Source organism: Puma concolor, chromosome A3 (assembly GCF_028749965.1).
Source record: "Puma concolor isolate L17-30 chromosome A3, mPumCon1.1.hap2, whole genome shotgun sequence".
NCBI lineage: Eukaryota > Metazoa > Chordata > Mammalia > Carnivora > Felidae > Puma > Puma concolor.
Genome location: NC_141669.1, coordinates 110,799,454 through 110,868,976, shown reverse-complemented (window position 1 = coordinate 110,868,976; position 69,523 = coordinate 110,799,454). Strand labels below are relative to the sequence as shown.

General features: G+C 45.6%; 2 protein-coding genes and 2 long non-coding RNA genes across 13 annotated transcripts; 3 read left to right on the top strand and 1 right to left on the bottom strand.

Moving 5' to 3' along the window:
- Positions 1-139: 139 nt before the first annotated feature.
- On the top strand, positions 140-11,947 carry MAVS (mitochondrial antiviral signaling protein). 7 transcript variants are annotated; one of them, XM_086701775.1, is made up of 8 exons: positions 386-1,348; positions 2,609-2,679; positions 3,446-3,593; positions 4,736-4,910; positions 6,124-6,299; positions 6,998-7,154; positions 8,929-9,437; positions 10,356-11,947. In XM_086701775.1, exons 2-8 carry the CDS (start codon positions 2,621-2,623, stop codon positions 10,791-10,793), a joined length of 1,662 nt encoding a protein of 553 aa, XP_086557901.1. In that variant the 5' UTR covers positions 386-1,348; positions 2,609-2,620; the 3' UTR covers positions 10,794-11,947. The 7 variants fall into 7 exon arrangements, with proteins under 7 accessions (XP_025788115.1, XP_086557899.1, XP_086557904.1 ...); XM_025932330.2 differs by lacking the exons at positions 386-1,348; positions 2,609-2,679 and adding an exon at positions 140-230 and having other exon boundaries at positions 3,408-3,593; XM_086701773.1 differs by lacking the exons at positions 386-1,348; positions 2,609-2,679 and adding an exon at positions 193-230.
- A 5,337-nt stretch (positions 11,948-17,284) lies between these two features.
- Positions 17,285-37,133, bottom strand: LOC147582663 (uncharacterized). Its single transcript, XR_015249392.1, has 3 exons — positions 36,682-37,133; positions 18,868-21,120; positions 17,285-17,716 (listed from the first exon to the last, which is right to left on the bottom strand). It is a non-coding gene; the product is annotated as an uncharacterized LOC147582663 (long non-coding RNA).
- A 151-nt stretch (positions 37,134-37,284) lies between these two features.
- PANK2 (pantothenate kinase 2) lies at positions 37,285-68,391 on the top strand. Of its 4 annotated transcripts, XR_015249391.1 has the most exons (8): positions 37,285-37,672; positions 54,322-54,674; positions 59,664-59,917; positions 61,001-61,177; positions 62,852-62,975; positions 64,254-64,379; positions 66,688-66,793; positions 67,826-68,391. XR_015249391.1 is itself a non-coding variant. In XM_086701766.1 (7 exons), exons 1-7 carry the CDS (start codon positions 37,405-37,407, stop codon positions 67,874-67,876), a joined length of 1,353 nt encoding a protein of 450 aa, XP_086557892.1. In that variant the 5' UTR covers positions 37,285-37,404; the 3' UTR covers positions 67,877-68,391. The 4 variants fall into 4 exon arrangements, 3 of the variants coding, with proteins under 3 accessions (XP_086557892.1, XP_086557891.1, XP_086557893.1); XM_086701766.1 differs by lacking the exon at positions 66,688-66,793; XM_086701767.1 differs by lacking the exons at positions 59,664-59,917; positions 66,688-66,793 and adding an exon at positions 41,330-41,478 and having other exon boundaries at positions 37,574-37,672.
- LOC147582662 (uncharacterized) lies at positions 46,611-50,024 on the top strand. The gene is made up of 2 exons (XR_015249390.1): positions 46,611-48,237; positions 48,481-50,024. It is a non-coding gene; the product is annotated as an uncharacterized LOC147582662 (long non-coding RNA).
- Positions 68,392-69,523: the final 1,132 nt, after the last annotated feature.

Sequence of the window (69,523 nt, the reverse complement as noted above, 5' to 3'; positions counted from 1 at the left end):
AGCAGGAACCTAGGTCGGTCCGGTGCACCCGTCCGACAAGTCCAGGCCCCCAAGCCAAGGCCAAGCACCCACCCCCGCCGCCCAGGGGCTCGGGCTGGCCGCGAAGCCCCGCCCCGCCGTTGGCCAATGGCCGCGCGGTCCCGCCCCTCCCCACCCTCCCCCTCCCCTGTAGGGGAGGGTTCCGGATTGTCCCGGGAGGTCGGCCTGTCGGCGGGTCGTGGCAACCCGAGGTAAGATAGCCTCCCCGGGCGCTCGGTCCCGTCGGCTCAGGACGCGCGGACGCCTCCCCGGAAGGTGGCCAGCGGCGGCAGAAGCCGAGTGGGACTCGAAGTGCGCCCGGGCGCACGGGGGTCTGGGGCGCACGGGGTTCCGGGGACAGGTCTGGCCGCGCGGGTCTGGGGAAGGGCTGGTCTTAAGGGCACAAGCGGTTCGCGGCAGCGAGGGCTCCACGAGGCTCAGCCAGCACCCGGGGTGTCGCCGGGCGTCTGCTGGCACTGGAGGGGAGGTTGGGCCGGAAGGAGGCAGGCACAAGCAGCTGAGGTCCTCCAGCCGCACCGGCAGGCCGAGGGTGACCCTGGGACGAGGCCTAGCCGGGATGGGCCAACCTCCCCGAGCCGCGGCCGCGCCTAGGGGCTAGGGCCGCCGCCCTCCCCGAGATCTTTACAGTTCTCGGTGATGACACCTGCTCAGAACAGCCTCTCATCCTCCGCGGGCCTGGTCCCATCCAGGAATCCTAGCCAAAGCAGTGAGGCCTCGCCCCTCTGGGCCCGAAGATTATTTCTTTCCGGGACGCACCCAGAGCCTCCGAGGCTGTCGGTTAGGAAATTCTCCTTGCAACGTTGGTCCGCCCTTCTTCTCTGAGACCACAAGGAGGTGCTAAGAAAACATTGAAAAAACAAAACAAAACAACCCACCACAACAACACAGCAAACAACCACGTTCTCCTGCACGCTGTGGAGCCTCAATAACTTCTAGAAGGATAGTCAGTTACCTGAGAACTGCGACTGCTGTAGAGGGCAGGTTAGAATGCTCTCAGCCTTGTCGGAACGATGTCCATTTCGCACAAGACAAGGACTAAATATTGCAGTCTCCCAGGGGCACCCTCACCCAGTGACCCCCCTCACCCAGACAGTGGCCTTGGTCCCTCTAGTACTGTGAATCTCACTTGCTGCAGCTGCCCCCATGTTCTGCAAGATGTATGGTGAGCTGCAAGGAGGCAACAAGTCCTGGGTTCAAATCCTGTCAGGATCACCAGTCTGCTTGTGCAACCTGGCATCATTTCTCCTCTCCTAAATGAAAGAAACCCAGGATGTGCTTGCCTAAGTGGACCATCAATATGTGAACAAATGTGGGCTTCCTTTCTTTTTGGTTGGAGCATGTTATATTTCCATGCTCCCCAAACTGTGTTACTAAGGGCTGAGGCTCAGGTGCAGAAGAATGTGTTACCTGATTCTGTCCTGGTACCTCCCTGGATGCCATGGGAAAGAAGGAGAAAAGGGTCATTTCGTCACCATAGAGTTGTTCTTTGCTCATCTCCTGAAGGCTCAGAGGACTCCCACCCCACCACCTCCTTGATCCTCTTGACCTCTGTCATTAACACTTGCCCCACCAGGAAAGTAGCACCTGGTGGCTGACGAAGGGAGGCAGGCAACATGAGGCTCTGAGGCCAGTAGACAGGACTGTCGCCCCATTTCCCATGTGGTGAGGGACTGGCAGCTCAGCTGTGCTCTGCAGCACTGCCTCCTAGAGTCCCACCCAAGACTGACACCACCTGGCCCTCCCTTTTCTGATCCCTTCCTTCCCAGAAAATCCACTTGGATATCTAGTAGCCTCTTAAGCTTTTTCAGAATGGATCTTTGGAGTCCTCTCTGTGCCACAACTTGCCCACCAGATTTTCTGGCTTGGAAAATGGCACCATCCATGCACCTAGTGCCTGAGGAATCATCCTTGATTCTTCTCCCTTCTTCACCTCCCACATACACAACACACTAAGAATCCAGCCACCTCTCACCACCTCCATGGTTGGCATTCTGGCCATACCCTTCACGTGGCTCCCTGCTTTAGCCTCCTGATTTGTCTTCTTGCTTCCATCCTGGTCCCTCCACAGTCTAGCTCCTCACAACTACCAGGGAGGTCTTTAACATAAGTCAAATCCTCTCCCTTCCTTGCTCAGAAGCCTCCTATGGCTCCCCATTTCACTCTAGAGAGAAAAAAGTAAACCCAAAACTCAAAGTCTTTTCCTGCAACGCCCCCATAAGCTACCACTCCCAACCTCCTTGACCTTGATCTCAGCCCCTCCCCTAGTTTTTTAAACCTGGACCACCCGGAACTGATTTCTGTTCTTTAAACATGCCAAGCTTGTTTCCACCTGAGGACTTCTAATTTGCTGTGCCCTCTGCCCAAAACACTGATCTCACAGTCCAGAATGGCTCATCTCAAATGTCATTAATCCAGAAAGACTTCCTGACCAACTCTGCCTAGGCAGCATGCCCTTCTACAGGAGTTCTGTCTTCTTATCCTGCTTTATTTTCTTTATAACCTTGATTATTGTTTGGAATTTTTATTTATATGTATACTTACTGATTTGTCATCTGTCCCACCTGAATAGAATATAAATTGGATGATGGCAGAGATCTTATCCCTCTTACTCCCTACAGCTCTCCCTGAGGGGGGAAGCAGGTAAGAAATTTGCAGACAGCCCCATCTATAATTGCAAATTGTGGTAAGTGCTACTTAAGGCAATTGCTTGTAATTGAGGCGCTTGTAAATGTCAAGTTTACTAGGTTGAACTATTGTGTTGTCAAAATAAGCTCTCTGAGCCATTTTAGGGGTGAAGACAAGCCTGGAAAAGACTGGTAATTTGCCCCAGATCACACATAGTGATTGGAACTCAGCCTCCTACCCTAAGAACATGTATGTGGCAAGCTTTAATGGTGGGCCTGCAATCATGTTCTGGAAAGAAACTGATCCTCGAGCCTGATAATTTTCCACTAACTAGCAAGCCCTTATTCTTGGTACTTCATTTTCTTCACCTTTAAAGTAGGATGATCTTATTATTATCCTTTTGGGCTTTTTTTCTCCCTAGTACACCCCAAAGAAGTAGCACTTCTTGCTTTCAGCAATGAGGGGCACATACAGACCTTAGGACAATGGCAGGGAGTCAGAACTCTCCGCAATACCAACCAACCTACAAGACAGAAATGGGGCCTAGATCTTCTGGATCTTATTTCTTTTGTTCATTAATTCATTTTTTATTTTTTGAGGGCCTCTGGACTTGGGCAGTAATAAAATTGGATGATTAAAGAAAGAAGCAAAACATTCCAAAGAGTTGAGAAAGAAAGAAGTAATTGCCTTTTGTCCGATCCCACTCCCAACTCTGTTGCCATATGTGGTGTGTTTTCTTCCAGTCTTTTTTCCCCTCTCAGCCCATCCTTTTTTGGGCCAGTGCCCTCTGTCACTTCAGAACCTGGACAGCGATGACGTTTGCTGAGGACAAGACTTACGAGTATATCCGCTACCATTACAGCAATTTTGGTCATATTCATGTTCTGGAGATTCTGCCTTATCTGTCCTGCCTCACAATAAGTGACCAGGTGAGCTGGGGCATGACAGCCAGCCACTGACTTGGGGCAGGCTGGGGGTTCAGAGCTTCACCCAAAGCCTGGGCCAACTCCTTCCTTCTTGGTTATTGTCTGCATCCTGCTTCCTGACCTTGACGCTTCTCTAACTTGCTGAATCAAGTGTGGGTCAGGATGGCCTTTCCAACATGGCTGAGCGCCCTCTCGTGTCCATTTGGTGTAGTGCTAAAAATATGGTGCCAGCTGCCTGAGATTTCTGGGCTTCAAACCCCGTTCTGCTTCAGTGGGAACCTTCCTTTTCTTCAGTCTGTCTTGTCATTACTCCTCCTCAGTTCTGACTCCGTTCTCCTTGTCATGGAGCTCTGTCCTGGCAGGGAGTCCAGGGCTCAGTTTTGAGAGTTCATGGGAGCCAGACCACCCTCATCTATTAGAACTGGCTGTGGCCCCAAGTGAAGCCGGGCCAGCCGCCGCCCAGTTTCAGCTGCTCCCAGATGGCCCGGGCCCTCTGCTGCCTCAACGCGGCTGAGGTGGCAGTGGTGAGGTGGCCGTAGCGGTGGAGCAGGCCTGTGGCTGACAAGGTCTGCCCCTGCCCTCCTGCCTTGCATTTGGGGGCTTGTGGGGATGCCTTGTGACCAGGTCTGCAGTAAATGTTTTCTGTGGCTTTTCGTTTCTGCTGTCTGGTTGCTTGTCTGAATGTGGGAATTCAGTCTGTATGTGAGATTTAAAACCTTTGCCGCCCCGAGATTCCCCATCCTCCTGATTCTTAGGTCAGCTGCCTCTCTTCTCCTTTTGCCTCCTTTCATCTCCTGTTCCCTATGCACCCTTTTCCTCCTCTGCTAATCCAAACCCTTTCTTTTTGCTTTGGGGGCTGCATAAACTGAGGAACTGCCAGGTTCCTCACCAGTAGAGTAGGGGTCATGGCATTAAGATAATTCACACACAGCCCTGAGCTCAGAGCGTGGCACACACTAAAAGCCTACTTCCTGGAAGCTGCCTTTACACTTGGGCCCAGACACTGGCCTTGTCCTGGGCTCTGACCTGGTTTTGCATGGCTGCCGCACTCTTGTGGCTACTTGGTGTCTCTCTCTGCAGCTGTCCCTGAGTGGGGAAGGGTCCAGGGCCATCTGGCTTGAACAGGGCATCTGGCTGTGTTCCAGGACCGACTGCGGGCCTACTACCAGCTCTGGGGGAACCAGGGCACCCTCTGGGAGCTCTTCAACAGCCTTCGGCGGCGGACTGGCTGGGTGGAATCCTTCATCAAGGCCCTGAGGATCTGTGAGCTGGCCGGTCTTGCTGACGAAGTGGCCTCTGTCTACCAGAGCAACCTGCCTGGTGAGCTTCTTGCCCTGGCCCTCCTCATGGAACCCCTGTCATTCCCCTGGCCTCCACTCTGTCTGTCCCCTCACCCCTGTACCTCCTGCCTTCCACTGTCCCCTTCCCTCCCATCACTCCTGGGCAGTGGACAAACCTGGGTGTCAATCCCAGCTTAGCCTCTTGTTAGTCATGTCCCTTTGGTGAAGTGCCTTAATTTCCCTAAGCCTCAGTCTTCTTCTCTGTAAAATGGGGTTAATGGCCAGACATCTACGTCATAGGGCTGTGGTGGATACCATGGGACAGTGGGTGGCATGTTGAGTGCTTAGCTGGGACTGGGTGCCTCCCGTGTGCTCAGCAAGTGGGCCTTCTAATCTGTGTGGCTGTGACATTTGCCTCCCATTCCTTTCCCACTTCCTGTCTTCCCCCTCAGTTCACCTTCCCTCTCTCCATTCCTCTCTTCTCTTCCTCCGTTTCATGTCTCCTCTTTCTCCCTCATGGGTTCCTTCTTCCTTTCCCTCATCTCTTCCTCTCCCCCTAGCATCTCCTGGAGCCTTCTAGGTCCCCCACTCCAGCTGCCCAGTTACTCCTCAGCTCCCTTTCAATGCTCCCTGCCAGGTTGAGTGCCCAGAGGGATCTGGTCAGGTCAGGTCTGAGGGGACAAGACAGGAAGAAAACTCAAGCCAGCCCTATGTATGTTTTAGACTAGAGACGACTCCTGAGACACTGCTTAGATTTAAAGCCTTAGAACAGCCCTACTCCCCCCCTCCCCCCGCCATTTGCTTTCTTTTTTTCCTCCCTTCTTTCTGAGGAAACAGCATCAGGTCAGGGGTTAGTTAGGGGTGACAACCGCCTACAAGGAGGAGAAGAAAGCCACTGGGTTCCAGAGTGCTGAGGGACAGAGAAGTGGTGACTGCTGACCCAGTCTGGGTTGTGAGAGGCCTGTGAGATGCCCCGCATGCTCCCCACCCCCATTCCCTTCTCTTCTACCCCTCCACTCCTTCTACCTCTTCTTGTCTTTGTCCTCCCTACCTCCTCTCTCCTTCCTGCCTCCCACTCAGTGAATCTTGTCTCTTCTAAGGAGTACATCCCACCTCAGGACAGCTTTTGGAGCTGTGGGGGGGGGGGGGGTGCCTATAGTCATGGCTCTGGGGGTCCAGGAGCATCCAGGCCTCTCCTGTCACTGGGAGTTCCTCTGACTCCTCCTTGACATCACTGTATCTTTGTCTTCCAGGGGTCCCGAAGAACTGCCCCCCAGCCCCACTGGAGCCACAGTTAGCTCCTGCTGAGGTTCCAGGGCCCTCCACACCTGCCGTGGCCCCCAGCGCCCCCCACAATGGCTACAGAGAGGAGGAGCCAAGTTTCCCCCTGCCTGTCCAGGACACTGAGCCGCCAGAGTCCCTAGGAGAGGTGTGTTCTCATGCCTAGTCTGGACCCCTGCTTTTGTGTTCCTGTCTGCCCAGCCTCTAGAAGCTCTCCTCTGCCCCCACCAGAAGTCATGCCTAACCTCTGCTCAGAACCTAAGGGCTCCCCCAATGGAGATATGCCCCAAACCAGCTCTCAGACTGCTGACTAGGGCTTCACCCTATGGCAACCCCCAACCCTCTTATCAACCAGCTGTGAGGTCACAGTATGGAGGTCTTTGAAGTGGTCCGTGTGAGATGTTGAGCTGGACCGAAGGACCGGAGAATGACCACTGGAGGAGTACTGGGGAAGGAGGAGGTGATGGGGTAGAGGGTAGATGGAGTAATTATTGCCAGTAAAGTCAAGTTCAGGGCGAAAATTACTGATTCTATTGAGATGTGATGAGCAGGCAGCAGGGTGTTCAGGAGACACCAGATCATGGACTTGAAGCCCAAGAAAGGGGTCTGTGCAGTAGCCTCAGAGAGGAGGACATTTGATAGGGCCAGGCAGATGAACAGAGACTCCCCATGGGATGGTGTGTGTTCTCTGTAAGGTACGTTCCTGTGGACAGAGGGTCTGGCAATGATCAAAGCCAGGGCGAGGGGCTTCCCTGGTTTCTGTGCTCCATGGCACAGGCTGAGGCCGGTGGGAGATGCTTGATCCTGGGAGAAGCAGCTGCCTCATTTCCATTTTCCCTCTTGCAGAGTTCAAAGAAAGTCCCACAGACACCCAGTTCTGGGACTGTCCTGAGGAGGCCAGCTGGCCCCCTGGAGCCCTCCTCTGACATGGCAGCCCTCAGCCCTCTGACCTCCAGTGGGCGTCAGGAGCAGGACACAGAACCAGGCAGTGCCCACATAGCAGGTATGTATGTGACCTGGAGCCATAGGACCTCTCGGACCTCCCAGAGGGTGAAGACTAGAGTTGCCCCTCTGGCTTCCTTGGACAGGAGGCGAGGGTGGGAATAAAGGGAGTTTACCTCAGGAGCAACCCAATTCCTTGAGGGTGTATTAGTATTTTCTACGTAACAACCCATTCCAACATTTAGTAGCCTAAAATAGGACTATTTAGCTCATGATTCTGTGGGTCAGCAATTTGGGCTGGCTCAGGGTACTTCTTGGGATCTTGGCTGGATTCCCTCTTGCGTACACACCCGTGTACGCACTGCTTACTTACGCCTGTTGGCGGGGGGCGGGGCACCTTGGTTCTCTTCAGTGAGTCCTCATCTTTCACCAGACAAGTCTGTTTCCTGGCAGCTGAGCAGAATTCTGAGAGAGCAGACTCCTGGGGCAAAGGCTCAAAACTGGCAGTCTTCCCTCCTGCCTCATTCTGTGGCCCAAACAAGTCCCGGGGCCAGCCCAGAGTCAAGGAGTAGGGAACAGACTCTGTCTCTAGATGAGAGGACTGACAGTCACATTGCAGAGGGTGTGGATACAGGCAGGGGAAGAGCATTAGGGCCATTTGTGGATTCTTCTGAGGGGACCCTGTGGGGTTCACCAGGACCTGGAGGACAGTGTGGAAGAGCTGGGCTACTTATTGGCAGGGGCCCTTAGAGCCCTTAGGTGCTGCCCTACCCGTAGTGGGGCTCTAGCTCCCAATGAATCACTAAAACTTCTCAGCCCCCAGAGGAAGTATGATTTTCATCAGTTAAGGGCCTGGGCCCCAAAACCAGATCTCAGTTCCCACCCTCGGGAATATAGAGCTGTCCACTCTGACTTCCCAGGATGGCATCTCTCTGCTCCGTTGTTTCCTAAACTGTATTCCATGTAACACTATAGCCTGACCAGCCTTTGGTGCCCCTGGGACAGCCACAAGGCACCTGAACAGTTAAAGGCTCCGAGAAGCCATCTCAGTGTCCTCCACTCCTTTCACCCCAGAACTCTTCCCCAAGCACCCATTTGTACTTTGCAATGTCAGCTTGCCATGGGACACCTTTCAGGAAATGCTGCTGTGGACCAGGGAGGCAGAGGGCACTTAGATTTCAATACATGCGTGGATACAGGTCCCATGAGGTTCTGTGGTGTCAGATTTTGGTGGGGGTGGGGTGGTACATCAGAATTACTTCTGGCCTTTGTCAGCCATAGGGCCTGGCACGTGTATTCTCAGAGTACCATGGGGGATCTGGATATAAATGCCTATATGGACTGTTACCACCTGCTGAGCCATCGTGCTGCCCTTTGCCATGATCCAGGGTGGCTCCTACTGGTGGGGGAGGGGAAGGTGGCAGAGGGAGGAGCATCCAGAATTCCACCAAGCTAATGAGCAGACACAGGAGGAAAGGAGGGTGTCCCAGGCAGGAGAAGAAAGAGGAGAGGATAATTAATGATCTTCAAGCTCCTAGATGCTGTAAAGGGGAGGAACCATTTCATTCTTATGAGAGAACAGACTTGACTTTAGGTCAAGGACTAAGGCTAGATAGGGCTGAGGATGCGCCTGCAGCTGTTGGACCTCGGGGCCTGGGAGCAATGACCAAAGGGACTGTGGAGACTCCATGGGAGGATGTTGGGAGGCCTGGGTGCAGTAGGGACTTGAGCTGGGGAACTGAGACTCTTCTTCAACTCTCTGATCCCAGGTGACTGTGCTTTTAGGGTAACAGTCCTGTGGGTTTGTGTTTTCCCTTTTATTTTACCACCTGCAGGCATGGCCTCCAGCCTCACATCACCCCGTGGGCCTGTGTCTCCATCTGTCTCCTTCCAGCCACTGACCCGTTCCATCCCCAGGGCAAGCCGCTTGCCAGGACCCTCAGTATCAGCTCCGCCTACTGGCATCTCCTCCTCTTCCCCTGGCTTGGCCTCTTCAGGGGGTGCTGGTGACCATGGTGAGGCTACCATCTTCCCTGGGGCCGGGGTGTTGGCCAGCTCATTGACCACCAGCGTGGCACCCTCCAAAGTGCCTACCAACTCAGCATTTGATAGAACGATGCCTTCCAAGTTGCCTGCCAGCTCGAAACCCTCTGGTACAATGTCTACTAACGTGCTCACTAGTCTACCGCCATCCAAACTGCCTATCAACTCCACACGTGCTGGCACAGTGGCACCCAAGGTGCCTACTGGCTTGGTGCCTGACCACAGGATGTCCACAAGCACAGCGCCCAGCACGGTGCCTGCCAACACAGTGCCCCCCGTCAGGAGCAGCATATCCTCAGGGGTGAGTCTTTGCCCTTCTACCAGTGATCCAGGCTTTCCCCCCGAGCCCTATCCTTGGACCCTTTCCAGTCTCCATTCTGTCTCCAGCCTGGGCTGTGCCAGGGCTTCTTTTCAAGGGTATAGGGATAGCTGAGATCCAGCCTCTTCTGGACCCCACACCAAATCCTTTAGAGTACTAATAATCATTAGAGCTCTTGAGTGTGGATTCCTAGGAGGGGTGGGTGTGGCGGCCATCCCCACTGGTCATGTGCATCAACCCGTTTAGAGCTCAAAGCCGTACATTAGGCCTAGCAGCACCATTTTGCAGATGAGGGAACTATGAGGGATAGAGCTGGATGGCCTGTCTGCCTCAATGTCTTGCTCTTCACCCCCAGGATATCCAGTCTGCTTCTCCATTATCAGGGCTTTGTAGATAGCAGTCTCAGCCTGAGACAGCCACACTGACCCAACAGCCCCCCACAGCTGCCCCTTCTGGGCCAGCACATCTAGTCCTGCTCCTCTTGTCTGCCTGGAAGAACCAAGTCCAAGGGACCCGTTAGGCACATGGCCAGGCCTCTGACCCTGTGGCTGCTCCATGGCCTCAGCCCTGGCAGAATGTTGAAGTAGGATGGGGCCACAACTGCCAAGGGCTCTAGGAGAGCGGGGGTGAGCTCACAAGCAGGCCAGTGAGTAGGGAGAGGGGTACCTTGGAGAAAGTTACCACTGATACCACTGCAGAGGCTTGGACACCTCCTCTCTCAGTGCCCTCCTGCACCATCATTGGGTTGAGTCTCTCTCCAAGAGAGGGTGGCTTCCTCCCATACTGTGGGCTGGGAATTGGAGGGTTGAGATGCTAGTTCATGTATTGGCTGGGAATGGGGCCACCCATTTGGGTGTCCGGCCATCCCCAGTCCCTTCCAGCCCTTCCTTTCTTTCTCAGGAGACTCCTCCAGTGGCTCCAGAGCCCACAGGCACCTCCACCAGAGACAGCTTGCCCGAGCCAGACCACAACCCTGCCACCTGGGGCTCCGAGTTGGAGCTGAGCAAGCCTGGCCGGCTGGTCTCCCACATGGACAGTGAGCCGTTCTCAGGCTGCTCTGCGGACCTGGCCCTCAGCTGCAGCAAGTCCTTGGGCGCAGGGCCTGACAACGCCCCAGAGGAGAATGAGTACCAGTCAGTGGAGTCCATTAGGATCCAAGTGGCCCAGGATCCCAGCATTAACCTGGTAGAGGGTAGTCCCGGGCCTCCTGCTGCCCCACAGCCCTCAGTCAAGGACAAGTTTGTCCCGGCCAGATTCTATGCTCCATGGCTTGGGGCAGCTGCAGCTGGGGCTCTCTTCGCCATGCTCTTGGCTGTGCTGTATAGGCGGCGCCTGTGAAGCCCCTAGGGCCTCCCTGTCCCGAGTCTGCTCCCTTCCCTGCAGGACATCTAGCCCAAGCACGGACTGTGCTATCTCCCTGTCTTGTCCCTTTCATGGGGCTCGTGGAGCCTGGGCCTGAGGAGAGCCGGGGGTGGGGGGTGGGGGTGGGGTGCACAGACTGAGTGCAGACCAGATTTCTGTCCCAGCCCATGCCCTCCCCATGTACTCCAGACTTCACACACCCCACAATCTGGTCTGTGGCCTTTATTCTCTGGAGGAGGTGAGGTACCCCCATCCAGACCCTGTTTGCTCAAGTCCACAGATGAGGTGGTGCTGCTAGATCATGCAGGGGGTCAGAACCCCCCGCCTCCCCCCCCCATCCTGCCCTGGTGCCTGGTGGCCAGCAGATGTGCAGGGTGGGGGATCCCACAGGACCTTGCTCCAGACCCTAAAAGCCCCAGGAACGTAAGGGTGATCCATTTCCAGAGACCTGGCTGCTTGAGGTCCCTCAAGAAGCGAGGGAAGTCCAGAGGTTCCCCTGGACCCCTAGGGAACCTAAGGCAGCTGCTAGGCCTGAGGACTGTCTCTGAAGCCCCTCTCCAGTCTCCTCACCCCCATTTTCCCTTTCCCTCCCTCTGGTCTCCGTGGTCTTTAGCTTGGTGGTGGTGGGGAGGGGGGTTTGGGAAGGAGAGACCTGCCAGGGTAAGCTCAGGCCAAGGTTTGGATTTCAGCTCCACCCCTTCCTGGGCTGTGTGGCCTTGACAAGATGATCAGACTTCTCTGGTCTTGCTTCCCCACATGGCCAGTATCATGGCTCATTTCCCCTGGGCTCTTCTGAGATTGAAGCACACAAGTGTTTGTCAAGTGCCTGCATTCCCCAGAGTAGGTGACTGCTGATAGCTGCCCCTACCTCTCCCCTGCCAAGCCTGGTAGACATGAGGGTATAAGAGGCAGAATGCCCAGTGGGTAAGGGTGCAACTCTGTAGTTTGGGGTGGGGCCTGTACCCCACTCGAACTTTCACTCACTCTGTGCTCTGTCACTGTGCTCTCTATTAACCTCTCTGTGCCTCAGTTTCCTCAGCTGTAAAATGAGGATGAATAGTAAAATTTTATATGTATATAAAAACAAATCTCCTAGTGTGATGAGGATTAAATGAGTTTATCTATATGAATCTTAGAATGGTTCCTGGCATTTATTAAGTGTTGGATACATGGTGCTGTAAATGTGGAGGGGTTGGAGTGATTGGCTACACCTTACGAGGCAGATCCAGACCCTGCTACCTCCCCTCACTCCCTTTATATTTGTTTCTTATTCATCTTGTGCATTGGGGAGCGGGGAGGGAGGCATGTCTAGTGGCAAAGCAGTGCAGGGTGAGGCCTGGGGCCCCCCAGCAACCAGATGGGTTGGGGAATATCCTCATGGGTTCTTTTCAGGCAGTCCTCTCTGGACAAGAAGCAGGCATAGGAGACCCAGAAGCCACTTCCATTCCTGTTCTCTGCACGAGACAGACTAGCACTCTGAGGGGATACTGGGGGTAGTAGCTGTGTACTCCCCCAAATGTCAGCTGGTAAGTCCTGTACCCTGCTTTGGCTGCTAAGGCCTTTCTTTGCACTGCCCTAGGGGGCTTCAGTGACCTCCACCTTGAATGACCTCTCCTCCCTCTGAATTTCTTTTCAACCCTCAATCCAAACCCAACAGCCTGCACCCTAAAATCAGGAGAGGTCCTTACCCAAGTTGTCTGCACCACTCCCCATCACCTTTGCTCTTAACCAGCCCTCTTTTAGCCCTCCCTCATTCTCAGATACCCAGGTCAGTAAAAAATTCATGGACAGGTACTAGTTTTATTATTTTTTAAATTTTCATTCATTCATTCATTCATTCATTCATTCATTCATTCATTCAAAGTAATCTCTACACCCAACTTGGGGCTCCAACTCACAACCCCAAGATTAAGAGTCATATGCTCTACTGACTGAGCCAGCCAGACACTACCCCCTGGTACTAGTTTTAATGTGTTACCCTCCCAGGATAGCTTTGGAAAAGAGTATCTCAAGAAAGTAATATGTAGTCCCAAAGGATGTTACTTAGCTGGTGGAATTTCAAGCACAATGAGCAGCCATGTGGGAGAGACCTTTGTGTAAGGTGTATAGGAATCATTCAGGGACCTACCAGGCATTTTTCAGATTTTTAAAGATTTTTTTGAAAGATGGAGAGCACATGAGTAGGGGGGAGGGGCAGAGGGGGAGGGAGAGAGAGAGAGAGAGAGAGAGACAGAATCTCAAGCACAGAGCCTGACATGGGGCTCAATCCCATGACCATGGGAAAATGACCTGAGCCAAAATCAAAGAGTCGGATGCTGAACTGACTGAGCCACCCAGGTGCCCCCTACCAGGTAGTTTTCAAATGATGCTGCCCAGAAGCCCTAATCCTGGCCTACGTGAAACAGCATCCCTACTTTGGCCGTTGTCAACTGAAGGTCTCTAAAATGCCAACTTGAAGCAGGGTTGGGAATTGGCCAGTACAATGAGGCCTGTGGCCAGGAGAGGACTTGGGATAGTTGGTAAGATATGTCAGATTTCAGGAATCCTGGGGTTTGAAGTGAGGCTTTCAGCTGCAGGAGGGTGTGTAGGAGGAGAATGACACAGGTCACTCCCACCACCATGGCCTGGACCACATAGAGGCCAGAACCCCAGGAGAGGACAGAGAACCTCTACCCTCAGTAGACTGGGAAACTTGGCACCTATACTGGGAGACTTGGCAAAGCACACTTCACCTCAGGGTGAAGGCCGGGGTGGGGCCAGAGTCTCAGTGCCATCCTGATCTGTTAGGGACTCACCACCTGTCAAAATACAATCCCTCTCTACCTTGTCTCTCCTGCTAAAACATTTCCGTCAGAACGTATGAGCCACCATGGCTTTTTTCTCCTTGGGAAATATAGACCTTGCTTGATAATCTACTGAAGCCAGACCAATGCCGTACCTTCCCCCTGTTTTCCTTGCTGGATACGCTCAGATTTAATTGGGTTTAGGGGGAATTTCTGGTCAGAGATCAAGAAGATGCCCTTTGCCCTGCCAGGCATTAGATCATTCATAGCTTCTTTTAAGAAACATTATTTCTGGGGCGCCTGGGTGGCGCAGTCGGTTAAGTGTCCGACTTCAGCCAGGTCACGATCTCGCGGTCCGTGAGTTCGAGCCCCGCGTCAGGCTCTGGGCTGATGGCTCAGAGCCTGGAGCCTGTTTCCGATTCTGTGTCTCCCTCTCTCTCTGCCCCTCCCCCGTTCATGCTCTGTCTCTCTCTGTCCCAAAAATAAATAAACGTTGAAAAAAAAAAAAAAACACAAAACATTATTTCTGATGGAAAGCTTTCAAACACACAAAAATAGAATATAAGAAATGTATATAAGAAATATATATAAGAAGGGCGCCTGGGTGACGCAGTCGGTTAAGCGTCCGACTTCAGCCAGGTCACGATCTTGCAGTCCGTGAGTTCGAGCCCCGCGTCGGGCTCTGGGCTGGTGGCTCAGAGCCTGGAGCCTGTTTCCGATTCTGTGTCTCCCTCTCTCTCTGCCCCTCCCCCGTTCATGCTCTGTCTCTCTCTGTCCCAAAAATGAATAAACGTTGAAAAAAAAAAAAAAGAAATATATATAAGAGAAAACAGAAGGAGAACCTGCCATGTGCCTACCACCCAGCTTTAATAATTACGGACTCATGCCATCGTTGTTCATCCCTGCCCGATTCCCCCTTTTCTGTACAGGCTCCTTTTGTAACTCAGAGTGAGGGGTTCAGAAAGCCAAGGGGCACATGTGGGTTGGGAGAATTTTGTGGTAAAGGCCCTCTATTTTCTCCCAAGGCAGCATTAGGCATTCCCCTGTTGGTTTCTTGGCCATGGGTGGCATCCCATTTGAACTAGTTCAAGGAGTGAGCAGCCCTGGGTTCCTGTCCTAGTGAGAGGGCACCACAGGGGGTTCTTCCACTGACAAGCTCCTTGGAGGTGTCTGGCTACTGCTTCTGTCCCAGAGAGGCAACAGTTGGGGGTGTCCCGTGGCAGCTTGCCCATTGCACCAGGGGCCTCCTCCAGGTTCTGACAGAGCCCTTCCAGCAGGCAGAAATTACCCAACTGGGCCGGTTCAAATTCCACAGCATGTTTCCTGCTCTAATAGGAGTCTCCCAGGAATGGAGTCGGTTAGGCCCTGAGGTCACTTGCTTTCCATTGAAGGACCGTCACTAAACCGATGGCCGAGAATTGCCCCCTACCTCCCCACAGGAAAAGTAGTGTTGGCATTCCTAGTCTAATCAGTGGTGGAAGGGATTCTATAGACGAAAATCACATGCTCTCCCTGTGCTCACCTTTCTGCTCTTTTCCTTGTAGCCTAGGGCCGTGAAGTTTACAGCTGGTGTTGGGCATGGTCACCCAGTATTCCTCACTCCTGCAGCTGCTGTTAATAACAACGGCAATAATAAAAAGGGCCACTGCTTACCCCGTACTTTGCTGCGTGTCAGGCGCTGGGCTAAGCACTTTAAATATATTAACTCATTTAATCCCCAAGCAACCCTATAAAGGAGGTACCATTATGACCCAATGTATAGCTAGTCTGAAAGACTGGGAGGGAGGAAGGACCAGAGGACCAAGGGAAAACTCTGACCCCTGAGCCCCCAGAGCTAGACGTGTTCTACTTTCATGACCCACAGCTGATTGGATGCCTTGGAGCCAGGACCCCATTTGAAGTGAGATTTCACACCAACACATTCCTGCCCAGGGTGCCAAGATCTGCCCCATGGTGTAATAGTGTAATAATGTGCAGTATTATAATTAATAGTCTTGGAGATATTGTAACAATTGGACTACAATCGTTGTATGTGTGCTCAGGCTTAACGGCCTAAGGCTGTGTGAGGCAAAGCAGTGGGCTCGAGACTAAAATGCCAGGTCTCCAGAGGCCAGTTTGGTGTAGCATACATCGTTTATTAAAGGATTCTCCAGTGCCAGGTCTAAGGCCTAATATGAGTTAAGACCCTTGGGGAGCCTGGGTGGCTCAGTTGGTTAAGCGTCCGACTTTGGCTCAGGTCATGATCTCGCAGTTTGAGCCCCACGTCGGGCTCTGTGCTGACAGCTCAGAGCCTAGAGCCTGCTTCAGATTCTGTGTCTCCCTCTCTCTCGGCCCCTCCCCTGCTCACACTCAGTCTCTCTCTGTCCTTCAATAATAAACGTTAAAAAAATTTTTTTTTTTTTTTAAAAGACCCTTGCTTACTCTCCAGTGGTTGGGAATGACTCACAAAATGTGGTGGAGACGAATGGGCTTTCATATCATACTTTCATGTATTTATACAATATTTTGCACCTCCTGTGTGCAGAGTATTGGGAAATGCCTTGGAGACACAGGATAACAAAGCAACACCCCACCCTAAGGGCCCCCTTCCACCACCTATTGTTTCCAGTCCAATAGTGAGCGGTCTAAAGGGGGATGCCTGAAGCAAAGGTGGGGGTTGGGAGAAGGGACAAGTGTTGTTTTGATCAGTTATATACTATTAATAATTACAATAACTAGGGTTGCCTGGATGGCTCAGTCAGTTAAATGTCCAACTCTTGGTTTCGGCTCAGGTCATGATCTCACTGTTCGCGAGATCGAATCCAGCGTGGGGCTCTGCACTGACAGTACAGAGCCTGTTTGTGATTCTCTCTCCCCTCCCTGCTCCTCCCCCTCTTGAACACACGTGCACGCACTCACACGCTCTCTCTTCCTCTCTCTCAAAAATAAGTAAATAAACATTAAAAAAAATAATTGCAAAAACTAAACCCAGGAAAACAGTAACACTTAGAAACTATAGGGAATAAGAAGAAAATGAAGTGTAAATTTACAAAGACGCCTAAGCAGAAAGGCTATAATGAAAGTGTCTGGCAAGATCAAGTGCTGGGGCACCTGGGTGGCTCAGTTCGGTGAAGTGTCTGACCTTGGCTCAGGTCGTGATCTCACGGTGAGTTGGAGCTGTGTGTCAGGCTCTCTGCTGTCATCACAGAGCTTGCTTCAGATCCTTTGTCCTCCTCGCTCCCTGCCCCTCTCCCACGCGCACGCGTGTGCTCTCTCTGTCTCTCAAAAATGAATCAACATTAAAAACAAGCAAAACAAGATCAAGTACTGATGAAAACACAGAGCAACTGAAAATTTCACAGACATTTGGGGGTATATAAATTGGTAAAACTGTTGGCAAACTGGCAGTACCCTACTGACAGTGACCATATGCATAACTTAGGAGGTAGCAATTCCGCTCCTGGGCATGAACTCAACAGAAACAAGAGCTTATGTCTACCAGAATGTGTGCAAGAATGTCTTTTTTTCTTTTCTTTCTTTCTTCCTCCCCTCCTTCCTTTCTTTTTCTTCTCCTCTTCCTCCTCCTCCCCCTCCTCCTCCTCCTCCCCTTCCCCCCTCCCCCCCTCCCCCTCCCCCTCCCTCCTCCTCCTCCTCTTCTTCTTCTTCTTCTTCTTCTTCTTCTTCTTCTTCTTCTTCTTCTTCTTCTTCTTCTTCTTCTTCTTCTTCTTCTTTTGTGCAAGAATGTTTCTAACTGCACTGTTCATACTAGCCCCAAACTGGTATGAGTCCCAATGTCTCTCCAAGGTAGAGTGGATAAGATAAGCTGTGGTAAAGTCACAAAGTAGAATGCCAGCAAATAGAAATGAGAAAAATGAACCTATTGCTCTCCACAGCAACATGGATAAATCTCACAGACCCGCTGGTGAGCAAAAGAAGTCAGAACGCACACACAAAGGTCATCGCTGTCGGATTCTGTTTCCATAAAAAGTACAGAGATTAGCAAAAATGATCCATGGCTTTGAAAGACTGGTTACCTTTGGGAGGGACAGGGAGGGACATTCTAGGGGCAGCCCTACCTCCTGATGTAGAAGTACAGCATGATTCCTGAATATGTTCGGCTCGTGTCCAGACTCCCTGCTGGAGATACAAAAATAAACCAAGATCACCCACATGAGAACACACGGAGGCTGTGCATTCAAAGCTTGCAAAAGAGTCAGCCACTGTCACTTGCATTTGGCAGGAAGGGACTCCAAGGCAGGGAGGTGGAAAGTGTTCTGGTGGAAAAGAAAGGGAGCTCCAGGTGTGTTATGATTGGAGGTTGTTTGCCCCGGATGCTGGAGGCTGGCTAACTAGAAGGGGCGCGTCGGTGATTGGCTAGGGAGCATATTTGGCTTTCTCTGGTTGGTCCTGAGTTGCAGAAATCGGGACCGGGAAGAAGCTGGCAGACACGGAGTCCTGATTGTTCTGAGCCCACCGCTGCAGACGTTATGGTTTGGCTTCCCAGGCTGCTTACTGCAGACGTTTGGGGTAAGAATGCTAGCGTCGTATATGTGTTGGCCACTGTCTGTTTGCATATTCAGTCTCTCAGGGAAGAGTATGGGCTCTGAGAGGGGCCTCTGTTGCTGGAACAGGAGGAGAGTGGGCACATGCACATTTCCTCCAGCTCCCTATCCCTCCTTGGGATAGCTGCTCTTGGAAGCCTTCTTTGGTTAGACCCCTCTCATTTACTAGGCTTTCTAAGTTCCCATGGCTCGCTTCAAACCCTGCATTTAATTCCCATTTCCTTGCCTGTATTTTATTTTATTAAGTTTACTTATTTATCTTGAGAGAGAGAGAGAGAGAGAGAGATGAGGGGCAGAGAGACAGGCAGAGAGAGAATCCGAAGGAGGTTCCGCATCGTCAGCGCAGAGCCCCACGCGGGGTTTGAACTCGCGAACCGTGAGTTCATGACCTGAGCTGAAACAAGAGTCGGACACTTAACTGACCGAGCCACCAGTCACCCCTACTTGCCTGTGTTTTAAAAGCCCATACCGAATATCTTTTTTCTATGTACTCAATGCTGTATCTATAAAACAAAACAAAACAAAATAAAAACAGGGACTCCCGGGGAGCTCAGTCAGTTAAGCCTCTGACTCTTGATCTCAAGCTCAGGTCTTGATCTCACGGTTATGAGTATAAGCCCCGCATCAGGTTCCACGCGGGGCGTGAAGTCTACTTAAAAACAACAACAACAGCACCCAAAATGCCTGCTCCCACCAAACACAGCTTTCTATTGAAGTAAAATATACCTAGTGGAAAGTGCACTCAGCAAGGAGGTAGGGGTCTGCGGCAGGAAGGTGGAAGTAGACAGAGAAAGCCGGTGGGGTGTGAACAGCGGAGAAGGCGAGGAAGCTCTGGCTTATAGTTCTGGGTCCACAGCCAGCTCCCGTCATCCCTTATCATGCTGCACCCACAGACGTTGAGGCTGGACCAAGTGATGTCAAATCCTTCCTCCTCCGAGCCTCAGCCCCGTCTGCCCTTGACTGTCCTTGGCACGGATGGCTGTATGGGCTTCCTCCCCCTCCTGTTTTCTCTTCCCCCATCCCCAGGTGCCATTCCATGCCATCTGAATCACTGATTTCCTAGCAATCAGACACCGTCTTCTATTTAATCAATTCACTTGTATTTAACATAAGAAGAAAGAAAAATCCTCTCATTATCACATGCAGCTGGAAATCGGCTTCTTGCAGGAGGCTGATCCAAAGGAACGGGGAAAGAGAGAAGCTGGTAATTGTGGAAAGAATGACTTCTTCTCCTACTGGCTGTCACGACGTCCTTAGAGTTGTGAGTCCACGGACACTCGTTTGCAGTCATTCGGCTGTCATCACTGCTAGAACTTCAGATCCTTGGACGTTTCCTGCATTCAACTTGCAGTTATGAGGGTCTACTGGGGCCAGATGTCTGCTTGTAGCAAGCTTACGGCAGTGAGCAGAAACAGAACTTTCAAGCCAGGGCGCTTGTCCAGGACCTCTCCCCCTCTTCCCTCCTGCCCTCGTTCTCAGTTTTCCACCCAGAGAGCGGCACCTCGGCTCTCAGGGGATGTGGCAGCCTGTTACCTCCTGGACTGGCTCTGCGGACTCCTTCCCACCCAGTCCAGCAGGGGTCAGTCTCCTCCCTGAATTTTCACCTTCTTTATAATCTAGTCTCTTTAAAACATCTTTTGATTACACAGGTAATACATGAAAATGTGCTTGCTGCAAAACATCAAAACTCCCAGCCAAACAGAGTTTCGTAGGCCAGAGTTTCTCAAACTTCCGTGTAGACACAACTAGTCTGGAGATCTTATTAAAGGCGGGTGTGACTCATGGAGTCACTGCATTTCTTTTTTTCTTTTTTAACGTTTATTTATTTTTGAGACAAAGACAGAGCATGAACGGGGGAGGGGCAGAGAGAGAGGGAGACACAGAATCGGAAGCAGGCTCCAGGCTCTGAGCCATCAGCCCAGAGCCCGACGCGGGGCTCGAACTCTCGGACCGCGAGATCGTGACCTGAGCTGAAGTCGGACGCTTAACCTACTGAGCCACCCAGGCGCCCTGAGTCACTGCATTTCTAAGGAGGCTTTGAGTAAAGACAAGGAACAGTAATTGAAAATGTCCTTCACTCCCCTACAAGTTCGAGAGACATCGTTCTTTGTGTGCTGTGCCATTTGGTAATCCTAACTTAATCCCATCCTTGGTTTGAAAGTGAGGACCCTCTGAGGTCCTGTTCAGAGCAGTAGGGGTGCGGGGTGTTCTAGCCTCTAGCTTCTTCTGTAGTTCCTCGTAGCACCCCACAAAGTATCATTGCCAAGCTTACTAGGTCTTTGTTGAATTGAATTTAGTTCATACAACAATCCAAAGGGTTTGATCCTTGTTTCAGTTGGTTGAGGTTCCTCAGGTTGTGGATTTTTTTTTCCTCTCCGTGTGCGGGATGAGGCAAATCGCTGATGAAATGGAGAACAGGGCAAAGCCAGAGCCAAAGACCCACACAGTGCTACTCAAGACCATTGGTCAACTGCTGTCATCAGATGACCTCACTGTTACTCAATAAATCACGACTCTACTCTCCCTACAGTCATCCAGCATTAAGAGTATGTACAACGCAGTTCCAGTAGAGATGTATCTGCTAATGAATGCTGGGTATAAGAAACGATGCCAAAATTGAGTAGCTTAAAACTTAAAAGTAGCTTTAAAAATTTTAGTATTTCGTGGTTTCTGCGGGTTAAGATTTCAGGTGCAGGCCCTGTGGGTCATCTGGCTGAGGGTCTCACAGGAAGCTGCCATTGAGGTGTTGGCTGGGGGCTGCAGCCGTCTTAGGGCTCAACCTGGAGAGGATTCACTTGCAAACTCACTCATGTGGCTGTTGTAGGATTCAGTTCCTCGCTGAATTGTTGCTCTGTGGGCCTCACTTCCTTGCTGGCTGTTAGCTCAGAGGCTGCCCTCCACTCCCTGCTGCACAGGCCTCTCCATAAAGCAGCTCCCAACGCAGTAGCTTGCTTCATTCCGGCAAGCGGGAGAAAAGAGCTGGAGAGAGTGAGAACAAAACAGAAGTCACCGTCTTTCAGAACTTAACATTGTTAGTGATATCTCATAAATTTTGTAGTCGCACTCAAGGGGCAATTTGCCAACACGTGGCGGACACTGGGAGCATTAATGTAGAATGTACATTAATGTACATTAGTGAGCATTAATGAGCATTAATGAGCATTAATGTACTATAGGATGGGAAGATGGGAAGTTAGCTCTGACCAGCAGCAGGGCATAAATATTAATTCTTAGACCCAGCAATCCCATTTCTAGAAATCTAAGCCAAAGATACACTGGCAAAAATAAACAAAGATGTATGTACAAGGCTAATTATTGTGGTACACTTTGTAAATGGCAAAGGACTGGAAGTAACCTAGGTGTCCGTTAATGGGACATTGGCTGAACGAACCATGGTGTCAGTGCTCTGCAGCTGTACGTAAGAATAAGAAATATCCATATGCTGCTGTGGCGTGAACTACATGTTTAGTTAAACGAAAAAAAATAGTGGAGGGGTGCCTGGCTGGCTTAGTCGGTAGAGCATCTGACTCTTGATCTCAGGGTCGTGAGCTCAAGCCCCATGTTGGGCATGGAGCCTACTTAAAAAAAAAAAAAAAAAGGGAGGGGGTGGCACCTGGGTGGCTCAGTCGGCTAAGCATCTGACTATTGGTTTCAGCTCAGGTCATGATCTCATGGTTCATGAGATAGAGCCCCACATTGGGCTCTATACTGACTGTGCGGAGCCTGCTTGGGATTCTCTCCCTCTCTGCCCCTCCCCAAATAAATAAATAAATAAATAAATAAATAAATAAATATTTTTTAAAAATGGGGCACCTGGGTGGCTCATCTGGTTGAGCATCTGACTCTTGATTTTGGCTCAGATCATGATCTCACAGTCGTGAGCTCTAGTCTTGAACTGGGCTCTGTGCTGCACGTGGAGCCTGCTTAATATTCTCTCTTTGCCTCTCCTCACCTCAAGAAAAGTGGAAAAAAAATGTATACTCTTTTATTTAAGAAAAAAACAAAGTTTTTAGTTAAGAGTTGAGGCTTGACGCCCCATGTGACTCTACTGGGAGAGGACTTCAAAATCTTGGGTCTGGGCGCTCCTGGGTGGCTCAGTTGGTTAGGCAGCCAACTTCAGCTCAGGTCATGATCTCACAATTTGTGGGTTCGAGCCCCGCGTCGGGCTCTCTGCTGACAGCTCAGAGCCTGGAGCCTGCTTTGGATTCTGTGTCTCTCCCTCTCTCTGCCCCCTCCCCTGCTCCCACTCTGTGTCTCTTTGTCTCTCAATAATAAATAAACGTTTAAAAAATTTTATTAAAAAAAAATCTTGGGTCTGGTTTCCTCTGGACTCTTCTCCACACAGTTTTCCCTTTGCTGATTTTGCTTTGCATCCTTTCCCTACAATAAATCTTAGCCATGAGTATTGCCAAAACAAAAAGAATTTGGACTGGAATCTCTTGTCTATTTTCATGAAAGGGTAAACAAAAACTAATTGAAAAACTGGTTACCTGAGGTGCCTGGATGGCTCAGTCGGTTAAGTGTCTGGCTTTGGCTCAGGTCATCATCTTGTGGTTCGTGAGTTTGAGCCTGTACCAGGCTCTCTGCTGTTGGCATAAAGCCTGCTTTGGATCATTTGTCACCCTCTCTCTCTGCCCCTCCCCTGCTCATTCTCTCTCTCTCTCTCAAAATAAATAAACAAACTTAAAAAAAAAGGTTACTTATACAGAAAGGGCAGGAACAGAGAAGAAGGTTCAAGGATAGAAGCTAGACTTTTCTGGATGTACCTTGTTTTGTAGATTAGACTTTGGAACTGTGTTACTATTTTACATAATTATATAACAAAGTTAAATTTAAATTTTTTTGTATTTCTAAAAATTGAATCAAAATGGGGAAAAAAATAACCCAATTGTGCATGGAATTGATGCCGAACCATACAGAGAGGAATTATTTCAACTTTAAAGCACAACAATTTGATGTTTCATCCCCAGTGCAATATATTCTAAGGACAAAAAGAAATGCAAAGAAATCTTAAATGGTATTTAGTAATCACATTTTTGGTAATAATGTTGATATTTTTATCCTGAAATTATTATCTCTAATGATAAAGCAAATAAGTAGTGAATGTTGTTAAGAATTTAGATTTTCAGGGTAAGATAAAACCAAAGAAATTAAGAACTCTATAACCTTAAAAATGAATGGAAAAATATTAGTATAGATTTATGATATACTTTTCTCTTTATTTACTTATTAAATTTTTTTTAACGTTTATTTATTTTTGAGACAAAGACAGAGCATGAACGGGGGAGGGGCAGAGAGAGAGGGAGACACAGAATCCGAAGCAGGCTCCAGGCTCTGAGCCATCAGCCCAGAGCCCGACGCAGGGCTCGAGCTCACGGACCAGACCGTGAGATCGTGACCTGCACTGAAGTCAGACGCTTAACCGACTGAGCCACCCAGGCGCCCCTATACTTTTCTCTTTAAAAATACATTTTCTAGCTCTATCTGCCAAAAGGGACTAGAAACAATGAACAACCCAGTAGCAATGTGCATGCCTAGTGTTCAAATTGTGGCCTCTAAACAACATTTCCCACTGATAGAAATAATTACTCCTTGGAGAAATGTCTGATTCATGATCTGGGCAGGAAATTTACAGGGCTGAGGCTGGAATCTCCTGTCATAGCAGAAAACAAAGAAGTTATTTAAGACTACTAGAGCAGGGGCACCTGGGTGGCTCGGGCGGTTGTGCATTCAACTCTTGATTTCAGCTCAGGTCATGATCTAATGGTTTGTGAGATTGAGCCCTGCATAAGGCTCTATGCTGACAGCATGGCTCCTACTTGGGATTTTCTCTCTCCCTGCTCTCTGACCCTCCTCTCTCCCTCTATCTCATGTTCTCTCTCTCTGTCTCAAAATAAATAAACTTAAAAAACAAACAAAACTACTAGAGTCATGTTTAAATGACTACAGAATGAACCTGAGGGGCTTCCATTGGCCAAACGTGGGACAATTTGAACATCAAAAAGAAGAGTGACTCCAATGGATTGAAATTCATCAAATGTTTTAAAAATGCCTGAGTTCATAATAATACTACAAAGAAAAAAAGATGCTAGAAGACCAATTCATTCTGAAAACCGGTCAATAAAGAGAAAAAATCAATCCTGCCTTAAAAAAAGAATGGGGTGGGGTGTGCCTGGCTGGCTCAGTCAGTACAGGGTATGACTCTTGATCTGAGGGTCATGAGTTTGAGTCCCATGTTGGGTGTGGAGCCTACTTAAAGTTAAAAAAAATTTTTTTAATTAAAAAAAAAGAATCAATCTTGCTTTTTCTATACAAGTCGTACTTTAGGATACCAAAGAGTTGAAGGTTCTTTATAAGAGAATTCCAGTTAATTAAGTGCAGAAGAGAGAAAAGAATTAGAATATCACAATTTTGCAGCCTCTAATAAAATAGTGACTATCACCATTAGGCAGTATCATCAATAGTTGCTAAAACCAGTCGGTAAAAAGCTGATGGAGAACTTTATAATGGATGGACCAATCTGATGATCCCTGCCCAAATGACCAATCTTAGAGTCTTAATGCAAATAATTAGTTAATGTTAAGAAATAGGATTTTCCTGTTCTCCTGATTAAATGAATAGGAAGTAAATAGCACCACCTATGAGGAGTTATTTTAAATAATGCAAACCTGAATCTCATCAAGCCTTTAACCTACGAGGATGGAATCATCAAAATCTGGAACGTAGGCGTTCTTCAGGACCAGCAACCTGGCTTCTTCAATAAACAAATGGCAAGAAAAATAAATGGAGAAAGAACTTCTAGGTTAAAAAAGATTTAAGAGACAAAGCAATGAAGTGCAATATGTTGACCTTGTTTGGAAAAATGAATTTGCCACAACCATTATAAGAGCAAGATTGACAATCAGGGAGATTTAAATAATGTGATGGCTCATGGTACTTGAGTTTTGTACATTGTTTATTTTTCATAATCAGAAGTTAAGCCCACATTTTTCTTTTGTGTCCTGATAGCATGAGACTTCCCTAGGTGTCTTGCTGAAACTACAGAGCCATGGCACCCCCATCATCTCTTTGAGCTACCAGCTAGTAACTGCATCAACAAAGGAATAATAATAGCTGATAATTTGTTAAGCACTTACTACGTGCCAGAAACAATTCTAACCGCTCCACATATCTTGTTTAACTTTAACCCAAAGCCCATTACGCTTTTTTAAATCTTTCTGTTAAAATAGACAATATATATTTTTTTCAGTGCATACTGTGGGAATCACTCCATTGCATCTCGAGATGTTACAATTCCTTTTGATGGCTGCATAGTGTTCCATTGTGTGTACCTGCCATTGGTTATTCAACTGAGGTTAGCTAGGTTAAGCAGCTTGCCCCAAATCCCTCAGCTGGCGCCTGTAGAATTAGAACCAAGGTCTGGCTGGGGTGCCTGGGTGGCTCAGTTGTGAAGTGTCTATCTGACTTTGGCTCAGGTCGTGATTTCATGGTTCATGAGTTCGAGTCCCACATTGGTTGAGCTCAAGCCCTGCTTCTCTCTCTCTCTCTCTCTCTCTCTCTCTGCCCCTTGTTCTCTCTTGCCTTCTCTCTCAAACAAAACAAAACAAAAACGAGGTCTGACTCACTCCAAAGCCTGTATTCTAAACTCGTGCTTCCCAAACTTTAATACATACATGAATCACCTGGGGCTTTTGCTAAAATTGCAGATTTTAGGTGTGTCTGGAGTGGGGCCAGAGATTCTGCATTTGCTACAAACTACTAATTATGCCAAAGCAAGGCCAGCCTGGAAAACTCAGCCAGGGAATGAAAAACTACGGATGCCTGGGTCCCACCCCCAGAGAGGCCAACTAACTTCATGTGCCCGGGATGTGGCCTGGCTTTCTTTCCCCCCCCACCCCCGGCAAAGTTCCCCAGGTGATTCTTGGGTGTAGTCTGGACTGAGAACTACTGTCTCAGAAGCCTGTTCGTTTTGAGGAATTCTTCCACCATGACTAGTCTGCAGCTTATCAAGCTGGCTCCTGGGCAGTTAACTGGCATCAGGTGCTTAAGAGCAGCGTGGTGCCGTTTCACAGCCCACTTCAATACCTTATCAGGAGTTCTCCCTTTACATTTGATGGCCTGCTGTTTGCCAGCTACATATCTATTGGGTAGGGGAGAGTATAGAAAAATGATAAAGTCATGGCTCCTTCTCTCAAGGTGTTTACAACCCAGCTGTTTTTACCTCTGGGTAAGCCCCAGAAACAGTAGAAAGAACAGAGAGCGTTGGAAGTTTACGGGCCCAAAGGACCATACCTATCTGTGCTTCTCTGAGAGACAGATAGGAGTCAGTGATCAGAAAAACTGCAGAAGTTTTTAAACTTTTGAAGCTGGTTGGAGAATATGGTTTTAGGTCTGTAGCTAAGTGCTTTAAGCCTTGAATTTGACGGTCTTGTCTACCTGTTCATGGTGGTTCTGGATACTGCAGGCCTCCCCTCAGTCCCCACAAGGGTAGGCCCTTATGCGGTGGCAGATGGAGACCAGAAAGCACACGCCCCACAAGCCCCCTGACACCCGCAGGGGCGGGAGTTAGGGCCCAGCCAAGCACGCTCGGTTCCTGGTTTCAAATTTACCAGTCAGATAATGCATTCCTCTTCCTACAGGGAGGGAAGTGTCCTTACCTTGAACCGAACAGGCAGCTGCCTTCTCTGGCCACACTTAGGGCCAGCCCCAGTGCCACATGATAGTTGTGCACATGACAGGAGCTCGGTGGCTCTTTGGGTCTGTCAGGTTGATTCACTGGCTTCCCAGAACCCCAGCTGCTCCAATCTCTGCAGTCTCCAAGAGAGTTAGGTCACTATGCATACCTTGTCATTCCGTACTGATAGGGTGTTTTAGATTCCTTCGGGCTTATAGTTAAGGTTTCATTCATTGGGAGCCCTTTGATTTGAAGACATTTCAGGCAGGGGACAATATGATTTCTATTTTATTCAGACATATACTCAATCAAAAATATTCATGAAGAGCCCTGTGCTAGGCCCTTTGGGCACAGCGACAAACCAATGACCCAGGGTCCCTGCATCATGCAATTGCAGTCTAGTGGAGAGATGGGTGTGAGAGGAGAAAACAAACAAGTATACAATAAAAAAGGTTTTGGACTTTGGTTCAGGTCATGATCTCGCGGTTTTTGTGAGTTCGAGCCCCGCGTTGGGCTCTGTGCTGACAGTTCAGAGTCTGGAGCCTGCTCTGGATTTGTGTCTCCCTCTCCCTCTGTCTCTCCCCTGCTCACACTCTCTCTCTCTCTCAAAAATAAAATAAACATTAAAAAAATAATAAAAAGGGTTTGAGTCCCTTGAAGGGAACTATGGCAAAGAAGAAATGAAGGAAATTTTCTTACAAAGTTCAGCAAACATTTACCATTTGACCTGTTCCTACAGATGAGATCATATGTCCCCAGAGAGACATGAACACACATTTCAGAGCAGTTTTATTCAAGATAGCCAACAAGTGTAAGTGACCCAAATGTCCACCAGCTGGCGAATGCATAAACAAAATAAGGTATTTCCATATCATGGAGCAGCAGTAAAAAAGAACAAACTCCTGAGACACCAACAGCCTGGATGAATCTCAAAAATGTCACGCTGAAAGAAGCCAGATTCAAAAGAATATGTACTAAACGATTCCATGTATATAAAACCCTGAAAAAGACTGTAGAGAGAGAAATCAGGTCAGTGGTTGCTTGGGACCCAGGGGTGGGGAATGCTAGGGAAGGGGCACAAGGGAACCTTTGGGGTGATGGGGGAGCCCTGGATGTGGTGATGGTGCCCACATTTACCAAAACTCACCAAACTGTGTGCTTAAAATAGATGCATTATATTATATATAGTAAATTGTGCATCAATAAAAGTTGATTAAAATGTAACTGGAGTAGAGACGAAGGAAATAAAAAATAGAAATGGGGACGAGCAGGAAGGAGAAGGCACATGTATTTAGAGAAGGTGGGGTAGAGGGGGGCTCTTGGAGGGAGAGGACATTAAGCTGAGGCCTATGCGTGAAGAGGGCCAGAGGAGGGAAGCATGAAGACGGGTGGTGGGCTGGAGCGGGAGAAGCTCTCCAGGCAGTAGGAATGGCAGATACAAAGGCCCTGAGGTAGGAAGAGCCAAGGAAAATTGCTCTTGCTATGATAATTAATTGGACTGAGAAGACTGACCTGGAGATTTTTGGCCTACCTAAAAGTAACAAAGTACCTTTGAAGAATTTGAGTATCACCCCCCACCCCAACCTGCAAACATTAACAACTAATAACGAGGCATCCTCTTCTATTCATTGGTACAGGACCCATAGTGACCTCTTGATGACACTTTATAAGCCATTCATTTAAGTTGACGTTCAAAAGGGGCGCCTGGGCAGCTCAGTCGGTTAAGCGTCCGACTTCGGCTCAGGTCAGGATCTCACGGTTCATGGGTTCGAGCCCCGCGTCAGGCTCTGTGCTGACAGCTCGGACCCTGGAGCCTGCTTTGGATTCTGTGTCTCCCTCTCTCTCTGCCCCTCCCCCACTCGTGCTCTGTCTCCCTCTGTCTCAAAAATAAATAAACATTAAAAAAAAATTGAAGTTGACATATGAGGGTATTGGTGAGTCATACAAACAGTATTTCACTGAAATGCCTAATTTCACACTTTAATATATACTGGTGTTCTCTTTCAGTGAATTTCACCAGTGACAGGGATTCTGAAAGGACAGCATAATAAAGTTCTATGGTAGCCTCCATCTGCCACAACGAGGTAGATGATTCTTCCTGTGTGCATTTGTCTCTCCAGTTGCCTGAAATCTAATGATCCTTGAGAAATGGGCTCTGAGCCCTTTGGTAGGAAAGTTATAATTCAGGATATTGGATCATGGGAGAGGACAGGATGAGAGGCCTTGATAATCAGGGCTTGGTTTCCATCATTATTGTTTTAAGACTCTGGTTCCAAGTAAGAGAAGACAATGTCAGCTAGATTAAGAAAAAAAGGAGTGTTTTTCAAAAACATTTTTTAAATGTTTATTTATTTTTGAGGGGGGGAGGGGCAGAGAGAGAGGGAGACACAGAATCCGAAGCATGCTCCAGACTCTGAGCTGTCAGCACAGAGCCCAAAGCAGGGCTCAAACCCATGAACCGCGAAATCGTGACCAGAACTGAAGTCAGACACTTAACAGACTGAGCCACCCAGGCGCCCCATGAAATGTTTTTTAAAATTTAAATGTTTATTTATTTTGACAGAGACAGTGTGAGTGGGGGAGGGGCAGAGAGAGGGGGAGAGAGAGAATCCCAACCAGGCTCTGTAACATCAGCACAGAGCCCACTATGGGGGCTCGAACTCACAAACCACAAGATCATGACCTGAGCTAGAATCAAGCGTCAGATGCTGGGGTGTCTGGGTGGCTCATTCAGTTAAGCGTCTGACTTCAGCTCAGGTCATGATCTCGTGGTCTGTGAGTTCGAGCCCCACATTGGGCTCTATGCTGACAGCTTCGAGCCTGGAGCCTGCTTCATACTCTGTCTCTCTCTTTCAAAAATAAATGAACATTAAAAAAAGAAAAAGAGTTGGACGCTTAACTGACTGAGCCCCCCAGGGACACCAAGAAATGTATTTTAATGTTACAGGAAGGGACCCAAAGACAGGAAAGTAATCAGCCCAGGAAAGGATGGAAATGGACAGGCCTGGAAGAACTGGAAAAGCACTCTCGTTTTCCTGTTTCGCTCAGTGCATCTGTTCATTCTTGGGTCTCTCTGCAGACCAGCTTTCTCGGTTCTTTTGCCTGCATGGGGGATGCGACATCACACTTGGAGAAGTGACTCCCCATTCCAAGCTGGTGGTGTTATGCAGTATGAACAGAGCCGTTGGGGCCTAATCTATAGGTGGGTAGGGGGATTTCTGGGAGAAGAAGGAGTGGTTGTGAGGTGGCAGGTACCAAACATTAACTTTGACAGACAGGTGGCAAAGATTTTAGTATTTTAAAGGATCCTGAAATTGTTATTGCCACTGTAATCATTTGTTAACACATTGCGTGTGTGTGTGTGTGTGTGTGTGTGTGTGTGTGCGCCTGTGAAAGGCACTGTGGGGAATATGAAGATGCAAACTCTTATTCTAAGAGCTTTCGTAATTTGGTTGATATTATAAAACATGTACACCAAGGATGTGAAAAAAGTATGTGATACATGTCATTAAAGGTGACATATTATAAAAGATTGTAAGGTTCCTACCTAACTGTGGTAGTTAGTGAAGACTTTAAGGAGGAGGTATCTTTGGGGCTAAACCATGGAAGTTGGGTTGGATTTTGATAAGCAGAAATGTCGTGGGAAGGAAGTTTGTGTAGGGTTGAAGATTGAGGCTTATAGCTGGGTAAGAGTCAAGTCTGCCTGGAGGACTAGGAGATTCATTTTGCTAGAACATGCTACAGAAGCATATGGGAAGTAATGAGGAAAAGTGGAAAGATGCTAAATGTGGGGCTTCTTGGATTTTTTTTTTAAAGTTTATTTGTTTATTTTGATAGAGAAAAAGTGTGAGTGGGGGAGGGGTAGAGAGAGAATCCCAAGCAGGGATTTGAACCCATAAGCTGCGAAATCATGACCTGAACTGAGGTCAGACGCTTAACCAACTGAGCCACCCAGGAGTCTCAGATATTCAGTGTTGTGGACTTTGTTCTGTAGGCCAAGAAGCTATCAAACCCTTTTATTTATTTTTTTTATTTAAAAAAAAAATTTTTTTTTTTTACATTTTATTTATTTTTGAGACAGAGAGAGACAGAGCATGAACGGGTGAGGGGCAGAGAGAGAGAGAGGGAGACACAGAATCGGAAACAGTCTCCAGGCTCTGAGCTGTCAGCACAGAGCCCGATGTGGGGCTCAAACTCACAGACTGCGAGATCATGACCTGAGCCGAAGTCGGACGCCCAACAGACTGAGCCACCCAGGCGCCTCTATCAAACCCTTTTAAACAGAAAGGAGATTATATGAGAACAGTGGTTTAGTACAATTAACCTGGGAGCAGTGGGCCTGGAAAGTAAACCAGAAGCAGAACAAGTGTTTAGGAGGCAACTGAACTGTTACTGAGTAGGGCTTTTATGGGCCACCTGGATGGCTCAGTCGCTTAAGCGTCCGACTTCAGCTCGGGTCATGATCTCACAGTCCGTGAGTTCGAGCCCCGCATCAGGCTCTGGGCTGATGGCTCAGAGCCTGGAGCCTGCTTCCGATTCTGTGTCTCCCTCTCTCTCTGCCCCTCCCCCGTTCATGCTCACTCTCTCTCTCTCTTTCAAAAATAAATAAACATTAAAAAAAGATCCTTAAAAAGACAGTTTATTTTTTTTAGTAATCTCTGTACCCAATGTGGGGCTCGAACTCATGACCTAGAGATCAAGCATTGCCTGTTCTTCCAACTAAGCCAGCCAGGTGCCCCTATTGACCATTTTTAATATGTAGGGCCACATGTTGCCACATGAGAAAATAATGTTTTAGATATATTGGGTTAAATAAAATATACTAATAAAATTAATTTTACCCATTTATTTTTACTTTTTAAAATGTGGCCAAATCCTATATATACAATGTTTTTCCTGTACATACACACCTATGACAAAGTTTCATTTTCAAATTAGGCACAGTAAGAGATTAATAACAATAAAAACAAAATAGAGCAATTGTAATAGTCTATTTTAAAAAAAACAATTTTTAATGTTTATTTATTTCTGAGACAGAGCGAGACAGAGCATGCACAGGGGAGGGGCAGAGAGCAAGAGGGAGACACAGAATCCGAAGCAGGCTCCAGGCTCTGAGCTGTCAGCACAGAGCCCGACACGGGGTTCGAACTCACAAACCGTGAGATCATGACCTGAGCCAAAGTTGGTCTCTCAACCTACTGAGCCACCCAGGTGCCCCAATAGTCTATTGTGATAAAAGTTATATGAATGTGGTCTTTCTCTCAAAATATTCTTTTTTAAATTAATTAACTTATAGACAGCGAGTGCGGGAGAGGGGCACAGGGAGAGAAAGAGAGCGTCTTAGGCTCCATGCTCAGCACTGGAGCCCGATGTGGGTCTTAATCCCACAACCCTGGAATCATGACCTGAGCCAAAATCAAGAGTCACCGTTCCACCAACTGAACCATCTAGGTACCCCTCAAAATACCTTACTGTACTGTACTCTCCCTTCTTCCTGTGATGATGTGAAATAATACGATACCAACGTGATGTGACGAACTGTGGTGAATGACGTAGGTATCGTGACATAGCAGTTCGCTACTATTGACCCTCTGACAGTATTTCAGAAGAAGGATCATCTACTTCAAGACCGTGGCTGACTGCGAGTAACTGAAGCCCTAGAAAGTGAAGCTATAGATAAGGGGGGGGGGACCTACTGTAGGCTTATTTGGGAACAAAGACAGTAACAGCCATCAAACTCTCAAAACGGAAAGAACTGGATCTCCATTGCCTTTAATATAACAGAGATGTGGGGGCACCTGGGTGGCTCAGTTGGTTAACGGTCTCAACTTCAGCTCAGATCATGATCTCGTGAGTTCGAGCCCTAAATCAGGCTCCTTTGCTGGCCGTGCAGAGCCTGCTTGGGATTCTCGTTCTCTCCTCTCTCTCTGCCCCTCCTCTGCTCACGCTTTCTCTCTCTCCCTTTCAAAACACAACACAATACAAGACAATACAACAGAGATGTGGCTTTTATATCTAGAAATGAATTTCCCAGTGTGTCTAAGGAAAAAATTCTGTGAAAAAAGGGTTCCATGGTCAATTACATTTGGAAGATAGCTACATACCTTAGCCTCCTCTTGGAGATTTATCATGCCCTTCAGAATATTAAAGCTTTAAGAAAATGACTTAAGTTTATCTTATATTTCCCAAACTTACTTGGGCACAGTCCTAAGCCATTAGTTGTTATCTGGTAATAGTATCCAAATCAGGGATATTTAGTTGAAGATAAGATAGGCCTTGGGGTACCTGGATGGCTCAGTTGGTTAAGCTTCTGACTTCGGCTCAGGTCATGATCTTGAAGTTTGTGAGTTCGAGCCCCATGTCGGGCTCTGTGCTGACCACTTGGAGCCTGGATCCTGCTTTGGATTCTGTGTCTCCCTCTCTCTCTGCACCCCCCCCCCCCCCCCCCGCCACTCATGCTCTATCTCTCTCAAAAATAAATAATAAAAAAAGATTTTTAAAGAGAGATAAGATAGGCCTTGAGGTTGAAAACAGAAAAAGTTTTCAATCCTTTCAATACTTGGGAAAGGATAGAATCTTCCATGTCTAGGAAACTGAGTTGTTCTAAACTCATTACATTTCATCTTCGATTTTCTATCTTTATTCTCCTGAGACAAGCTTTATTTCTGAAAGCAGGTAATATTCATATTGCCTGTGAGCTCTGGTGAGACCACTAGAATGCCACATGCTAGCTATTGTGTGTGTGTGAATGTGCACATACACATATAACACACATCTCTATCCCTCTTCAATAGCGCATTCTGGGCCAGGGGCCAGGCCTTGGAAGAATGTCTAGGGGCTTAACAACTTCATGTTCTTCATATTTTTGTCCTTTGGGAGAGATAATAGCCAAGGTTTTCCCAAATTTTCACCATTATACTCTGGAAAAAAAAGACCATGGGCTTGACAGGGGCCTGATTCTATGCTTTTCATTTTCCTGGCACTAATACAGCCCAATGAAAGGAGAGAGAACTTGATCTATAAACTTCTGTGGCTTGGCGCTCTGGTGATCATACTTCTGGTTTTTTTACTCCCCAGTTGCCCTACTTTAGCTGCAAGAGACCTCAAGGGAAACTCAGAGAGGGTCTGTCCCCTGGCTCTCAGGAAGCAGTAAGAGATGAGAATGTGAAGCTTCTCGCGTCCCCTGGGATCCAGAGGGCAGACTGTGGGCCCTAAGATGGCCTCCAATGACTCTCTTCTTCCTGGTATTGGTGTCCTTGTGTAGTATCAACCCACTTTCAAGAGGGCTGATCTGTGTAATAACAGGATATTGGATATTGCAATAGGGTGTTGCAGAAATGATGGAAGTATGACTTCCCAGGCTAGATCTTAAAAGATACTGTGACTTCTGCATGTTTTTCTTTGAATCACTAGTTTTGGGAGAAGCCAGCTGTCATGTTGTGAGGACATTCAAGCAACCCTATGAAGAGGCCCATGTTATGGGAGCTGAGGCCTCTTGCCAACAGCTAGTACCAGCTTGCCAGTCATGTAAATAACCCATCTTGGAAGGGCACCCTCCAGCCCATATGCCCTCAACTGACTGCAACTTCATGAAAGGCCCGGAGCCAGAACCACCCAGGTAAATCACTCCCAAATGCTTGACCTACAAAAACTGAGATAACATATATTCATTACTGTTCTCAGCCACTAAGTTTTGGGGTTATTTCTGAACTAGCAGTAGGCACCTAATATGGTAGATGTGTATTCTATATGATGTTTTGTCACTGAAATGGCTCTATCATTAATGGCTCTATCAATGGCAAATCACTACTTTAGAATTTGATTAGTTCCTCTGAAGCACTATGCTTACTATGACCTCTGTGCTTATTCTGATGTGTATACCAGAAAACTGGTTTCTCCCCAAGGGTAAAGTAACTGAGACAAATGGTAAAAAACTTCATGATTCTGTCCCTCTAAATGATGCTGTGTGTTATAATAACCGCAGAGAAAGGAAACCTTTTTTTTTTTAATTTTAAACGTTTTTTAATTTTATTTTTTGAGAGACAGAGTGCGAGCATGGGAGGGGCAGAGAGAGAGGCGGAGACACAGAATCCAAAGCAGGCTCCAGGCTCTCAGCTGTCAGCATAGAGCCTGACTTGGTGTTCGAACCCACAGACGGTGAGATCATGGCCTGAGCTAAAGTTGGACGCTTAACCGACTCAGCCACCCAGGTGCCCCAAAAAGGAAACCTCTTGTTACTTTCATTTGACTTTTTTTGGAAAAAAAAAAAAAATGTAAGCTTAATCATGGGCTTCCTTGGTCCAGGACAAATCTTCAATTTTTAAAAAAATAAGTGCCATATTTAAGTATAACACACATAGAGAAAAGTGCACAAGTGAACATCTTGATGAAATATTGCAAAGTGAACACACCCACGTAGCCATCACCTAGACCAAAGAAATTGAACCTTGCCAGCCTTACAGAAGTCTAATCTGTTGCCCTCTCATGCCTACTCTCTTCCCTTCCCCCCACCCCCAAACACCATTATCCTGACTTCTCACATCATTTATTAACGTTGAACTTCATGTAAATCATATGGTATGCATTCTTTAGTGTCTGGTTTCTTTTGTTCAGTTTATTTGCATTTTTACTTTTAGGATTATAAACATCTTGCCTAATTGTCATTAGTATATGCTTCACCTGTTATTTTGGATAAACTTTAATGATAGCCACACACTGTAAGCTTACACCAGGGAATGAAGAAACATATTTATTTAAGATGACAAAAAGCCTTCCACTAATTTATTGGAATTTTACTGAATCTGTGCCTTTTGGTAACTGTAACGCAGAGGGTAGCTGAACTTCTCAGGAATCCAGGCTCTATCATTTAAGCTGTGTGCCTCTGGTTAATTTGCCTCATTATCCAAGTGTTGCTAGATGAAATGACATGTAAGGGCATTACATACACTGCAAAACACACACACACACACACACACACACACACACACACACACCCAAAAAACCCCCTACACCTATTTTCGGTGTCATTTGGATATTGGGGTTCATCTTGGCAGCCTTAGGTGATGATTCTTGATTCTTCAGGATGATCTATCACAGCTCAACAGGCTTGGAGGAAAGCTCCCTCAGGTCAAGGACGACCAGATTGGTGAGGTGTAGGCAGAAAGATAAGCAATACTGGGGACTGGGATTTTGAAGGCTAGCTACAGGTGTTCTTAGTTCTTGTAGGATCCATCTGGGATGGGTTCTTGCAGGAGCTGGGATTTCCAGAGTTTGGATACAGGGTTTCCAAGGTTATTCCTACAATGAGGGGGAACTAGTTTGGAGTGAGCCTGGCTAATTCTACTCAACAAGCAAGAGAGAAGCTTATCTTTCTCGTTTTGCGGGCTACTAGCAGTTATTACAGCAAAGGTAAAAAAAATGAGGTCTATCACCCAAGGGACATTACAGTGTCCCCGGAGAGGCACTTAGGAATAATTAGCAAGAAAAACTAATAGTCCTGTTAAACTTGACGGACTGAGGGAGTGCCCTTGAGGGTACAGAGCAAGGTGGGGTCATTCCAGGCTTGGATAACCTTTGGAGAAGGGATGGGTGGCAGGGCCTTAGGTAGGTGTGAATGGTCAGTATCTCAGGGCTGGAGGTGACTGTGGTCTCGCCCCCCAAAAGGGAATAAGATGATTAACGCTCGCGCGCGCGCACACACACCCCTTACAACCCAGGTTCCAAGGCAGCCACCAAATCCTTCTGTGTCCCCCTAGTGCACCGCACGGAAAAGGAATCCACACTGTCCTTCAAAACGCAAACCCTACTCCCCGGCTCCCACACCCCCTCCTTCAGCACTGAAGGGTGGCGTAGGATTTATAACCCACCTCTTTCTTCCAGTTGCCATGGAGACCAGCCCCAGACCTTTCTTTCCTTCTGGTACCGGGTACGTTTCTCCAACGCAGGCGGAATGGAGGGGGCTTAGCCCAACCACGCCAGTGGCAGTGCTGGGGGAGAGGGTAAAAAAGCGCGGAGGGGCTGGTGGTCTCGACGGCAGTGGCAGAACCAGGCCAAGGGACAAAGGCTAAATCAGCCGCGGTTCAAGCCCTTCGGTCTGCCAATGACTAGAGGCCAGACGCTGGGGGCACACTTCTGGGCTGGCGGAGGGCATGGGCAGGGGGAGAGGGATGCAGCAGCGAGGCGGGACTCAGGGGCAGGGCCCCCCTGACCTGTCCGCCAGGGCGGGCGGGTGAGCCGGCCCCTCCACCCACACGTCCATTGGGCGGCGCCGCCATCACTCTCCCCTCGGCAACACCGCCTTCTTCGCGGCCAAGCTTCGATCCCCTCCCCCGCCACTCTCCGCCCCGCCCCGTCCTGGGAGCCTTTCATTGGACGGACGCGCGGTCGATCCGCCTCGAGTGAGGGAGGCGATTGGACGCGAGGCCTTCGGGCCGCCCCCAGCCTATTTGGATTGGCTTGCTGCGCGTTGGCGCAACGGAAGAGGCGGACGGTGGAGGGGGCGCCTCTGCTTGGGCTGGACTGCCGCGGAGGAGGCGACGAGGGTTTCGGCGCTGGGGGGCTGGCTTGGGCGGCAGCGGCGGCTGCTGCGGATGGGAGCGGGCCGGCTCGGCGTGCCCATGGAGCGCCACGGCAGAGCGGCCGACACCTCCGCCTCGGCGGGGGAGCCGGCGCCCGAAGGGCCTGATGGGCGGCGGCGGGAGCTGCTGCGGCGCCGGGCGAGTAGCGCGTCGGAGCCCCCAGTCGGGTCCTCTGCCTCGGCTTCGGCAGAGGGCATTAGGCGAAACCGGCCCGGCTCCTACAGCGGCGCTCCCTCGGCCTCCCGCCAGCGCGTGGAAAGCCTCAGGAAGAAGCGGCAGCGTAAGTGCCCGGGGGGTCGTCCTCGCGGCTCGCCCTGCCCCCTTCCGGCGCGGCCGCCGTTTTTCCCGCGCGCTAGTGTGGGGACAGTGCCCCCGCACGGTGGTCCTAGGTTGGTGCACGGGCTGAGTCCCGGCTGGAGGCCTCAGGTCCAAGTTTGGGGCATTAGGGTCCGGCCCCCAGCCAGACCTCGGGCGCAGTGGTCCGCCCTTGACGGTGGTGGAAGTGGAGCGTCTTTAACTCAGGACCCTTTCTTCCTCTCCTTAGCTCCTTGGGCATTCTTTGCCCGAGAGTCACATGATTTTATCGTCGAGAAGGCTTCTTTTGACTCATTTCCACCGCCTCCTTTCCCCTTAAATCCTTTGAATCCCCCGTGTCTGTTTTCCGTGGGTCCCAAAGAGCGGTGTCCAAGACGTTAAATCCCTTTAATCTGGAGATTTCGGCCTTCCTGGAAAATGGTTAACTAGCCCTTGAGTTGCTGCAGGCCTAAAACTGGATTCCGTGTTCTGTGCACTTAAGCTTTGGCTGCTTTTCTTCCCGTGAGAATTCGGGCCATCTCTCACCCAGATATCTCTATTTTCTTTGCATCTATTTGCTGATACTCACGATTCAGATCTGTAGCATTCTGGGCATTAAGGCTTTTTATTTTGAGGGAATCTCGCCTTGGCAGTTGCACATGCTCTTTCTGGAGAATCGGTTTCTCCATTTTCTTACCAGGCTTCTTCTTTTCCTGCGTTGTGTTCTAGTCCATACATTTTCACCCCTTTAAAGGTCTTCAGTTAGCATCCTCAGTCTAGTAGCTATTGCTACTGTTGAAAGTATCCACTGTCTTAATACTCTAATATAAGCTTTATCATTTAGTGACATTTTACATATGGTTAGATTTTTGTCTTGTTGCCAAATTCCTCTTTCAGGAAATCAGCCTGTTTTAAATGCAGGTTATGAGAGTGAGGTCTTTATTGGATGGTCTTGTACCTCAGCCAGCCACCAGGTTGCTGTACTTTATCTTACATGATTTGGATGATTAAATGTTAAATGTAGCCCTGTTTTGCTGTGAAGAATTTGGGAGTCTGAATTATTTTGTCTTTTCCTGTCTTGAAAGAAATTTGGAAAACAGATTAACTGCTCTCAATCGATACCATGTTTAGAACCAGTTACCTGGTTTGTGTTTTATTTGAGAAGCACCTGATTTTTAAGCAATGCAAAACGTCAGTGGTTTTGTACTACATCATTAGAGATGGTTGTAAATTTCAGAGATTCACAGCCCTCTAGCCAGCTGTCTTTTAGCCATTGACCATAAGAATTCTAAATAAGTACTTTTTTTTATATTAAATATAATTTATTGTCACATCGGTTTCCGTTCAACACTCAGGGCTCATCCCAACAGATGCCCTCCTCAATGCCCATCACCCACTTTCTAAATAAGTATTGTGTTTTGGGTGTTTGCGGAGGTCAGGCACTCTACTGAGAGCTTTAATAACTCATTAGTACTCATAACTTGTTGATTCCATTTTACAGATGAGAAAACGGGGGTACATTTGCCCCCTGTCAAATGGCTTGTGAGTAGTGGGATAGAAATGTAAATTCAGGAAGCCAGCTCCATACATCCTCTCAACCACTGTGCTTTATTGAATTGTGTCTATTCTGTTAGCTGTTTCTACATTGCTCTAAAGCTAAGCATAATCACTATCTTTTGTGTTCAAGACTTACTTGAGATGAAAATTTCTAGCTACTGTGGAAGTACTTCCAAATTTTGAGCATAAAAATGACCTTGGGAGTTAAAAATGCAGATTCCTTGGGTCCAACTCCATCTTTTTGAATCAGAGTCTGGGGAGGGTTCTAAGAAGCTGCATTTTAACAAATTCCTCATATCATTTACATACAGCTGCTCAGAGACACCTGTGGAAAACTCTGGTTTAGATTGTATTGGGGGGTGGGGGTGGTATGTAAGGTGGTTTTGAGATGTCTTTATTTTTTTATTTTTAGAGAGAGAGTGCACCTGCAAGCCGGAGAGAGGGGAGAGAGAATCTCAAGCAGGCTCCATGCTAAGACCGTGGAGATCATGAACTGAGCTGAAATCAAGAATTGGATGCTAGGGGCACCTGGGTGGTTCAGTCGGTTAAATGTCTGACTTTGGCTCAGGTCATGATCTCATGGCCTGTGGGTTCGAGCCTGCGTGGAATGTGGTGCTAACAACTCTGAGCCTGGAGCGTGCTTCATATTCTGTGTCTTCCTCTCTCTCTGCATTTCTACCACTCACTCTCTCTCTTTCAAAAATAAACAACAAAAAAAAAAAAATTAAAAAAAAAAAAAAAAGAATTAGATGCTTAACCGACTGAGCCACCCAGGCGTCCCTGAGATATCGTTTAAGGAACCAAGACAGATATTCATGTCGGATTGATTTATATATTTACATATTTATTTATATATTTATTTTTGTTTTTATGTCTGATGTTTGTCATGGTTGCCTTTATTGCTTTCTCTGATGAATCATGAAAAGCCATCTCTCAGGTAATGAGACCTGCCAAAAAGGTTATTTCTTTCTTCCATTTGTTTTTTCTGTTACTGTCCGGGGGTGCACCTGTTAGATGGAGAGGCAGCCTCTTGATTTCTGAACCCTCCAAGAATGGTTTCACCTCTGAGAGAATTCAGTAAAGACTAAATAAATCTCCGTATTTACTTTGGTAAAGTTGGGTATAGGGTGGTGCCATCTTTCTTTGGAGGTTAGAGAGCTTCATTCTGATGTCCTTAAACTACTTGTCTAAAGGTAGGAGACTAGATGTCATTTGAAACTAGAAGGAGCTATTCAGTTTATCTTAGGAATTCTTGTGGACCCTGGTCATAGTCATGTTCTGCCACACATGTTCCCTAGTACAGTGTAATTCTCAAACCTTTTCCCATCCCAGACTTAGGCATTAGGGATGAGGCTAGGCATGTCTGTGTGTAAGAAGTTCTTTAAAAGTTTTAGATTAGGTAGAGTATGTCTCACAGGACAGAGAAATACCAAGTAAAGATTGATTTAAAATGATGGAAACCAGGGGTGACTGGGTGGCTCAGTCAGTTAAGTGTCCGACTTCGGCTCAGGTCATGATCTCACGGTTTGTGGGTTTGAGCCCCGCGTCAGGCTCTGTGCTGACAGCTCGGAGCCCGGAGGCTGCTTCAGATTCTGTGTCTCCCTCTCTCTCTGCCCCTCTCCCACTCCTGGTCTGTCTCTCAAAAATAAATAAACGTCAAAAAAAAAAAAAAATGGAAACAAAGATGCTAATGATGGTAATGTACTGCTTACTTGTGTTAGACATTGTGTCAAATATGTTAAAAATCTATCATTGAAGTCTCACAGTTACCCTATGTGGTAGGTATTTTTTATCCCTAGTTTCCAGAAGAGGAAACTGTCAGTGAAATTTTTCCTTTGTCCACGGGCATGTAGTGAGTTAATAATGGATCTGTGTGATTAGGTGTCTGACTTTCAGACCCAGTGTTCTTGACTTTCCCTATTTTTGAGTGGGGGAAGGTACATGCAGTGTAACCCAGAGCAGTGGTTCTTACATGGAATTACTTAGAAGCTTAAAAAAAACCACCAAAAACCCATTCAGGTCTGCAAACAAGTCTAAGAACATGCACCTGTTAATTTTTTTTAATGTTTATTTCTATTTGAGACAGAGCATGAGTGGGGGAGGGGCAGAGAGAAGGGGACAGAGGATCTGAAGCAGGCTCCATGGTGACAGCAGAGATCCCAGTGCGGAGCTCTAACTCACCGTGAGATCAAGACCTCAGTCGAAGTTGATTGCTTAACCAACTGAGCCACCCAGGCACGCCCCTCCTGCTTTTTTAATGCATCTGTTAAGTTTTAAAAAGTTTTACTGAGGCATAATTACATACAGCAAAATGTATACTTTGACAAATGTATACAGGCATGTCACAAGAGAACATGCATTTTAATCAAGGGTCCCAGATGTGCAGCAGATGTGTTAGAGGTGTGGAACCTGGGATGGGAGTATCCCATGTGGCTGGTGGATGAGCTGGATTTTTGAAGGTGACTTCAAAGCATGAAGCATGTTGTAGCACTCCAGGGAGATCTTTGGGACACGTTGATTTTCGACTCCTGTTAGTTGTGGAATATCCTTAATTTCCATTGATTTAGAAAAAGCTTTTAGGGGTCCCTGGCTGGCTCAGTTGGTAGAACATGCGACTCTTGGGGTTGTGAGTTTGAGACCCACATTGGGTGTTGAGATTACTAAAAAAATAAACTTAAAACTCTTTAAAAAAAAAAGTTTTTGTAGCTTGATAATGCCAGCTTAGCAAATGGTTGCTTTTCCTTGGCTTTTGGGGAGCATCAGTGTTGGCAGAAAGGAATTGGTGCTGGGGCCCTGGGAGACTGCCCCTTATTAGGTGCAGTGTTTCATCTTCAGTTAGGGAATTAGGGAAGACTGCCCATTAGGAGCTCAGTAAAAAGATTTCTGTTGCTTCGTAGCCTATGTTTGAGGTACAGAATGGGAGAGGATGCTTTTTAACCTTTTTATCAACTTTAAGTCTAAATGAAATCAAAGTAAACATGGTCCTTCACTTTGGTTGTTCAAAGAATGTGAAGCATTAAGCAGGGCCTAAAAATAATCCAAGTATGCAGCTGTGTAAAATGGTACAGTATGTTATTTTAGGGGCCATGTGTATTTAGGTAATATGATGGTTCAAACAGTGTTAGCATCCCTACCCTTTTTTATCTAGGGGGTACCATAAAGGAGAAGTGATGTATGCTATTAAAAATCTTTTGGGACACCTGCGTGGCTCAGTCAATCACCCGACTCTTTTTTTTTTTTTTAATTGTTTTTATTTATTTTTGAGAGAGAGACAGAGATAGAGTGTGAGTGGGGAAGGGGCAGAGAGAGATGGAGAGACAGAATGTGAAGCAGGCTCCAGGCTGTGAGCTGTCAGCACAGAGCCTAATGCGGGGCTCAAACCCACGAACTGTGAGATCATGGTCTGAGCTGAAGTTGGACGCTTAACCAACTGAGCTACCCAGGAGCCCCAATTGCCTGACTCTTGATTTCAGCTCAGGTCATGATCTCACGGTTTGGTTCATGAGTTTGAGCCCTGCATTGGGCTCTGCACTCATAGTGCCCCTCCCTCGCTAGTGATCTCTTTCTTTCAAAAGAAATAAGTAAACTTAAAAAAAAAAATCTTTTAGGGGCTCCTAGGTGGCTCAGTTGGTTAAGTGTCCAGCTTTGGTTCAGATCATGATCTCATGGTTCCTGAGTTTGAGCCCCCGATCAGTGCAGAGCCTGCTTGGGATCCTCTGTCCCTCCCTCCCCCTCCCCTGCATGTGTGCAAATGATTTCTCTCTCTCTCTCTCTCTCTCTCTCTCTCTCTCTCTCCCCCTCTCTCCCTCCCTCCCTCTCTCTCCCTCCCTCTCCCCCTCCCCTCCCCCCCCCTCAAAATAAACATTAAAAAAAATCTTTTGCTTAAACACATGTTAAAAGGAGAGAGAAGGAACAAGGCAATAGACTGTAGGCTGTTAGGACCTTATCAAGCAGAAAAGAATAGTTATTTTGGCCATTTAGAAGAACAGTGATGTTTCTTAGGCTTAAATTTATAACCTGGTGAATGTTTTTTCAGGTTCATACCTTGGGATATTTTTATCTTCAGGCACTGTTCATTCTCAGTTTATTATGTTCTTTCTCAGTGTATGTCAGCGAGACTGACCAGCATGTGAAAACTTCTCTTCTAAATAACAGCTTAAAGTTTGCTTTCTAAAAGTGGAAGCCATCTTTAGTTTTCTAGTAGTTTATTAGGTTTTGTCGGTCTATATTTCCAAAATGTAGAATTTATTATTGAGTCTACTGGTTTGATAATATATAATATTATATAGGCATCTAGTCCCCAAGTTAAAACTATTTTGAGAATAAGAATATTATTTTTTTTAATTAAAAAAAATTTTTTTTTTTACGTTTATTTTTCAGACAGAGAGGGACAGAGCATGAACGGGGGAGGGTCAGAGAGAGAGGGAGACACAGAATCAGAAACAGGCTCCAGGCTCTGAGCTGTCAGCACAGAGCCCGATGCGGGGCTCGAACTCACGGACTGCGAGATCATGACCTGAGCCGAAGTCGGACTCCCAACCGACTGAGCCACCCAGGCGCCCCAAGAATATTATTAAAGTAGGCCTTTTAATTGATGCCAAGGATTGCTTTCTAGATCGGCCCAGAGATTTGGGTTTGCAATATCTTAACCACATCGGTATGGTAAAGATGTGGTTCATAGTATTGGAAAACAGCACATTCTTATACACCATTCTTATACACCATTTATTTCCCATTTGAAAGCCTTTCAGTTGTTGAGACCTATTATGAGACAGACGTGGTGCTACAGATGGTTTTACATAAATAACCTGTGAGGCAGAGTTTAAATTCTTTTTTTTTTTTTAAATTTTTTTTTTTTCAACGTTTATTTATTTTTGGGACAGAGAGAGACAGAGCATGAACGGGGGAGGGGCAGAGAGAGAGGGAGACACAGAATCAGAAACAGGCTCCAGGCTCTGAGCCATCAGCCCAGAGCCCGACGCGGGGCTCGAACTTACGGACCGCAAGATCGTGACCTGGCTGAAGTCAGACGCTTAACCGACTGCGCCACCCAGGCGCCCCCAGAGTTTAAATTCTAAGTCAAGTGTAGATTGTCTAGACTGAGTGCCTTGGAGGCCTTAATACCAGGATATATGTGAAGGGTTGCAAACAGACTAAAATATCTGTGAAAATTAATGGAATAATTCAGTAATTGGAAGTGATGAATAAGTATTCTGTTGGTGAGATATGAAGACTGTGATGGTATAGCAGAAGTTCCTTTTCCCACCAGAAACAGTGTTTTGAACAAAGATTAGAAAGCTTATTCCAGTATTCATTATGTTATAGTATATGAGGCAGTCTGCAGTCAGTGATGGGAATCTAATCCCTTTGGGCAGTTGAATGTTTTGAAATAACAGTTATATGGCCTGGCATAATTCTCTCAGCCATTATCAGAGAACATGTGTCTAATGGACCTCCTGTGCTTCTCAGTGTTTCTCAGTTCTTGGGTACGTAAATCGTTTGATGAGTAGTACAGAGAAAAATCCAGAAACTGTTAAAGTCTGTAACAAGCATATGAACTGAGCTCTGCCTAAGACTCCTTATTTTTCTTTATATATTGTTGATCCTCCTAATTTTTTAAAGTATGTGATTTTTATTAAACTCCTAATTTTATTTTCTTATTAACTCAGGGGTGTGTGTTTTGTGCTCTTAGGTTTGTATAGACACTTGTTGAAAATGCTTGTGAAAGGATTTAGGAAATCTGGGTTTGAGTCCCTACCTCTGCCTTTTCTTGATTGTGACCTTGGACTCTTGTGCACTTCAGTTTCTTAATCTGTAAAGTGGGATGATTATAGTACTTGCCTTATATGATCATTGCAAACATTAAATAAATTTATGCAGTCAAGTGCCTAATAGAGTGTTTGAGTGTTAATAGATAATCATTTAACACATAATAGCTATATGTTAATGTTTAAATTTTTTAATCTAAGGAAATGGGAGTAAAGCTTAATTTGCTTTAAGCGTTATAAAATCTTCCATTGGTCTTAGGTTTGTCCAGACCTTCGGATTCCAGTCCTATTAAAAAAAAAAGTTTATTTATTTTGAGAGAGAGAGGGAGAGCAGGGGAGGGGCAGAGAGAGGGAGAGAGAGAATCCCAAGCAGGCGCTCCACGCTCCCAGCACAGAGCGTTATGCCAGGCTCGAACCCATGAACTGTGAGATCATGACCTAAGCTGAAATCAAGAGTCTGACTCGTAACCACTGAGTCACCCAGACTTCAAGATTCTAATCCTATTGATGTGATATGTTTGTTGGTGGAGTGCTGTGTCTGTGGTAATTACAGGTTGGTGGCTTCCTAAAGTTGATGGTTAAAAGAATGGCACAGGGTGCCTGGGTGGCTCAGTTGGTTAAGCCTACGGCTCTTGATTTTGGCTCAGATCATGATCTCAGCGTTCATGAGCTCGAGTTGGGCTCTGCGCTGACAGTGCGGGGCCTGCTTGGAATTCTCTTTCTCTCTTTTCTTTCTCTGCCCCTCCCCTGCTTGCTTGCCTGAGCATATGCCCACTCTCGTTCTTGCTCTCTCTCAAAATAAACATTTAAAGAAAAATGGCACTACAGGTCGGAAAATAGGAACCTAATCTCCTTGCTTCAATCCTGTTTAGCACTATTGCTTTCTTGAGTGAAGAAACTTTTCTTATAGGTGCCAGGGACAGACTTTTCATGACCTGTGCCAGTTTGGGTCAGGCCTGTCATTGGGAATGGAATTTTTGTAGGTGCAAAAAAAATTCAGGACTGTCCCTGCCTGGGACTGAGGTGGAATGGCTGCTGGGGAGTCAGCCGTAGTGTTCTCATTAGAATTGCATTGACATTGTTAGGTTAACTTGGAGAATTGACATTTTAATAATACTCAGTGTTTTTTCCTGGAACAGGAATCTTTCCGCTGCTCTGATTTTCAGTACACTATTTTAATAGCTATTGTACATATTTAGTACTAAGATTTGTCGCTAAGTATTGTTATTTTTGGACTCTAACGTGAAAACCATCTTTTTGCATTCCTGAGAAGAATATCTGTTGACTATGGTTAATTACTCTTACTGCACAACTGGACATTGTTTAGTAATTTAATGCATTTTGTTGTGAGATGTTTCTTTTCTAGTTTATTTTTTTCCAGAGAGAATGTGGGGAGTGGGGTGGGGGGGGAGAGAGAGAGAAAGAGAAAGAAAATCTTAAGCAGGCTCCACACTCATTGCAGAGTCCAACATGGGGCTCAATCCCACGAACTGAGATCATGACCTGAGCCAAAATCAAGAGTGGGATGCTCAACTGACTGAGTCACCCAGGTGCCCCTCTTTTCTAGTTTTGATATGAGGTTAGAATGACTTAGGAATCTTTTTAGATTTTTCTGTAATCTAGAAGCTCTTAAAGGTTTGCCTGGAAACCATTAAGGCCTGGTGCTTTTTTGTTCTTGTTTGGGTGAAAGATCTTTCACATCTTTTTTAAAAGTTTTCAGTGCTTTTGATTTGTGTTTTGATCTTATTTTGAGCCACTTTTTGTACTCTATTTTTTCTTGCTAATTTTCTGGTGTACATTTTAAACTTAATATGAAATTGTACACTCACGTAGTCTCTGGTTACATACTCTTATCTTTGATTTTTCTTTTTTTTTTTTTTTAAAGAAAAGCTGTATCTTCTTTCTTTTTCTTGGATATACTTACCAGAAATTTGTCTGTTTTAATGGCTTTTTCAAAGCTTGATGTTATTGGTCAGCTCTCCTGTGGTGTTGTTCATGATGATCATGTTTTTCTAATTTCATTTACATCTCTTTAAAACATTTTTTTCTTTTTTTAATGTTTATTTCTGAGAGAGTGTGAGTGGGGAAGGGGCAGAGAGAGAGGGAGACATAGAATCTGAAGCAGGCTCTAGGCTCTGAGCTGTCAGCACAGAAGTTGGACATCCAACCAACTGAGCCACGCAGGCACCCCTACATCTTGCTTTTGTTCTTAATAATTCCCTTCTGCTTATTTTGGATCTAATTTATTCTTTTTCTAGCATTTCAAATTGTGTGTGACATTTCCCTTTTTATTCAGGTTTTCTTTTTTGCATCCATTTGATAAACTTTAAAGGCCAGAAATTTCCCTTCGGGTACCATGGAGGGTGTATCTTACTGATTTTGATACATAATGTTCTTATTGTCATTCATCCAAAAATAAATTTTGTTTTGATTTCTTCTTTTATTTCAGAGTTAAAAGAAGTGGGTTTAAAAATTTTCAGGTGGAGAGATTTATTTCTTTGTGTTTGTTGGATTAATTCATAATGTTGACTTATTGTGGAAAGTGAATGTGGTTTGTTTTTGTTCTTTGGAGTTTGAGGTTCTTTAAGCTTGTGCAGTTAATTTGTATGGTTTTTAGGTATTTGAAAGGAAGGTGTATTTGTTTTTTTTTTTTTGATAGGGTTATTTATGTTTCATAGATTCACCTTACTAGCTTTATATTCAAATCCTCTATACCTTTATTTTGTGTGTGTGTGTGTGTGTGTGTGTGTGTGTGTGTGTGAGTACAAATTTCTGATACCTGTGTCATTCTCACATTGTTGTGTAGATTTGTCAGTTTCTCCTTGTTTTTAATATTTTTGAAGCATTTGTTAGGATCACATCAGTTCTACTTCTTTTATGCTCATGATACAGTTTCTTTTTATTCCCTTTTAATCTTTTTTGTTTTGAATTTTATTTAGTCTGCTAGTATTGTACTTAATTTCTGTTAACATTTGCTTAATACGTGGAGTAGCATTATTCAGGAATTCATTTTGCTTACCCAGATTCAAGTATATATATTTCAAGTCTGTTAAATAAATGGTGCCAGTGATTCTACCCACCAATTGGTCAGTGAATGTATAATGGCAAGTGAGTGTAAGATGGGAGTTGTGAATCCTATTTCCTTGGTAGATAGCTGTTTGGAGGGGCACCTCTCATGTGAGCAAAGTAGTCCCTGTTAAGTGCAGTGCTAGTCTTGATATATAAGGTTTGACTTTGGGGTGCCTGGGTGGCGCAGTTGGTTAAGCGTCCGACTTCAGCCAGGTCACGATCTCGCGGTCCGTGAGTTCGAGCCCCGCGTCGGGCTCTGGGCTGATGGCTCAGAGCCTGGAGCCTGTTTCCGATTCTGTGTCTCCCTCTCTCTCTCTGCCCCTCCCCCGTTCATGCTCTGTCTCTCTCTGTCCCAAAAATAAATAAACGTTGAAAAAATAAATAAATAAATAAAAAAAAGGTTTGACTTTAACTTATCATAGTTCCTAAATATGTCACCTGTTCTATCTGGTATATCCGTCTCCAGTGAGGTGCTTAAGATTTTGATTTGAGTATTTTTGACTGAATGCTGTTTTCATCTTAAAGCATCCAACTCTTTATGATAGGACTCTCTGGTGTGTGTTTTGCCATATATTTACCTCAGTCTACTTGTGTTATCTTAAATGTATATATAATATATAAGCATATAATCAAATTTCTTCTGTAGAAGGGTAATTTGACCTATTAGTGATTACTGATGTATTTGTGTTCATTCCTGTCCTTTTTTGTTTTGTATTTGCCATATTTTTTTCTTTGTTTTTGAACTGATTTGTTTCCATAGTTGTTTGGAGGTCATATGTTCATTTTCTTTTCTTCTAGAGTTACCTGTACATTTTTGATGTATTTAAACTATCACTTTTTTCTTCTTATTTAGAATTAATCAGAATTTGTATCTTCTTTTCCCTATCAAGACAGAGCTACTGTTTGCTTCACTTGTCTCTCACTTCCCTTTTCAGCTTCCTGTGTTGAAATCATATATTTTAGTTCCAGATTGCTGATTTTTCAGAAAGTCACATGTATTGTTTCCTTTGCTGATCATTGTTTCTTAAAGCTCATATTTGGATGCTTTTAAAATTATATTGGAAGGCATTTACTAATTATTTCAGAGAAGGTCCTTTTTTTTTTTTTCTTTTCAGAGAAGGTCTTTGAGTAGTAAACATTGAATTCTTTCATGTGTGAAAATTTCTTTTGCACTCCTCCTTGAAAGCTGATTTGGCTGGATATGTTTCAAAGTCTTTTTCCTTATAACTTTGAAGCTAGTGCTCCATTATCTTCTAGCATCTATGTCACTGATGAAAAATCCATTTCCACCTTTATGTGATTTATGTATCTTTGTAGGAATATGCTTTTGTCTTTGGAAGTGTTTAGGATTTCTTGACATTTCAATAGGATGTGTCTAAGTCTGTCTGTCTGTTTGCCACTAATTGGTTCTGCTTGACACTTAGTGAACCTGATGATTTATGTCTTTCCTCCTCTGCCTTCCCCAGGAAATTTCTGGGACTCACAGAAGTTATGGTTCTGTATTTCTATATATATCTACTTTTCCTTCATACCTGAGAGGATTTGGGGAGAATTTCTTAGTTTTGTTTTCCATTTTTTTCTTTGCCTATTTTGCTGTTAAATACATCTTTTGAGCTTTATTTTGGAAATAGATTTTTTCCTTTTTCTTATTTTATAAAACTCTTTATTGAGGAACAATTTACATACAAGCAACTGCATCTATTTAAAGTGTATAATTCCATGCATTTTGACAGATATATAGACACACCCATGGAGCTCTCCCTTCACCTCCAACAATCAAGATTTGGGTTACTACCAAATGTCTATCAACTGATGAATGGATAAAGATGATGTGCCCCCCCCCCCCCCAATGGAATACTACTCCACAGTGAAAAGGAATGAAACCTTGCCATTTGCAACAATGTGGATGGAACTGGAGGACATTTTGCTAAGTGAAATAAGTCAGTCAGAGAAAGACAAATACCATGTTTTCACTCATTCGTGGAAGTTCAGAAACTTAACAGAAGGCCATGGGGGAAGGGAAAGAAAAAAATACATGAATAGTTACAAACAGAGGGAGGCAAACCATAAGAGACTTTTAAATTTTTTTTTTCAACGTTTTTTATTTATTTTTGGGACAGAGAGAGACAGAGCATGAACGGGGGAGGGGCAGAGAGAGAGGGAGACACAGAATCAGAAACAGGCTCCAGGCTCCAAGCCATCAGCCCAGAGCCTGACGCGGGGCTCGAACTCACGGACCGCGAGATTGTGACCTGGCTGAAGTCGGACGCTTAACCGACTGCGCCACCATAAGAGACTTTTAAATACAGAGAACAAACTGAGGCTGGAAAGGTGTGGGGAGGCTGGGGGGTGGGGAAAATGGGTGATGGGCATTGAGGAGGACACTTGTTGGTATGAGCACTGGGTGTTGTATGTAAGTGATAAATCATGGGAATCTACTCCCGACGCCAAGAACACACCGTATACACTGTATGTTAGCTAGCTAACTTGACAGTAAATTACATCTATATTTAAAAAAAAGTTTTGGGTTAATACAGAAAGTTTTATTCTGCTCCTATAGTCCTTCCCTCCACTTCCTCCCCCAGCCTACAATCTACTTCCTATCAAATGCAGAAATGATTGCTTTGCATTTCCTGGAGTTTCATATGCGTGGAATCATATAGCATGTAGCCTTTGTGTGAGGCTTCTTTTACTCGGCCTGTTTTTGAGACTGATCTCTGTCAAGTGTATACTAGTTTGTCCCCTTCCCTCTTTTTTTGGTTTCCAAAGCTTCACAACCCCCAACTAAGAAATTAACACTGATACAGTTCACAGACTTGACTTAGACCTAACCAGTTATACAAAAACTCTTTTGTGTATACGTATTTAGTTCTATATAATTTTATCATGTGTGGATTCGTGCAGTTACAACCACAGATGGCAATCATTTGTTAGTTTCTTCTCATTTTACCCCTGAGGATAATTATGATTCTTTTTAAGTCTCCTGTTTGTTTCTGAAACTCTTTCTAAGGATGTTTAGTTTCTCGTTTTTGTGGTGTAGATATCCCTTTTGGTGATTCTAATTTGTGAAGTGATCATCTCTATTTTGAGGATTGCTTTTCTGTCAGTGGATGCAGTATCTCTTTACCAGTTTCTGAAGGTGGATTGTAGGGATATATGTCCAGATACGTGTCTCCTCATTTCTTCTGGGATGATAGTAGCTACTTGGGTGGGTGCCATTCTGAGTCTTTGGCTGAAGTGCTTGTGTTTAATGAAGACTTTGCCTCTGGAGGGGTGGAGGTGTGGGGAGTGGTTCTCAGTAGAGGGAAGTGGTTGGTCTGTTCATTTGCACCAGATGCATTCCCCACCAGATCACCCATGACCACCAGAGCCTGTCCCTGTTTCTCCATGGCAGCCACTCCTATGTACAGCTTGATGGAGCGCCCGTGTACTCTCCCAGCCTTCATAGCTGCTCCCAATTTTTATTTTATTTATTGATTTATTTTAGAGAGAAATTGAGAGCTTGAGTGGGGGAGAGGGGCAGAGGGAAAGAGAGAGAGAATCTCAAGCAGGCTCCCTCCTCAGTGCAGACCCAAAGAGGGGCTTAATCCCTGGGATCATGAGTTGGATGCCCAGCTAACGAAGCCACCAAGGCACTGTTTGTTTATTTATTCCCAGTTTTTTTTTTTTTTTTTTTTTTTTTATAGCATTCTTCTTTTTAGGGTTCTGGACAGTTACTGCCCTTATCAACTTAGTTTTGCTGATCCTATCGTTTCTTGTTTCCCGGAATTATTTTGGAAAATAATACATCAATAAATCTGTATCTTTAGTCATTTCTGCGATCTAAGCTAGGAGGGCAAGGCAGTCTGTGCAGTCCATTTTGATCTGATCTCCTGAAGCTATTTTTTGGGAAGGATTTTTTGGGAACAGATATTAACTCTAAAATATGTTACCATAAAGTCCTTTGAAACCTTTTATTTTGGGGACATCAGGTTTTGAGAAATTGACCACTGGAGCTTACATGTTACATAAGGTTGGGAATTTCCTCTATTTCTAGTTTGCATACTAAACCAGAGCTCTGAAAAGTTTCAACATTTCTTCTTTGAGCCGAGAGGAAGGATGTAGATTTTCATTCTCAATCTTTTTTTTTTTTTTTTCAAAGTTGAGATTCATGGGTAGTCATTTTGTTGTTTTTTAATATTTCATTGTGTAGTTTGGGCTTATTTGTGCAAGAGGGCTGGGTTGACTCAATATTTTGATGTTTTTCTTCCTGATCTTTGTGACTTTTTTTGAAATAATACATTTTTAAAAATATGTTTTTTATTTTTATTTTTTAAAATTTACATCCAAGTTAACATACAGTGCAACAATGTTTTCAGGAGTAGATTCCTTAATGCCCCTTACTCATTTTGCCCACTCCCCCCCATACCCTTTAGTAACCCTCTGTTCTCCATATTTAAGAGTCTCTTAATGTTTTGTCCCCTTCCCTGTTTTTATATTATTTTTGCTTCCCTTCCCTTATGTTCATCAGTTTTGTATCTTAAATTCTTTGTATGAGTGAAGTCATATGATACTTGTCTTTCTCTGACTGATTAATTTCACTTAGCATAATACCCTCTAGTTCCATCCACGTAGTTGCAAATGGCAGGATTTCATTCTTTTTGATTGCTGAGTAATACTCCATTGTGTGTGTGTGTGTGTGTGTGTGTGTGTGTGTGTATACACACACATAAAAGATAAAGATATGTATATATATACATATATATACACATTTATATACGTAAAAGATAAGATGTGGTGTGTGTGTGTGTGTGTGTGTGTGTGTGTGTGTGTGTGTATACACGTGCATTCATCCATCGATGGACATTTGGGCTCTTTCCATACTTTGGCTATTGTTGATAGTGCTGCTAAAACATGGGGGTGCATGTGCCCCTTTGAAACAGCACACCTGTATCCCTTGGATAAATGCCTAGTAGTGCAATTGCTGGGTCATAGGGTAGTTCTATTTTTAATTTTTTGAGGAACCTCCATACTGTTTTCCAGAGTGGCTGCACCAGTTTGCATTCCCACCAGCAGTGCAAAAGAGGTCCTCTTTCTCCGCATCCTCGCCAACATCTGTTGTTGCCTGAGTTGTTAATGTTAGCCATTCTGACAGGTGTAAGGTGGTATCTCATTGTGGTTTTGATTTCTTATTTCCCTGATGATGAGTGATGTTGTGAGCATGTTTTCATGTGTCGGTTGGCCATCTGGATGTCTTCTTTGGAGAAGTGTCTATTCATGTCTTTTGCCCATTTCTTCACTGGATTATTTGTTTTTTGGGTGTTGAGTTTGTGTGATAAGTTCTTTATAGATTTTGGATATTAACCCTTTATCTGATATGTTGTTTGCAAATATCTTCTCCCATTCTGTTGGTTGCCTTTTAGTTTTGCTGATTGTTTCCTTCCCTGTGTAGAAGCTTTTTAAAAAAAAAATTTTTTTTTTAATGCTTATTTTTATTTTCGAGCATTTTGAGAGAGCATGAGCAGGGGAGGGGCAGAGAGAGAGGGAGACACAGAATCAGAAGCAGGCTCCAGGCTCTGAGCTGTCAGCACAGAGCCCGACATGGGGCTCGAACTCGCAGACCATGAGATCATGACCTGAGCTGAAGTCGGATGCTCAACCGACTGAGCCACCCAGGTGCCCATTGTGCAGCTTTTTATTTTGATGAGGTCCCAATAGTGCATTTTTGCTTTTGTTTCCCTTGCCTCCGGAGACGTGTTGAGTAAGAAAGTTGCTGTGGCCAAGGTCAAAGAAATTTATGCCTGTTTTCTCCTCGAGGATTTTGATGGCTTCCTGTCTTACATTTAGGTCTTTCATCCATTTTGAGTTTATTTTTGTGTATGGTGTAAGAAAATGGTCGAGGCTCATTTTTCTGCATGTTGCTGTCCAGTTTTCCCAGCAGTATTTGCTGAAGAGACTGTCTTTATTCCGTTGGATACTCTTTCCTGCTTTGTCAGAGATTAGTTGGCCATACGTTTGTGGGTCCATTTTTGGGTTCTCTATTCTGTTCCACTGATCTGAGTGTCTGTTTTTGTGCCAGTGACTTTTTTTTTAAAGATATTTTCCAGATCAGACAGAATCCTGTTTCTTTTCCCAACGCCCTTTTTGTTTCTCTAGTCCTTGGAAACCTCAGGGTATGAATAAATTGCTAATCTAGTACGTATGTGTTTAGTTTTCAGAAAAAAAAAGTTGTTCTGACTTTTTTTTTTCCTTTCCCATTTAGTTTTTCCATGGTTTGGCTTGGATATTGGTGGAACCCTGGTTAAGCTGGTTTATTTTGAACCCAAAGACATCACTGCTGAAGAAGAAGAAGAAGAGGTGGAAAGTCTTAAAAGCATTCGGAAGTACCTGACCTCCAATGTGGCTTATGGGTCCACAGGTATTCGGGATGTGCACCTGGAGCTGAAGGACCTGACTCTGTGTGGACGCAAGGGCAATCTGCACTTTATACGCTTTCCCACTCATGACATGCCTGCTTTTATTCAGATGGGCAGAGATAAAAACTTCTCGAGTCTTCACACTGTCTTTTGTGCCACTGGAGGTGGAGCGTACAAATTTGAGCAGGATTTTCTCACAGTATGTATTTTTTTTTAGCTTACATACAATTTATGGTAATCTGATCGTTAAAAATAATACCAGTAGCAAGTGGTGGAATCATTTCCATTTCTAATGGAACTTGAGTTTTCACCCGATTAAGATTAGAGAGATGTAAATTGAGTTGTAGTCTGGAGTTGCCATCTAGAGATTATAATAAAGCTGTGATAAGCAGTCTGAGGAACTACCTACGAGGAACAGGTCATTAGGTCTGAAACTATGAGGGGCGTCTGGCTGGCTCATTTGGAAGAGTGTGTGACTCTTGATCTTGGGGTCATGAGTTTGAGCCCCATGTTGGGTATAGAAATTACTATTAAAAAAAATCTTGGGGCACCTGAGTGGCTCAGTTGGTTGAGCTTTTCACCATTGATTTAGGCTCAGATCACAATCCCAGCGTCGTGGGATCAAGTCCTGTGTCAGGCTCTGTGCTGAGTGTGGAGCCTGTTTGGGATTCTCGTTCTCTCTGTCTCTCTCCCCCTCCCCCTCTTGCCTTCTGCCCTTTTCCCCCAGTCACTCACACTCTCTTTTTCTAAAATAAAAAATGTTAAAAATCTTGAACAATGAGATTGGAAAAATAATTTTGGGGCACCTGGCTGGCTCAGTTGGTGTAATATGTGACTCTTGATTTCAGGGTCGTGAGTTCAAGCCCCACATTGGGCATGGAGCCTCCTTTAAAAAAAAAAAAAAATTAAAAAAAAAATGTCATTTCATGTCATAAAATTTTTTCCAGGGGCACCTGGGTGACTCAGTCGTTAAGCATCTGATTTGGGCTAAGGTCATGATCTTACAGTTCATGAGTTCAAGTCCCACATTGGGTGAGCTCAAGTCTTACTTCTGGTGAGTTTGTGCCCTGCATCAAGTGAACATGAGCCCTGCTTTGGGTGAGCCCTGTTTCTCTCTCTCTCTCTCTGCCCCTTACTCACTTGTGCTCGCGCTCTCTCTCTCTCTCTCTCTCTCTCTCAAAAAAAAATTGTTTCCAGTTTCATCTACCACATAATTTCTCTTGTCCCCCTCAATTGTTTCCTGGCAAGGTTACTATTAAAAAAACAAGGAACGCTGGTCCAAAGCAGTGGCCTCTTGGTCTCAGGGCTAGTCTGAAATGGTTAACAGCAGAGCCTTCTCTCCCCAAATGCCTTCTGATGTGTACTGTTCTGCACTCTTGTTATATGTGTCTCTGAATCATGTCTGGATGCTGGGGGAGTGCCAGTGGGTGCCTGACTTTGTTTTCATTTAGTAACACTGTGTGCAAGGCCTTGAGGCTAGGTCCATTGAGGGTGGATGTGGTTGTGGGGTAGGTGGGAGAGTAGACAAGTGAATTGGCCAAAACTCTGACTTTCAGGGTCAGAATAGATTGAAAATGTCTTCAGTGACTATGGTTTTAAAAAAAAAAATTTTTGTGTGTTTATTTACTTTTTGAGAGAGAGAAAGAGAGAGACAGGGGTGAGCAGGGGAGGGGCAGAGAGAGGGAGACACAAAATCCAAAGCAGGCTTTAGGTTCTGAGCTGTCAGCACAGAGCCTGATGAGGGGCTTGAACTCAGGGACTATGACATCATGACCTGAGCTGAAGTCAGACGCTTAACTGACTGAGCCACCCAGGCATCCCCAGTGATTGTGTTTTTAATGCCACTAATGAGAATGTTATTCTAGAGATTCTGCCTTTGCCTTTGTTGTTTTTCCTTTCTTTTTTTCTCCATGTGTCATTGTGTGGTTTGTGACATCCTCTTTCTTTGTCTTCTTTCTCCTGACTTTCACCTGTTACTGACCATAATCCTAATATAGAATTGACATGAATTTTTATCAAGTTTTAATATTCTTTGCCTGAATTTCTTTTGGTGGTTTGTTTTTAGTGGTTTCTCTTCCAGCAGTGAGGAAAGAGGAAGTTTAGTTGGAGTAAAGACGGTTCCCTTCCTTTGTGGAAGCCTCATAGTGGACTCTGGATCATAACTGATGGGTAAAGGAGAAAACCTTTTGCAGGACCCTGTATAGATGCCCTTTGGAACATATTTGAAAACCATTCAGGCTGTTTCCAGAGGTTCAGCATTGTATAGTAATTCAAGGGGACGGTGCAAAGTGAATTTTAGACCTTAGAAATTGGTTCTTGGGCTTTCGGGTTTCTCATTTGAATGCACCAGTGCTGTCCTTGAAAATTATAGGAAAATCAAATGCTCTTTGTGCATTAAGAGTAACTAGTATTTAATAAACCACAGTGGAATATTTTTTTAAAATAACTGAGTTTTGGGGCGCCTGGGTGGCGCAGTCGGTTAAGCGTCCGACTTCAACCAGGTCACGATCTCGCGGTCCGGGAGTTCGAGCCCCGCGTCAGGCTCTGGGCTGATGGCTGATGGCTCAGAGCCTGGAGCCTGTTTCTGATTCTGTGTCTCCCTCTCTCTCTCTGCCCCTCCCCCGTTCATGCTCTGTTTCTGTCCCAAAAATAAATAAATGTTGAAAAAAAAAATTTAAAAAAAAAAATAATAAAAAATAAAAAAAAATAACTGAGTTTATTTTGTTGCCTTTTTTTTTTTTTTTTTTTAAATTTGAGAGAGAGAGAGAGTGCAAGCCGGGGAGAGGGGCAGAGAGAGAGAATCTTAAGCAGGCTCCACGCTCAGTGTGGAGCCCATATGGGCCTCTATCTCACAACCAATCTCATGACTGAAATCATGACCTGAGCTGAAATCAAGAGTTGGACGCTTAACTGACTGAGCCACCTAGGCATCCCTACTTTTAATGTGCGTTGACTTTTAATGTGAATCAAATTTCTTAACATACTGGGTTTGCTTGTTGGTGTAACACATTATGTTATGAATACCTTGCATTAGTGAAATTAGCTATGCATTTATTCGTCTAACTATCACTTAGGGGCTGGGATTCATTAGGAATTAGCAGGACACTTCAGGATGACAGGAATTCTAGAAAGGAAAAGGAAAAAAAAACTGTAGAAGGAAAAAGGAGACCAACTGTTTGGGCTCCACTAGGCCACCAGTGTAAAATGATGAAATGAAAATACAGAAAAGGAGATACAGAAGAGGAAATTCAGATTCACATGCAGGAAGTTGGTTTTTAATTCATCTCAGAGAGGGCATGAGCAGGTGCCATAGGGACAGTGATGAATACTTCAAGGGCTTGGGTTTGGTCAGAGGAGTAATTTAATATTCTTACTTAGGGATTAAGGATTAAGATGAAGTTACCTGTTAATTTCCCTCTTTGCTGTGGATCAGAATAAATTGAGTAGAAATGTAATCAAGTGAGAGTTGACTTAAACGGGGAGGACTTGCAGGGCTGGACGCACTTGTAAACAGAAGTAGGTGCTGTAAGGGGGTTAGGAGGCAGTTTTACCTTCGTCACATATGTGGAGTGTAAGTGCTTGTAAACATTCATGTGGGTTAGAAGTTCAGCAAGTAAAGTGGGGAATTTTTTTTAATGTTTATTTTTGAGAGAGAAAGAGAGATCAAGCAGGGGAGGGGCAGAGAGAGAGGGAGACACAGAATCAGAAGCAGGCTCCAGGCTCTGAGCTGTCAGCACAGAGCCTGACACAGAGCTCGAACTCATGAACCTGGAGATCATGGCCTGAGTGAAAGTCAGATGCTTAACTGACTGAACCACGCAGGTGCCCCAAGTGGAGATGTTTCTTTATGCCATCTCTCCAGAGTCACCACTGTTAGAAGTTTATGTATCTTTTTAGTGTTCTCTGCATGACTGTATGACACACACAGATGCATGTAAACTTGGCTTTACACATAGGCACGTTAGTTAGGGTCACGTATTATGAAGTGTTTCTCAACTTGCTTTTTTGACTGACAGCATGTCTTGGAGTTCTTCCCACCTCAGTTCTTAATGACTGAAGATCCTTTTTGTTCTTAATTGATCCTGTACATTGCTTTCTTTTTAAAAAAATTTTTTTTTCAACGTTTTTTATTTTTATTTTTGGGACAGAGAGAGACAGAGCATGAACGGGGGAGGGGCAGAGAGAGAGGGAGACACAGAATCGGAAACAGGCTCCAGGCTCTGAGCCATCAGCCCAGAGCCTGACGCGGGGCTCGAACTCACGGACCGTGAGATCGTGACCTGGCTGAAGTCGGACGCTTAACCGACTGCGCCACCCAGGCTCCCCTGTACATTGGTTTCTAACATGAATAATAATCGTTCTGTTATTTAAGTGGATTACATTGGTAACACTTGTAAATTTTGATACTGCTAAAATCTTCTCATCCTCCAGGGACTATAGTTGGTTTATTTTTTATTTATTTAAAAATTTAAAAAAAAAGTTTATTTTTGAGAGAGAGACAGAGTGTGAGTGGGGAGGGGCAGAGAGAGGGAGAATCCAAAGCAGGCTCCAGGCTCTCAGCTGTCGGCCCAGAGCCTGATGAGGGGCTTGAACTCACGAACTGTGAGATCATGACCTGAGCTGAAGTCAGACACGTGTCCAACTGAGCCACCCAGGTGCCCTGTAATTGGTTTTAGATAGTGAAAAACCTTATTACCTTCTAATTATATACTTTGCAGCCCTTTGACGTCTGTTTATTAATAACAAAGTGAGGCCTAGTTTGATAATGTTCTATAGCTTCGAAGATGGTTGTTCAGAGGGCAGATGTCTGAGTCCTTGTGGCTCCTGCCATGTGTCACCAGGTGTTTGAGTCACTTGAATTTCTTGGAGTTGGCTTTCTAATAGGGCGGTGATCTCACCTGTGCTCCTGACTCATGGTCCCTGTGAGTAGACATCTTGTTTTCTGATTGGGTTTTGGGCACATTTCTCTGGCTGCTGCAGTGGTTTGTAGGTGGAGTGTATTTGGGTGTGTCTAATCAGATCGTCCCTATGTTTTTTGTCTCCAGCTTTGTTCTGTAAATCATATGTACGAATAGTACACATCTGTGAGCACTTCTATGGTTTGTTTAATGTAGAGGGGTGCCTTATTAAGCAGAGTTTTTATTTTTGGCTTGTTAGAAAGTCTGAATATATTTTTATTTCATTACAGATAGGTGACCTTCAGCTTTGCAAACTTGATGAACTAGATTGTTTAATAAAAGGAATTTTATACATTGACTCAGTTGGATTCAATGGACGGTCACAGTGCTATTACTTTGAAAACCCTGCTGATGCTGAGAAATGTCAGAAGTTACCATTTGATTTGAAAAATCCATACCCTCTGCTTCTGGTGAACATTGGCTCTGGGGTTAGCATTTTAGCAGTATATTCCAAAGATAATTACAAGCGGGTCACGGGTACCAGGTAGGTCTTTTATATAAAGGTCATTGCTCTTGATATCGTGATGAGCTAAAACTGAGTTTTCAGGTATTGCATATAAGTACACCTTTAAGAATGTGTTAAAATTATGTGAAAAGTAAAAAAAAAAAAAAAAAAAATTATGTGAAAAGTGGTTTTTTTCTGGAATTATGCAAACAAATATCGTTTCTCTTTGAAAATTCTGATTTCTTGACTTTAATCTGTATTGTTCAATATTTCATTATCATAGTTCGGTAAAATATTTCATTGGCAGATTCGTTGAAGCCCACAGTCCCTGCCCTCAGATAGTATATGATGTGCATATACCATAAAGTTACCAAAGCTACTAGTTAGCATCTATAAGGAGAAGACAAGGCAAGATCCCAGCTTTGAAACTGGCCTGGATTTTATACATACATGTGAACATGCACACACTCACACTCACACACCCATGGGATGGTCTGAGATCTAGAAGGTGAGGTACTGAGCAACAGAAACATGATTGGAGGAGGGTAAGCCGAAAGGGGTGGAGAAGTGAGTGGCAGGCAAGAGTGAATATGCTGTGGTTTAAGGATTAGAGATCATTAGATGCAAAACAAGGAGCTGGGGTTTGGGATAAACAAGGTTTTTTAACAGGTGTCAATTACAGAATGAGAGGAGTAATTTGGGGGGAGAAAACCATTAATGGAGAAGTTCTTTGCGGGGTGGGGGACTGATGAGCCAGGATGACAGGGGGCTTAGAGAGACAAAGGGAGGAGGTGTTAGCATGGCCTGGGTGTGTGGCGGGCAGATCTGCGCCCAAAGCTCCTGACACTCAGCAGATGCCCATACTGCACTGGGGGCGCAGGCAGGGAGGTGGGCCCAGTGTTTTGCCTCACTGTTTTTGGCTCTTGTGAGTATGTACCTTCAAGATATGTATCAGGGGCCCTGAGTTTATCTTTCTGCAGTCTTGTCTGCCAGTGGCATCTGCAGGATTGGGTTAGGGCAAGAGTGGGTTGATGTACGGATATAATTTCCAGTTCATGAATAATTACCTTCTCGTTCTTATTTTTAAAATGTTCTAATAGTGTGTTGTTTGTTTTTAATCAGTCTTGGAGGAGGAACTTTTTTTGGTCTCTGCTGTCTTCTCACCGGCTGCAGCACTTTTGAAGAGGCTCTGGAAATGGCATCTCGTGGAGATAGCACCAAAGTGGATAAACTAGTTCGAGACATTTATGGAGGGGACTATGAGAGGTTTGGACTGCCGGGCTGGGCTGTGGCATCCAGGTAAGGGGGCTTGTGTGTTCTGAGAAAGACAGGAATAAGATATTAAATATTGGATGTATCTTTTTCCTTTTAAACGGTTTTATCCAGCTATAATTTACATACTGTAATATCACCTGTTTAAAGTGTAAATTTTAGTGGTTTCAAGTATATTTACAGAATTTTGCAGTCATCACCATAGTCTAATTTCAGTACCTTTTCATCATCTCAGAAAGAAACCTTCTGTCCATTAGCTGTCACTTCCCATTTCCTCTACCTCAGTCCTTGGTAAACACTCATATATTTTCTGTCTGTAGATTTGCTTGTTCTGGACACTTCATACAAATGGTGTCCTATTATGAGATTTTTGTGACTGGCTTCTTTTCACTTAGCATGTTTTCAGGGTTCATCCATGTGGTAGCATGAATCAGTAGTTTGAATTTCCATGTGAATTAAAAACAATTTTAATGTTTTTATTTAGAGAAAGAGAGAGCATGAGCAGGGGAGGGGCAGAGAGAGAGAGGGAGACACAGAATCCGAAGCAGGCTCTAGGCTCTGAGTTGTCAGCACAGAGCCGGATGTGGGGTTTGAACTGGTGAACTGCAAGATCATGATGTGAGCTGAAGTTGGATGCTCAACCAACTAAGCCACCCAGGAGCCTCTCCATGTGAATTTTACCATCACCTTGTCAGTGGCTGCAAAAAAGGCATTTAGGATTTTGATAGGGATCCTGTTGAATTTGTAGGTCATGTTGGAGGGTATTGCCATCTTAACATTATCAAGTCTTCTGATCCAAGATAAAATGTCTTTCCATTTATTTAGAATTCTGCTTTTTTTTTTTTTCTTTTTAATGTTTATTTTATTTTGAGGGGAGGGGCAGAGAGAGGGGGAGAGAGAATCCCACTGTGAGTGCAGAGCCAGATGCAAAGCTTGATCTCACAAACTGTGAGATCATGACCTGAGCTGAAATCAAGAGTTAGATGCCTAACTGACTGAGCCACTCAGGCGCCCACACGTGATTTTTTAAAATGATAGTAAAGGACCACATATATATGTGCTTATGTGCTAATTTCAGGGACTTTGTAAATGCTGCACGTTTTATGTTTGAGTTTGCAGCTTTTGTGCACTGTTAATCACTTCCTTTTCTGTTGGGTTTGTGTTTTGATCGGTTATTAATGTAGCAGTGCTGCTCTACAAGTACTTTGAAGTACTTGGCCTTCTAGGGAAATCTGACACTCTTCTGTAGTTGACTCTGGGACGCCACTTTGCTTTACTCTGATAAAGCAGTTTCCGAGCTGCGAACGTGACCATTCAACTGATCCGTATGGCTGCGCAGCTGGGACTGAATCGCCAATAGAGGTGTCTCCCTGGAGCTGTCCTCTGGCTGCGGAAGGCACAGTGGCGCCTTAGAGTGGATCTGATGAGGTCCTAACTGGACGTACAAAGATCTGTTATCAGTGCTAGATGTCACTGGGAGCTGTGGGGAAAGGCATTTACTTATTCAGAATGCTTGAGCGGTTTCTTCCAAGTTGCATTTCTCTTTGAACAGATGCTCTGTTATTTTGTAATAAATGGTTTGAAGATTTGAACAATGTCGCCCTAAAAGTCACATTTATCTTAGTAGAGTAACATTCAAGTTCCGTTGGGCTGTGTTGTCTTTTGGTTCAGTGGCCGCATGTTTTTTTTCTTCCTTCACAGCTTTGGAAACATGATAAGCAAGGAGAAGCGAGAGGCTGTCAGTAAAGAGGACCTCGCCAGAGCAACGTTGATCACCATCACCAACAACATTGGCTCAATAGCAAGAATGTGTGCCCTTAATGAAGTAAGGGGACCTGGATTTCTTTAGATGCTCTGAGGAGAATACAGAACTTACTAAGTGGGCCTCAGCCCTGTGTACAACGTCTGTCTTGTCCGCACAGTACCTGAGTATAGTTGTATGGGGTGGAGTTTCATTGGCCATGTTAAAGCTCTTCAAGTGTAGACTGCTCTTAACTGATGTTTTTTCCTCAGTGAAGATAGATATTGCCACTATGTAAAAGTAAAATCACGTCTTTTGAGGGGAAAGTAGGAAGGTAGGAAGGCAGTGAGAAGTCCGGGTGATGGGGGCTTTGGGGGGGGGGGTGGGGGGGTTGTAGGTGGGGTGGACAGCAGCCCCATCGAGCCCGGAGTCCCCGGGAAGGCATCCGGAGGAGTCGCCGAGGCCGGGAGAAGAGAGCGGGCAGCCGAGGAACGCCCGCCCCGTGCGCCGCCGCGAGCTGTCTTTGTGCTTTCAGCTTCTTTACAGTGCTGCCTTGTAGCATTCGGGTCAAGCAGCATTGTACAGGGCTATGAAAGAACCGAGAGCGGCCTTCCCCGGGGTCCCGATGCTGCGGCTCCGCCACTTGTCCCTGCTCACGCGGTTTTGCTTACATTTACTCTGCTCAGTGGATCGGGTAGGCATGCGGCTTAAAAAAGAAACTTCGAAAGGCACAAAAGGGGATTGTCTCGTTTTTAATTAAAAAGCTACTGTATCAGCATCAAGTAATTAAAAACATTCTTCATTTGAATATGTTAGTTACTGTTTTCTTTATCGCTTGTTCCTTTTCCTGTGCTTTTATAAGATATATTAGTTGGTGTCGGTGTACGTGCCAATTGACATTTTTTACTCAAGTATTTAAAATTACACAGCTGTGTTCTTGGTTTGTTTCTGTGTCATAAGTCACTCCCATAGAGCTGGGTGTGGGTTGCTCGCCAGCGATCGTTCTGCAGTAAGGCATTTTTATTTTTTTTTTTCTTTCAACTTTTTTTTTTTTTTTTTTTTACTTTTCTGTATAAAACTTTTACCAGAAGTTATTGTTTGTCATACTTAATACAAATGTTTTTCCTAATTTGTATTCTCTTGTGACATTTTCTGGCATGGCTTGAGGTGGGTCCAGAGTTGTCTGGGTTCAAATTTAAGTAGCCTTGGACCAACTAGATTAAATGTAAATACTTCTTAAATTTTTTGCTCAGCAGTCAAGTTGCTGCTAAAAACTATGCACGTGGTGCTCTGTTTGGGGTAGCTTTTACGAGAGAACAGAAATTAAGATGAAAACTAATTACCTTTTTTTAATGTGCTCAGAACATTAACCAGGTGGTATTTGTTGGAAATTTCTTGAGAATTAATACGATCGCCATGCGACTTTTGGCATATGCTTTGGATTATTGGTCCAAGGGGCAGTTGAAAGCACTTTTTTCGGAACACGAGGTAAGCGGACTTATTTCTCGCGATGTGTTACGAGTGTAAAGGGCATGCAGTTCCCACCGCTTGGAACTCGAAGTAGATGTGAAATGGACTGCACTGCAGTTCTTACTTAATTTTTTGTAGACGTATGATATAGGGTTTAACTTTGTAATGTTCAAAAGCAATTTCTTACCTGATTTAATGCAAGGGAAATTTTTGGTTAACTGAATGTCAGCAATTTTTTTTAAGATTAAAAAAAATTTATTTATTTTGAGAGAGAGAGCACGAGCACACACAAGTCGGGGAGGGACAGAGACGGAGATGGGGAGAGGGAATCCCAAACCGGCTCTGTGCTGATAGCACAGAGGGGCTCAGTCTCATGAACTGTGGGATCATGACCTGAGCTGAAATCAAGAGTAGGACACTTAACCAACTGAGCTACCCAGGCACCCCTGAACGTTAGCAATTCTAAAGAAAAAAAACCTTGATAAACATTCACCTATATTTCTAGCGTTACTTTTTTCCAAACCATCCATTATGTTTTTCCCATTACATTTTGTAAATGCACTTACTCGGGGTTCTGCTTTTTTCATTTTGATGTTGGCTTTTGTGTTATTGATACAGTTCATGTGCCACTCATATAAGATGTGTGTTCTGAAAACAGACAGAGAAATACGTTCCAAGATTAGAACCACGTAAGAACTTCATACCTAGACAGGCTAGAAATGACAGAATGGAAGAAAATCATTGAATTGCTCCACCTGAAATTCTGTATGGGAAAGTGCCTTTCTATTTTTCCAGTTTGGGGAAAAAAATAGGACCATAGCTATGGAGGGGAGCCTCTCTTCTGTCCCCTTGCTTGTGGGACATTTGAACTATTTATTTCCAGTGTTGCTGGATCTAAGTGCTATCACATTTTTCAGAATTGTTTGTGTATATTTACTTAACAGTATTTATAGGAATCGGCAGAATAAGATTTGAAGTGCTACAGGGATTGCCTTTTCCTTTAAAGTTGCTCTGAGTTTTTCCTGTTCAAGGGCCCTTACTAAGTTCATTGTTAAAATTCAAGGTGTACAGATTCCCCTTATCAAAGCTTAAAGGTTAGTCATCTAATTGTTTATTTTATTAAAAAAAATTTAATTGAATAAATTTGACGTGTAACATTGTGTAAGGTTTACAGCTGGTCACTTTGATACATTTATGTGCTGGGAGGTGGTCGCTGATGCGGCCACCTGGCCTGATGTGATGGTGCTGCATTATTACTGGCTTTGCTTGTCCTGCTGTGCATGAGATCTGTCTGGCTTATTTACTGCCCGTCAATTTGTACGCTTAAACATTGTTTGCTTTTAATGTTATTAATAAATCGGTACCAAATTATCTTTCAGTTTCTTACATCTTTTATATACATCTTGCTTTTTGTGATTTTTGACCTGTTCTATTTTGCTTTATGTTAGAATAAAAAGAAACTCTCTTTAATGTTACATTGCAGTAGAACTTTGCTCCTGCTCCATTTCTACCTCTTGAAACTTTCCTAGACGGAAGGTGGAGATTCATTTCTTAGGTTAACTTTTCTTTTTTTTAGTCTTCACACCGTAACAGTTATAATTTGAACACTTTGTGGAGTCTTGGTTTTACGTTTTGTCATTCTTACTGCCTGCTGACTTCATGTTCCTCTCTGGTTATGCTTGCTGGCCCTGCTGTCTCTTTTCCAGTTGCATCTAGGCTTCTGACTCCAGTGTTGATCGCCGCACTTGTGGAAATTTGATATGTTAGGCTCTGACATATGAAGGCTCTTCCCGTGTGAAGTCGGGAAGTGAAAGTTTTGTATAGATTCCTCTCTGCCCTCTGTCTGCCTTTGCTGTTCTCATCTTAGCATTTTGTAGCTTGTAACGACTTACACCTTCTGCTCGGTGGCGGGTCTTGGGTCTTCAGTGGAGCGCATTACATTGGTTAACTTCATCTCTTCTTTTGTTGCAAAATAAAAGATCCAGAAGGCCACGGGAAACACAGTGCGTAGCCAGCTACTAAAACGAGTGCCCGCTGGTGAGCCCACCTGAGCCCACCCTCCGCCAGCGGGTGCACTTGTGGGCGTCCTCTCAGGATGCTCATCGTGTGGCTGGCTGTTTTTAAAACCAAGAAACAGAGTGAGAGGAGAGGCTTCAGCTTCTCTCTTGTGTGGCCACGTTTCTTGGAGAAGCTTTCCTTGGAAAACGGAGTGGACTTCAGTTATTTATGATATTTAGAGACCGTTAGCACGTTCTTTGCAATCCGTCAGCATGTCTTTCAGGATCTTCCCGCTTTCCTTTTTCAGTCGTTTTTGTCTTTCTTAAAGGACTTTGCTAACTGCCCGGCTAGCTCAGTCAGTAGAGCATGAGACTCTTAAAGGACTTTGCTGTGGCATCTTATCCCTTGGAGACCTTGACGGATCCTGTATCCTGGTAGGACTGTTCTCTGAGGCCCGCAAGCACTGTCTTTTTACCAGTGTGGATTTTGTCTCATTTTTCTGTTACAGTCCTTTTCTTTTTCTTGTCTGTTTTTGGGTTTTCATGTCTTGGTTCTTGGTTGTATTTGACCTTGGCTACTTACTTCTGGAGATGGGCTTGCATTGTCCTCCTTCAGCTGCTGCTTCTCGCTCTCATGCCTCTGCTCTCTCTCCAGGCTCTTCTGTTGCTCTTTCACATGGTGCTTTTCTGTCTGTGTCCCCCCCTCTTCATGTCCCATTAGGGCACGGTTGTCCACTCCTCTGCTGCCCGCCTCTGCCAGTGCTGCCCCGACCACTGCCTTGCTCCAAGTGCAGACATCCAGTTACTTGCTGGGTGCGGCTGCTTGGCTGCCTGGGGCACTCCGGCCTTGCACGTGCTGTATGGAAGCCGTTCTTGCTCGCCACATCTCTTGCTCCTGTACCCTCGTGGCTGTCACCAGATGTATGGGGGACACCTAAGCCTCCCTGCTGCCCTCTTCCCTTTCTTCAGGCAGGTCTTGAGTCCGTCCCAATCTCTTCTTGCTGTCCTTCCCATCCCTAGCCCAGTCAGGCCCTCCCCCTCCGTGACCTGCCCCTGCCGCCCCCACCCCCACCCCCCCAGCTCTTCCTGCCCCATCAATCTTCAGGTCCCATCTTCCCTTCATTCCTTAGTTGTCTGGAAATGCTCCGGGCCTCTGCTGCTTCTCACGTCCTCCTTCTGCAGGAGGCAGCCCAGGTACGGGCTCTTTCCAGAGGGAACTGAGCTGCCATGGGCTTCATAGCTCCTGCAGCCCTCACCGTGGGTTTTGGTCTCACATGCTGGCGTGCCCGGGTGTTTTATACATCCAGCCCTCCTCCTCAGCCTGGGAGCTCCTTGGAGCTCAGCAAAATAGGTGCTCAGTATCGGGAATTAAGGGCACTGTTGGCTTTAACACTAGTAATCATATTTATCGTAATTTAAATAAGTCTAAGGAAAATTGCTCTCATTTGTGGTGTACTTTTTTTTCAGGGTTATTTTGGAGCCGTTGGAGCACTCCTTGAGCTGTTGAAGATCCCCTGATCACCTGGGGAGGGTTCCTGGAACATTGCACAATGGGATCTGTGAACTTTTGTTTTTTAAGAGACTCAATTTTATGATGGTGTACTACCCAAATCAAAGCAAGGAAGGATGAGTGTATTTTTCTAAGTCATCAAGATAAATCCTTAAAAATTTAGTCGAAACTAGTAACCACTAAGGAAAGATACATATAAAAAAAAGTGGACATGTCCACGGCAGTGAGGATTTGCTGTAGTTACGTTGCTTTTCAGTATAGCTTTGTTAAACCTGCCATGTGTTTTTGAAATTCCCCGTGTCACTTACTGGGAGCCACTTCAGGGGAGAGCTGTTCAGTGTTCAGCTGGCTGGTTTTGTGTCCTGTTGAACGTGCTAAATGTAAGGCAAGTACTATATGTTGTAATCTCATCACAATGTAGTCAGTATAGCCTTGGAGATCATTATCTGTGAATTAACTCTGGTGTTCATTTAGCCTCTGTGTGAACATATTGAAAAACATGTTTTATTTAAGGTTCTGCAAACTTAGAGTAATTCTGTACTTGTAATTTTGGCAATTGAGCAACTTTGGGGAAGGGCAGTTCCAGGTTACCCTACACTGCAGATCCTGGGAAGGTGTGTCTGGAAAGATGGGACTTAGTCCACCCCGGGAAGAATGCCCTTGGAGGGGCGTGGGGGGGTGGGAGGTAGGGAGTTAAGCGGAGTTAAGCTAGTAGAAAAAGTGCACCTGGAAGACTAAAACCAGACTTCTCGAATCGACATTTTCAGGGAATCGGGGAGAATCTGATTGTTTCTGGCTGGTAGAAAGTGAGGAATTGAAGTCCATTGATTAACTCCTAGGGGCAGGGTAGGGAACTTTTGCCTTCCTCTCCCACTCAAGGTTTTTACTTGCCGGAAGCTGGCAAGGCTGGCTCTGAGCTTGGGGTAGGACTGAGCATGAGGGCTGCATGTGCGAGGCTCAAAAGGCAGCTTGAGGAGTCTTGGTAAATAGAGATTTAAGATGGAGTCTTGGTAGAGATTGACTTAGAGCGTTTTCTTTCTGCTGTGCAGAATAATTTAAAAAACCCTTCCCCTTGGAGATAGAATATTGTTTTGAGTCTTATCTTGTGTATTTTTGTGCCTGCATTGCTGTTGAAGGCCATGAAAGGTCTGTATAAAGCAGCCTTTGAACTAGAAGGTGACCTCAAGGCTCTGCAGCCTCCTTGCGCCTGGCAGGGACCTAGGTTGGAAGAGTGCAGGGCTGGGTCACCAAGGGAGGAGGGTCGGTAGGATCCCTTGGCACCCTTTTGTGTTGGCCGCGTGGGGGCAGCAGAGGCATGTGCCAGCTCTGGGACCAAGGGCAGTTGCTTGCAGGGCAGGGAGTGGCCATTTCTCAAGGGCGCCTCTCAATGCAGCTGGGCACCAGCAGGTTGTGGGTACTGTCAGCCTGGTGCAGGCCAGAACTGGAGGAAAGCTGTGGGAATGGGACTTGTGGCTCCCGGGAGCCAGTCAGCCTCTCTTCTGCTGCTGCTGGCCCTTGCGGGCCTCAGTCCGCGTCCCCTCTAATCTCGTCTGTGCTTGGTGGCCCCACCTTCCCTACAGCCATCAAAGACCATGTCCCTACCCACCTGCTGATACGCAGTTGTGCTCCTGGGAGCCCCTGTGCCCCAGACCCTC

What these genes read in the sequence shown, in the direction of transcription:
- PANK2 (XM_086701766.1), top strand. Translation starts at nt 37,405, where the DNA reads ATGGGAGCGGGCCGGCTCGGCGTGCCCATGGAGCGCCACGGCAGAGCG. An exon ending in TTGAGCAGGATTTTCTCACA is followed by an intron (nt 54,675 to 59,663) that starts GTATGTATTTTT and finishes ATTTCATTACAG; the next exon opens with ATAGGTGACCTTCAGCTTTG. An exon ending in GGCTGGGCTGTGGCATCCAG is followed by an intron (nt 61,178 to 62,851) that starts GTAAGGGGGCTT and finishes CTTCCTTCACAG; the next exon opens with CTTTGGAAACATGATAAGCA.
- MAVS (XM_086701775.1), top strand. Translation starts at nt 2,621, where the DNA reads ATGATGGCAGAGATCTTATCCCTCTTACTCCCTACAGCTCTCCCTGAG. An exon ending in CTACCAGAGCAACCTGCCTG is followed by an intron (nt 4,911 to 6,123) that starts GTGAGCTTCTTG and finishes TTTGTCTTCCAG; the next exon opens with GGGTCCCGAAGAACTGCCCC. An exon ending in AGGCAGTGCCCACATAGCAG is followed by an intron (nt 7,155 to 8,928) that starts GTATGTATGTGA and finishes TACCACCTGCAG; the next exon opens with GCATGGCCTCCAGCCTCACA.